Consider the following 53363-nt stretch of genomic DNA (forward strand, 5'->3'; position numbering starts at 1 on the left):
ATCTATCATGAACATCTAACACAAGGAAAATGCCTCCAAGTCAAAGAGGAAACAGGATTCTTACTAATAGTTCAGATTTATCTACTGCCTGTGTAGTCACAGCTCCAGGCTGGTGTCTTCCATGCACCCTCCCTCCGCTATTTTGTGCTGCTCTTTCAGGAACATCTGCAGGACAACAGTAACTCCTCTGCCTCACCCTATTCATCTTCTCCTTCAGGTTGCCAAAAATTTATTTAGAAATAAAATAATAATAAAAAACCCACAACACCCCAGCATTTTAGCTTCTGTGTTAGCAAGTAACTGAAAATTAGCAATAACAGGGCTTCTAAGTGAGAGTGAGAAACAGTAGGTGCTAACAAAACCTGGATTAAAGTTATTCCTTTTCCTCTCTCCTACCCAGACAAGGCTGGCTACATAACTTGCTGGCCTTGTGAACTTTGTGTCCCGTCTGCTAAGGTAGCAATTAGCTAAAGAGCAAGTGAATGGAAGAGTGATAAATAAATTGTTGGTAAATAATTTGGCCAACATACCTACAGTCTCCTGGAAAAGCCTTTCTTTTGTCCTGGTGCAATAAAAATCACAGGCAGAGATAAAACATGTTCATGCTTCTTCATAAAAATCAGTCTCCAAAACTGCCTAACCTGTCTTGACTTCTACAGCCCTCACCTCGCTCTTCCTCCTCTCCCAAAAGACTGGCAAGTATGACTCCCTCACCTGCCCAGGAGCAGCCAGCAGCCCTCTAAAAGGAGGGAAATGGAACAACAGTCCAGGTGTAGTGTTTAGCGGTGTCTGGGAAGTGCTGGCTGGGAGACGTGGAGGCTGCTGCCTGGGCAGCATCCACCTCTGCAGCTGCCACAGCCTCAGAGGTGTCAGGAGTTGCAGCATTTCTGCTGTGGGCTGGATGTGAAAGGCGGGATCAGGGCAGTCAGAGCACAGGGATAGGAGCCTGTTTAGTTTTCTGCATCTTTAAATCATCATTTTCCACTCCCTTTCTTTATTATTTCTTCCCTGAACTTTGGTGACAGGATAGGGGCAGGTGAGTGGTCTGTTCCCTTTGCTCTGCCCAAGAACTGGGCATTTATTTGGTCCAGTGTTGCAGTAACTGCTCACAGGTGCCTACAAAGGCCACTGCAGGATGGGGTAGCCTCACCTTTGCCTCAAACTGTCCTCTTTGGCAAAAATATAAAACCACCAAAGAGCGTTCTCCTCCAGAAGCCATGTGCAGAAGATATCCCAGTATCCACAGCAGCCTGAAGTAGTGATCATTCGTTTTCATAATCTGACCTAACAAGATTGCACTGCATCAAACTACACACCCACAAGTGCTGTGATTGAGTTTACAGTAGTGGTGACTGAACTGTCTGCTGGGTAAACCCAGACTGTTGTACATAGCTTACCAAGCACATGAGAAAGTAGTGCAGAAACAGCATACATTTACTATCACACAATTTCTGAGAAGGCTATACAAAATACTTAAAAAATAAAACTGTACATTTCAATAGTCCATTCACAACATTTTTCCTTTCATAATGAAAATACCAGCAGATCAGGAACAATCAGTTAGGGCCTTGTTCATCTAGGCCTGATGACAGACCATGGAAGTCAAAGGGCATTTGACCCTGAAGTCCTTCATACAAAAGCCTGCTTCTTTGCCTGACAGTCTTATTCTGAGCACTTGTTTGCTGCTGAACCAGAAGATGCAGCCACATGACTAAACCACATGATGTCACTTAACTTCCTTTGCTACTGCTAAAGTGGATTGAGGTATTTGTGTCATATTCTTCCACCAGATTAAAAAAATCACTGCACTGAGGCTGTGGACCGTAGGCTTAAAAACCATCATTCCTTTATTTGGCCATTAGGACTTGACTGAGGCTCAGTGTTACTCTTGTATGGTATTAGTGGGATTACTTAATAGTGCTATAAGCCTAAGGCATAACATTAAAATAGATTCGAAACGTCCAAGCCCTTTTTTAAAATGAAAACGTGATTGTTTATTGAGAACATTAGGTCGTTTTATAATCACTGGTCCTATTGTTTACCCTATGTAGTTAATCAGTAGAACTTTATGCTAGTTTTCCTCTTATTAGTAAGATAGCTGTTTGAATGCAAAACAAGTAAATTATTTATGATAAAGTCCTCTGTTTCAATAGTGTTAAAGGAATATGAGGTTGCCTTTCTCAGATTTGCACACAAAAAGCTGCAAACTAGAAATATACTTTTAAAATAATGAATGGCAGCCATTTGAATTTAAAACATTAGACCTCTATGATCAAATAAATCAGGTCTAGGAGAAACAATTATCGTAACTGAGCATAAAATATTTCCCCTCTCCCCAAAAGTTTGCATCACTTCATCCTCCTGATAGTGACCACAAAGTTAGCAGGAAGAAAAAAAACTTGCAAAAAAATGAATATAATGTTTCTTTTTTTCCCCCATGCATACTACACCTGAAATATCGTTAGTGCTCTGAAGACTGATTTGAAGTATTCTCCCTTTAAGTATCACTAGATGGCACCACTTTGCAGACTTCTTCACACTGAGTGAAAATGTGACCCTAAACGGTGATTTAAAGAGACTATATTTATTATAACACAATTTTGTTCAGCTGTGTTAATCTATGATGGCTGCGTTTATACCTGTGTTTATAAAATGTGTGTAACTTTAAAAACTCAGTGAGACAGTAAGAACCTCTTGAGATTGAAATAAAGGAGGGGACAAGCTGGGTGACTAAGAGAGCAGGTCTATGCCTTTGTTTTGACTTGAGGAAGCCATGCTCTGTTATTCAGGTAGAATAGTGGACTCTAAATATATACTAATAATATTAGAGCTGAAAACCATTTGGCTGGAAATCTTAAGAAAACCAAACCAGTTGTAACATCTCCAAGCAAACTTAAAAGTGTGCAAGCAGGGGAAGCAAATGAAAGCGGACTTCAGTGATATTTTTCATCATAGTCATGTCCAGTATAACAAGGATCAATAATTTTATTATTCATTGCAAAGGAAAAACCAAAATTTTATTCAACCTAAAGAAAAATGAAAATGTTTTAGCGTTCCTGGTAGAAATGCAAAATTCTGTTCAGAAGTTTTATGTTTCTGATTACTGACCCAAAACACACTCTGTGTGCCAGAAGATATCTGGTCTGTGATAAAGACAGAATGGTATGAATCCTTCTTGCAGGATTCCAGCTGAAGCCTCCTTAAGTAGAAGAAGAATTCAAAGCTGGCTTTTCCAAAGCTGAGGCACTCATCAAACCTATGACTGAGTGACGGTTCAGAGATGGGATACTATCTGTTTTATTACTGCTCTGGTTTGCACACTATCAATAAGGATTAGCAATAAGCCCAGAACTGTACAATGCCAGCTACTAGCCATCAGGCCTTGGGCTTTCCTCTGGGAGAATGCAAGTTATGTATCTGGACACCATCAATGCAGAAGAGATCCAAATTAGAGGCTTCCCTCATCCTGTTTGCATGCACTTGACTCCAGCTTAAAAATGTGTGTGTGCGTGTTTGGTTTTAGGAGAAGATTCTCGCTAATGAGTCAAACAGAGATTCCCCAACTATTGATCAGACTGTAAACTATGCTTATGATCAGAAAAGTTATAAAGATAAACACAGTTTATCCCATCTCTCTCCATATTTTATTTACAAAGTTTGAACAAAGCTCAACCCCTCACCCCAAGACCAGAAATACATCAACCCTCAGACCTTACCAGAGAACTGAGCCAATTCTACCAATCTCTTCTCCTTTCTGTGCATCACCAACTCCCTGTCTCCTTGGGGCAGGACTATGTTCTTCAGTATTTTGAGTTCCTGCACGAATATCAGCAGAAGAAAGAATAGGCAATATAAAATTTCCCTTCCTTAGGTCTTGTTAATCAATACTTTAATGACAAAGTGGAAAATCCTTGTAGAGAAGAATGCTCCCAAGTGATTTGATAAGCACCAGAAAGCTTTCCTGGATACCCTTACTCATTTGAAGATGCTTATTATTTTCTTAACATTTGTGATACCACTTCTCTAGCTGCCTAGTTCACTCCTAGCGGGACATATTTTAGTACCCTTGGGATACTCTGAGGAGTGTGCCTCTGGGAGGTAGACAGTGTCCCAGTGCCCAGCTTTATAGGTTCACTGTGCTGCTGTGTGAAGCATGTCTTGCTAGCCAGTTTACTGTGAAACCATTCTTAACTCAAGCCAAGTTAATATAAAAATGCAAATAAAATTATTCACAGCATCCAGAATATTAGACATAGTTATAGAGACGTAAGTGAAAAATCAAAGGAAAAAGCACTTTTAATGCCCTTGCAGTTGAATTAAATCAGAAGTAGTCACTCTCTCCTGCCAGTAGACTAACTTGTAATTATTCCTAACACATAGTTTGTCGGGGAATCTCTGTTTGACTCCTTAGGAGGAATCTTCTCCTTATGGAGCATTTTGGCTTTTACAGCCAGTCTTGCCTTTTCAAGACATTTAGGGACAAAGGCGAGTTGAGACAGACTAAATCCTTCTTCCCAAAGCTTGGTCATTTCTTCCCATTTGTGAAATTAATAGATTATTCCTCTCAACTGAAACGGTTTCACTTTATTCACAAAGTTAATATCTCTGTAATCCAAGTGTCCTTTTCTGCATTTGTTTTGTTAATTAACAACACTTTCATCTCAGCAAGTGAAAATCCCTCCTTTTGGTAACTCAGTGTATGTGTTGCCTTATGAAATGTCTTCTCTGCTAAGCCCTTTACAAACCACTCTATGATAACAACAGATTTGGAGTGAACCTCACCACCACCTTCCATTTAAACCTGCTGTATGCAACAGTTACTCCAAGGCTCTTCTCTCTCTTGAGATCCACACTTTATTTTCTTTTATGGAGGGCTCATTCCTTCAGAAAAGGTTGTAAAATACCAGTAATGAGGGACTCTAATGGTAACTTTCCAAAGGGTTCAAATTCAGACAATCAAACGTTAGGCAGTATTAAAAAATGAAATTCTCTCTGGCACCTTTCATTCGTACCTCTTGTTGCTCGTGCACAACCATATGGGCTTTAATTAATTGGTTGTATGTTGTTTTTTTCCCCATGAAAGATCTGAATTTCAAGTGCAATAGAAGATACTGTCTTGCTTTGGAAATATGACAACTGTAGCTGTAAGAGGAGCAGTGCATTTAGCTTGAAAAATGTCATCTTGAATGCCCTATGGCTCACAGCTAATTCCTGTTCCTTTTCCCATATGCCCCACACCCCAATTTTGAACAGGAATAGACTTCGCAGTGCACTGAGTAATTACGATGAAGCAGAGGGTTACTCAAGAGGTAATATGAAATACTTCAGCATGCCCTTTATAAAACTGTGTGGTGTGCCTGCGATCTTTATGTTCTCACAGCTGCTGTTCAGCACATTGTGACCTACAAGGTGCTGTGAAGAATTTTGGTATAGGTAATTTGAAAATGGAAATTAGAGATTATGATGAAGAACAGATATTTCCAGTCCATAAATTCTGGAGGATTTTTTATCTATTTATGTACCATTTTCCCCAGACATAATGATAGGACTGTGTTCAATACAGATGCAGGAAACAGATATTACATCAAAGCTGAATAGAATGAGAAGCAGAAGTCCAGGAATATTATTAGGCACCAGAAGCTGAAGGGGAAGAAAAAACAAATTCCCCATAACAAGAATTAAATGTGAAGCATAAGGGCATTAAAAAATGAATGTGCTGTATCTGCCGCTACCAACCAATCTAGTCAATTCAGTACTGATGTGCAGGCTGCTACAGTGAAAGCCCACAATCAAGGAAGGAATATTCTGCACTAAAGGTAAACTTAAAAATAATAATAATTATCTAGAGTTTCTGCTGAGGAGGTTCAAAGGAGTAGTGAGCAGACCTATGTATTATATGTTCAGCCATGAACAATAAAAAGATATAAAAAGATATTCGCATTTTCACTACAGCAGGACATTTTGGGAGGAAAGAGATATCATGAAGAACCTGATTTCCTTTTCTTTGTTACAAAAGGTTCACAAGAAATATCTGCACAACTACAGGTTAGGCCTAGTTTAATGTACCTGGACATCTAACACTTCATGATTGTCCCACTCAGAAAAACAATAGTAAGAAAAAAATGGAGCAGAACAATCAAATTTTACCAAACTAAAGCCTTATTCCTCACCACTTCCCTGCCTTTCTCTCTCTGTTCCCTGATAACAGCAAATATCTTCATATTCTCACAGCTGCTGTTCAGGACAACATGACCTGCAATGTCCTATTCGAATTTTTGGTATAGATCATTTAAAAATAAATGAAGAAGATATTCCCAGTCCATAAATTCTAGAGGATTTTTTATATTCCCCTTTTAAAAATCTGCTTATGTGCCGTTTCCCCCAGACATAACGATGGAGCTGTGTTCCATATAGATGCAGACCCTACCTCAGGGAAAAGCTCACTCTCTCTTGGGCTGGGGAGAGCAGGGCAGGCAGTGGGAAGGTCTGAATAGAAGCTTTGTTTCTCTAGCACGATCCTTATGATGCAAAGTCACAAACACTACAACTCTGCTCTGTAGTTTTCCCAGGGAAGAACTGTTTTTTTTTCTGCTGGCCTCTTCAGTTTTCCTTTTTATCACATGAGACAGATGATACATATGAATGGCTTGTTTTCACTGACGGCTATGTCACTCTGAAGAAAGGGCAAAGCAGAGCCCTCTGCAAAGAAAACATGTCATCTTCCCTTCCTCTCTTTGGTAGCAACAGCCTGTTGAGGGCAAGCCCCACACTTCAAAATGTGGCACTCACATGAGAGAGAAAGCCACTGCTCCGCAGCTCTGGAAAACTGCACTGTCAAAAGGAACCAGGAACTTATTAGCCAGGACAGACTGATGAAGGAAAAAGAGAAAAAGTGTTCTATAAAAAGGTTTTGTTGCCATTAGACCTTTCTAGAATTCCTGGGTTTTACTAACTTCCAAGCATTTCTAGACTGCTTGTATCAGTGAATGGGATAACATTAATTCTCTTCCAAATCTTACATTTACAACTTCAGTTTTAAGAGGTTTATTCATTGAGTTCTGAGCATCAAGTATTCTGAACAGGGTCTACTAAAAGTGTGATTTAAAATAAAAGTATACAATATACTTTAAGTATGTATTTTGCTCTGTTAAAATGATAGTTGTTGTTTCAATGCATTGTGGCAAGACTTTTTTCCATGTTCTGCTATTTCTATTTGTCTTTCATGGACATAGCTGATTAAATTTTAAATGATTTATGGATAGCGCTTGGATTCTCTTTCTTGAGCCCTTATGTTGGATATATTTCACATGTGAATTTACTCCTAGCCTGGAGAGAAAAGGAACGCGTGCGCTTCAGAGTTACTGCCTAGTGTTTTCCATACTCTAAAAATTTGTATTATCACTTTTATTTATTAACTATTTTTAAAACAGGAATTGGATGCTTCTCCATTGTTTATTTTCTCAGTTGCAAGAATCACAAGCATCTTTGGTTTATTGCTCTTTGGAACAGCATCTTTCTACTTTATGAGCTTTGTGCTAAACCATTTCTTTAGTACAGAAAAAAAGGACAGATTATATTAATACTGAGCTGACAATGTGCAGATACTTCTCCGCTCTTTTCTTAATCCAACAATCAGCATCTGAGTGCCACTAACAGCCACATGGAAACTAGCTAAGTCAGCACTTCTTAAAGGTCAAAATGTTCCAAATAGCTCAAATCAAAGCTGAGGTTTTCAGTACTGTACACAGGCGTTTCATTTTCAAACACAGGCATTCAGACAGATAAATATCTCTGGATAAACTAGCAGGGATTGACTCCTAGCACCCTGATCTGCATGGGCACCCCTCCTGCCTGTCGGGACAGCTGGAGAAGTGGTGGGGTGCATCCGCTCCTCAGGGAAGAGCCTCTTTTGCCTGTAAAGTCACTGGGGTGTTCAAATGGCACAACTGCATTTTCAGCTGCTCTGTGCACGGCAGCTGCTATTTCAGTTCCTGAGAGCCACCCCAGGGTGGGGTGTGTGGCACAGATTCCTCTCTTCACAGTAGTTGCTGAGTCTGTACCAGGACATCTGAACTGGACAGACAGTTTTGGAAAATGCTGAGGGCCTTTCTGGTCACACTCATATCACAAGGCACTCCTCTACGATTCCCAATGGGGGAAAAGCTGAGGAATTGAGGAAGCTGAGCTGTAGGAACTGAAGATTTTGAGAGTTCAGCATACCAAGGGCAATCTTATGACTGCCACCTCTTTTTCATGTTTTAGTTCACATTGCCTAAGAACAAAAACCCTCTTTAAACAAAGACATTTACAAATTGCCCTATGAGCTTCAATAGTTCCCCCAATAATATCTTCTTATATATTACTTGAAGTGTAGCATTTACACCACTGGCATCAGCTATTAATTACTTGCTTGCCCTGTGCAGCTGCATCAACGAATCGGAGCCACCATTGACTCATCATGTTTGGCTTCATTCAAACCTGACTGCAATTACAGTGCCTGCCCCAACGGCTATACAGGCCAAATCATGAGCCTTTTCCCACTGATTTCAGTGATCTTTGCAGCAGATCCTCGGGGTTCTTTTCTGATAAAATAGGATTTTATCAGCACAAGGCAAGGTCCTGATTAACCAAAATGACTAGAAAGAGTAACAGGAAAAAGGGTTCAATTTATCTGAACATTAGATCCCCACCATGCATTTCAAAGGGCTATTCTGCACACTTCTCCGGGCAGTTACTGTTGACTGCTGCAGCAGCAGCAAACTGCCCCTGTCAAAACCAGGGCTAGTACCACAAGGTACTAAACACTCTGCAGATACAAAGAGCACCACATTACAGACTTGCAGTCTGTACAAGGTAGAGTCACACAGTTTGAGAAAGCTTTCCAATGAGGCAGCCAAAATGCTCAAGTTTTTAATACTGATCCTGGACTCAGACCATGATATTATCCATTATTAGACCATGATATCAGCAAATTAGCTAGGAGAGGCTGACTTGCAATGATTCATCCTCACTGATCAACCTACAGGGAACAGATCAAACTACTGTAGGTTGTTTTGGGGGAAAAAAAAAAAGTCAAGATCCATTTGATTGTTTCCAAGCACTAAGAGTCTGTTAAAAAAACATTCATGTGGAGGTAGCACAGATTCCACCTGGGCTAAGGGATGGGCATTTAGTTCACTCAGTGGGGAAAAAGAATCGGAGGGTGATCAGGAACCCTCAGTCAAATAAAGGTAGAAAGTCCTTGCAATAGAGAAAAGCTGGAGGAGTTAAGTCAGAGATCACATACGCTGACGTCAAGAAGTTGCTGAAGTCAAGAAATAAAGCTTGCAATAGATTAGAAAGGAAGCTAATCAATGCAAAGAGAAGAGACACAATTAGAAAAACCCAGTTCAAATGTGACAGTTTTTCAAACAGAGTTTCAATAAAACCTTAAAGAAATTAAAGCCCCAAACCCAGCACTTTGCTGAAAAGAACGAGTTTTATAGAAATATTTTAAGCTAACAGAAAACAGTGGGAGGGATAACCCAGGTCAGGGAAAGCTTGAGAACAGTTATCAAATTAAGAGCAAGAATCAAAAGGCAAAAAATTGAGGAAAGGATTGGAAACCAACACCAAGAGCTATTTGCTCTGGAATGACCTTCTGGAGCTGCTGTAAGAAAGCCTTGATCTGTGCGCCCCACAGGTCATATTACCAGATACATGGCTAAACTCTGACTACCCTTATCAAAACCAGTACAAAGAGTCAGCAGCGTCACGGCGGGAGCTTCTTTTCTGGGCACTTGATGTGAGCTAAAAAATCTTTTCTTTGCTCACAGTAAGCTAGTCCTAACCACAGATGTAACCTGGCCTGTCAGTAATTCACATTCAGCGTACAAGGGACTGCACAAGGCCATTACTTAAGCAGCAGTGTGATCTTCTTTGGGGAGAAAATCATGCTGAGGAACAAAACTCAACCAAAAACGTGCACCCAGCAACATGCAAAGGGGAAACAAAATAACAGAATTTGAGGCATGGAGCATGGTAGGTAAGGCAGCAATGTCACTTCAGACCATTAGTCTACAAGGATGGAGGTCAGGCACTGAAAACGTTTTCTCTTTCCAAAGGTGAAAATGCCTGACAAGTTGAATAACTGATAAAGACCTAAGAGAGAGAAAAGCCAGGAAATAAAAAATGCCAAGGGTTCTTGCTGGCAGTTGTTGATTCCGGCAGCCTGATGGAGGCAACACTGCCATGGTTTCATGCCTCAGGTCCAACCAGTAACAAGGCTAAACGTGCATCCCCAGCAGGTGCACACGTAGAAACACATCTGTATAATACATAGATAGATGCACGTATGGCCAGATGCAGAGTTCAACACAGAGAGAAAACAGAGAAAACAGGCAGACTGAGGAATGAGGGCAGGCTCTCAGAGGGATTGTGTAGGAGCATCCCATCATATATGGGGAAAAAAAAGCACAGCTTCAGTAAAGGTGCTTTGGATGGTAATTTAGGAGTCAAAACCAAAGTTAGTTACATTGGCTCTCATACACTTGCAAATCATGATCAAAGCTACAAGTAACTAATTTCTGAGTAAAACCAATGTTTCCTATGTATTTTCCCTCACAAATTAAAAGCCTTAATCTTTATGGGACCTTGAGGTACAGGTTGTAACTATTCTATGGAAGATCACTGTTTGATGATGGCACTTCTGGCCAAGCTAAAGTGGTACTTGCCTATTTATAGCATGCACACACACACAGGCACAAAGAAATCCTATCAATCTGTACAGCACAACTCTCATCTCATTCTTCAACGCTGAATGTTTTTGGTTACAGAACAGAAACAGTTTGCAAACTAATTCACTCATTGACTTGTTTCTCCCATTCAAAATATTGCAATCTTTTGGAAATCGTAGAGCACACAAAGCTTCATCCCTTATTTCAGAACTCAGTGCACTGCATGTATTCTTTCGTTGTGTTGGGTGGCTTTTTCTTTTTTTAAAAAATTGCAGTCCCAGAAAATTTGTGCTCATTTAGTGCAATATTTACTCTCTATTAAACAAAACATGAGCTGATACTGTACTGATTGCCATAAGCTCTTCATTAAACACAGTTTTGGTTGTATTTAATATAGGAGAAAATTGTTTGTTGGGGGACCAGATCAGTCAGCATCTGTTTGCTCAAATTTTGCAGTCCCCACAAGTTGAGCTGTGCAACCAATTTTCAGTTCACTGGTCAGACATAAAAATGAAGCACAAAATTTTGAGGGCTATAACAAAGTTTCTTATAAACAAATTCTGGAAAAGTTTTAATTGAAGGAAGGGAAATTCAGTTTCAAAATGCAATCCTGAAATACCAATTTAAAATGTACTTGTGAATGTTTCATTCATTGAAATGGGTTAATAATATGTACAAAAAAAAATGGCAACACTACTTTTGTTAAATTCAATAAACTAATATTTTTCATTTTGCCCTAAGACAGTCATCCAGCTACAGTCACACAACTGTAAAAAGGATGCCTCTAGAGTCATTCTTCCTCCTCCAGGCCATAGAGTTAACTACCCAAGTGCTCTGACTCTTTGAGTAACCCAGGAAAGCTCTTCAAATGTCCTTCACTGGATTTTGAAAGAATCCTTCTGCTGCAGGCTACAGCCCTCTAACTCTGTGGGGAATTGGTGGATATTCATAGGTTTGTCAACACTGTAGCCAAAGCAGAGGCCTACAAGTTATAAATGTGCTAATCAGGATAAAATTAATATTCATCAAATCATAGAATCATAGAATCGTTTAGGTTGGAAAAGACCTCTAAGATCATCAGGTCCAACCGTTAACCTAGCACTGCCAAGTCCAGTCACTAAGCCATGTCCCTAAGCACCACATCTACCCGTCTTTTAAATACCTCCAGGGATGGAGACTCAACCACTTCCCTCGTCAGCCTGTTCCAGTGCCTGACTAGGCTTTCAGTGAAGAACTTTTTCCTAATATACAACCTAAACCTGCCCTCGTGCAACTTGAGGCCGTTTCCTCTTGTTCTATCACTTGTTACTTGGGAGAAGAGACCGACCCCCACCTCACTACAACCTCCTTTCAGGTAGTTGTAGAGAGCACTAAGGTCTCCCCTCAGCCTCCTTTTCTCCACACTAAACAACCCCAGCTCCCTCAGCTGTTCCTTGTAAGACTTGTGCTCTAGACCCTTCACCAACTTCGTTGCCCTTCTTTGGACAAGCTCCAGCACCTCAATGTCCTTCTTGCAGTGAGGGGCCCAAATCTGTACACCGTATTCGAGGTGCGGCCTCACCAGTGCCCAGTACAGGGGAACAATCACCTCCCTAGTCCTGCTGGCCACACTATTTCTGATACAAGCCAGGATGCTATTGGCCTTCTTGGCAACCTGGGCACACTGGCGGCTCATATTCAGGCAGCTGTTGACCAACACCCCCAGGTCCTTTTCTGCCAGGCAGCTCTCCAGCCACCCTTCCCTACACCTGTAGCGTTGCATGGGGTTGTTGTGACCCAAGTGCAGGACCCGGCACTTAGCCTTGTTGAACCTCATACAGTTGGCCTCAGCCCATCGATCCAGCCTGTCCAGGTCCCTGTGTAGAGCCCTCCTACCCTCCAGCAGATCAACATTGCCACCCAACTTGGTGTCGTCTGCAAACTCACTGAGGGTGCACTTGATCCCCTCATCCAGATTGTTTATAAATATATTAAACAGAACTGGCCCCAATACTGAACCCTGGGTAACACTACTTGTGACCGGCTGCCAACTGGATTTAACTCCATTTACCACAATTCTTTGGGCTTGGCCATCCAGCCAGTTTTTTACCCAGCAAAGAGTACACTCATTTAAGCCATGAGCAGCCAGTTTCTCCAGGAGAATGCTGTGGGCAGTGGTGTCACAGGCTTTACTAAAGTCCAGGTAGACAACATCCACAGCCTTTCCCTCATCCTCATCCCTCATATTAGCTTGCCTTGAACCTGAATATAGGTGTACTAAAATGACATAGCAATAGCATGTAAGTTTTTTGTAGTACTGTCAGCCAAGCACAATTTTAAAGAAGAATATCAGCAGTGTGATGATCCAAAAGGCAAAAGTGGGTGAAGTTGCACATGGGAGGCATGCAAGTAACAAAAGTGCTGAAAGAAAGGGCAAGATAAGCATGAGGGCATGCAAAGAGGCAGGGCATCCTCCCAAATACACAAGAAGGATGAGTGTCAAGACAAGAGAAATCAAAAGAAGCAACACAGCAAGCAGAAAGGGTACCCTCACCCCCCACCCTGCCGTTTTTGGAAAGAGACGGCAATAGTGTAAAAACTGGCATGAGCAAGGAGAGACTGAGAAGACAAAAAATACATACAGTTTCATTCTGATTTTTCTCACTAAGGATCTCTCCAGCCCCCTCACCATGACCTCAGGACAAGGAACCACCCGGGACTCTGGCCATACAGACTCACTATATGCCATCAGTTCCATGGTACTGTGTACTCACAGCTAATTTGGAGTATGATTGTGTAAGACTAATATATGTAGAATATGGTTGTGTCAGACTTTTGTATAAGTACAGGTATTAAGTAGTGTTGTGTAAGAATTGCCCAAGTGTTGTGTAAGATTGTCAAATTAATGAAATAATTCAATGCAGTTTAAAATTGGCCAGATTTGCCAGTCTTCTAAACACAGCCATCAGATCAATTGCTAATTCCCTGAGATATATAAATGCATACATTTTGTATAGATATAGGTATACGTAGAGGCGTAGGCATAGGTGTAGGCATAGATAGACACACATATAGTCTGTTGCAACAGTATGCATAGGCACAAGTGTTTTAGAGCAAGTGTAGGATCTCCCAGAAAAGGAACAAAGTCTCTACTGACTTATAGAAAAATCAGGAAATTCTGAATTTAAGCCATACAGGATGAAGAGGGGAAACCCCTTACTATTTTTAGGACAGTATTAGTAATTTATTTTGTAGGGAAAACCACCACTTAATTAAAAAATCTACTTCAAATTCATGATGCTTTTCTGAAATGTCAATTGATTTGATTTTTTCATACCAGAGCTTTCAAGCTACTTTACAGAAAGAAAAACAGCTAGTGATTCAAAGAGCAAGAAAAAAAATCAAAACATCTGCTCTACCATATAGGGACAGTCTTGGAAATAACAATAGGCTCATGATCTTCCCATATGTTTTTACTCCTGCTGCTGAGATAAAACTGACATTGATGTTTTGCTTACTAAAAAATTAAAGCACAAAGAGCTGTATGAAAAGGAGATAACCGAGGTCTGAAGAAAAGAGAAATGCAAAAATGAGGAGGGAGTTTCTTGAAAGTCTGGGAAATAAGGGCAATGACAAGTGGAATATGAAACAGAGTTTGTGGCAGTGCCCTTAGCTGAGGTGTTTAAAGAAACATTGCATAGGAAAAGCACAGCTGGCAAAGGGGAGTAGCAAACCTCCACCAACGGCCATACCCAGAAAAGGACACTTCCCCTCCAAGCACAGCAGTTCCCACTGTAGCCAGGAGATCCAGCACCATGGCAAACCATGGAGTGTAAGCACAGGGGAATTTTCTTGAAATGTGTCCACAAGATATGCAAGAAAAAAGGTGAAACTGTGGCATAAGCCCTAAGACATTGAAAGTCTCCTCTGAGTCCATCATCCAACACAGTTTCTCCACTGTTTCCACAGTTTGTGTTATTTAAAATAGCTGATTATGGGTTTTCTTTTGTTTGCTAAGTCCTCACAAATTCAATTTGAATCATTAACTTTACTCTCGATTTACTGAGGTGTAACTGGAGTAGAATTTGTCCATATGGACCTTAGACTTCCTGCAGATTTAAAACAAAACAAACAAAAAATCCACATGATAATGAAAGTTTAAGCAGCAGCCAGTAATCAAGAGAACATGGTTAATTTACCTAAAATATTTGGGCTGCAGCTAAAGTCAACCTGCGATAATGCAACTGCAGCATCCCTGCCTGTGGCTGGAAGAAAAATCAATTTCAAAGTTTGTTTAAATTAAAAGCTAACATAACTCCAGCCACATTGTCTGTACCCCTCCATCTTCACGCTACTCTTAGTTTCTAGCCTCCCATCCTCCATTCTTTTGCTTTCTGGGATTTGATAGCCTCTAGCATCCTACACAAAAAGCTACTTCTGCCTTGGGAACCCTCTTCCACCAGCCAGCTGCCTGAGGAAACCCTAATTTTCTTCCCAGTCTCAGTCTCCTCCAGCTTTTATCAAGCAATCCAGTCCCCAAGGCTCCCTTTTACCCCAGCAAGTACCTCTGCCCTTTCTAAAGTTGCACAGGGAACAAACCTCCCTTCTGGGAGGCACTGTCTCCTAACTGCAGGCTGCAGGCTTCAGTCCTGAATCCAAAGATTTTCAGTATGGTTTTCTTCATAGACACTTACAAGACAGACATAGAAATCATGTAGTTCAACAGCCATTTTTGTAATATTGTCCTTTCAGAATTAAGACAGTTTGAGATGAAATTAACTGGAGCTTGACTTGTCATTCAAACCAGCTATTGAGGAATTGTCTTCTTTCACTGAGACGCATCTCTGCCATGGATCAGTACAAAGGTACATACGCTGCCAAGTGTGAAGCTTGTGAGTCTCTTAGACCAATTCACTCTCATGAGAAGAGTTTTGGCACAAGCTATATACCTCAGAGTTTCATTTTCAAAGTCTCATCTACAAAGGTGAATGTATGGGGTTTGGGGCTTGCTTCCTAAGTGACATAAGTTTCACTTCTTTGTGGTTATGTAATTAAGCATTTTTTTAAGTCAAGACACAATATAATGGATCAGCTTCTTCAGCTGATACTGAAATGTTCACAAGATCAGAAGTGAGTAGACCCTGGCCCTCCCATCTACATAAGAAAACTTCTGATACTTGCCTGGCTGACAAAAGCACAAGGGAAATAGTCACTTGAAGTGGCAAAAATATAAATTGCCAATAACATACATATTTTAACAGAGAAGTACATTAACAACTAGAACAACTAACTAGATGGAGTGAGCATGGAGAATATTCCATCCCCAAATAGTTTAAAAAACAAGAGCAGATGTTTTTTTCTTTTTTGGTAACATATGCTCCAGTTCCAGTGTGTGTTATTGGACTTGACACAGGATTCGCTTGGTGAATTTCTGAGGTCTTTTTTACTTGGGAAGCCAGACATGCTGATCATAATGTCTTCTTCTGGCCCTAAAATCTGTGAATCTACTATGTCGAGGGAACAATGCTGGTTTATGTCCAGCTCCTAATGTGCATTTGAAGGTGACAATCCTCTAGTTGTGCTGCTCCTCGTTAGCCACAAGAATCATTGTAGCATATCCACCCTACAGTAGGTAACAAACACAAACTCAGCTGCTCAGGTCACTGCAGAGGGAGGTTAGTCAAATAATACCTTTAAAAAGGGCTGGGTCAGAAAATAGCACATGCTATTCTAAAATGCAGAAGCGGAAACATTAAAAAGAGGATGGAGCCTGAGAGAAGGGCCAAGAATTGTTTAAGCAGAAGATACACTTGGCAAAGAAAACAGGATGTTATTGTTCTCCTCAAATTTGGTGTCAGAAGTGTCAGAAGAGCACGTGACATGAAGATGGGGCAAACCTTGCAAGAGTCCTCCAGCACATCACAGTACGGTGTGTGGAGGAGGTGGGGCAGCACACTTCAGGGGGGTTTCTCCTCCACTCCAATGCTACACTTGAGCATTAACAGATCAAGAACATCTCAGTCCTGAAGACAGGTGAATTTTCACATGCTTCCTTTCTCATGTTAAGAGAGGGAATTTTAAGGAATTTGGGGCCAGATCCTGTCATGATAGGAAACATTTCCAAAGGGAGGCTAAATCCTGATCTACAGAGCTTTTTTTCTTTTGCATTCCCCTATAGTCTTACTGTAAGCTGATGTCCTTGTAGCAGACCTCTCCTTACCACAGGGCTGAGTTCGACAGGTGTTTCATTTTTCTCAATCTAATTTCCTTTAGGCTAGTCACACAACAAAACTGAGAGCTTATGTCAGCCTTCTGCTTTCTTGCCAGCTGCAGGAGACAAGCATCAGAAGAACGCACCACAGCTTTGCAACATGCAGCAGTGGCATTTTTGAGAGGTTACTACAGGCTCCAAGGCCAGACTTGCGATATTTTCACACTTTTCTTTTGCTCTCAATAGTTCCATTATCAGACGGTTTCACCATGGGTGTGTTACTAGGACTAGTAAAGGATCAAAGCACCACTCAGGAGAATAAAGCAGGGAAGAAGCTGAAGGAACATAATTTGCAAGCACTGGGACGAAGTTACCAGTGTTTCACCTAAGTAAAGAGTTGGTTGATTTCAAAGGGCGTTCTGCCTGATCAACAGCCGTGGGCCCACGTCCAGTGCATTCCACCCCAGATGATTTATTTCAGGGAGGAAAAATAAAAGCACTCTGAGTTTTGATTATAAATAGCAAGATGTCTGTCAGTTGTGACAAACCCCAGGACTACATATTAACAGAGATCGATGCCTTCTCCTCTGCAGCAGTGTAATACAGCTTTCTGCATTTGGCAACAGTCCCCATGTGCACGCATAATTCCTGCACTCAGTTTGAGCTACACATGACAACAAATTTAGCATGGCAAGGAAGACCCCCTGTTTGACACATTTAGCACAGCAAGGAATACCCCCCTATATCCTTTGACAGTGACGTTCCCCAAAGCGCAGGCTGCTGTTTTGAACAAAGCACAGTGTGGACATGTGGTATTTGAATAAACCTTTTCTCCAGATCCTACAGTGTGATAATGTAACACAAATTCAGGAGCCCCTGCAGTAAAATACCATGCAACTGCAGTGTGGTTTTTAACCTGGTTTTGCTGATTACAAAGCACTACAAACAGAAATAGCATTCAGAGATGTATTGCTACAGAAGGTACTTGATTCCTGTGACATATCTTTAACATTACTCAAGTCCAGGCACTGTGTGTGAAAGGAACCTGCTATAAAGGAGATTTACGGTTGCCTGAATTCGACTAGTTTTAAATGACAAATTGGAGTATAGTTAAATGCAAATAACTCTCAGAAACAAGTACTCTCAAGATGTAAAGTAAAAACTTCAAGCCTCTGGATGGCACAAAGTAAGTCTGTAACAACCTTTTTTTTCTTAAACTCATTGAGACACCTGAGGTTCTCAAAACCACCTTGTGTGTCCTTTGCTCCTAGCAGGAAAAGACCTTCTTCACTTGGGGACAGCTCAAGTGAACCAGAGCTGTTCTTTGTAAGTGCTCTGACACCATCACAGGCAATATTAGAACATTATTTCGATCCTCCTTGTTTCCGGCTGTGTGACAGCTCTGCCCATAAAACCCCGTCCTGTGCACACTGCCTATAAACAAGAGAGAGGAAACACACGCGTTGCTTCTCATGCAAGCTGTCGGAAGCGCTTAGTCTTGTAACCGTGCACATCTTTGAAGGACTCGGAGCAAGCATCTTCCCAAAGTGATTTTACATGTAATGATTAAATCAATCAACTGAATCAGGATAATTTCACTTCTCTATTGCCAAGGTGATAAATGGGGATTTCAGTGCTGTGAAGTATAATATTTGGGCTTAGGGTCAGCAAAAGGTGCCCTCAATTTGTGAAGTATTTGTAAAGTATCTACCATCACCTACTGGAAACGCTTTCATTTATAGGTTGATATAAAATCCAGCTGCCTAATGAGCTTGCAGTGACAACTCTTCTGTCACAGGTACTATTGCTGTTTGCCCCTCTCTGCAGATCTCAGCTGTAGGGTTTCCAGTCTGTTAGCTCATCTCTTCTCCTGGTGGGAACTTAGGGCTCAATTCTGACCCTAGTTTGATACACCCTCTCCTGAATCTGAGCTGTGTCACTAACTAGGAAACAGCTAGTACCAATGAAATATACCAAAAAGGGACTATCTCCTGCTGCAAGGCATTCAAACATCGTCACGTCCCGAACCACTGGAGATGTCTGCCATGGCCAGAGTGACGTGACGGGGCCCTGGGAAGCCACGGCCAAGGCCTTGGTGACTGACATGAAACACCGCTGCTGAGCACCAAGACAAGAGCTGGGGGATGGAGTGGGCAGTGGTGTTGTGGTAAGCCCAGATGCGTGTTCTGGGGCCACAGCGCTGCTGGGGCAAGAGCCATGGTGAGGACGGCCCATCATGACATCCCCCGTTCTGTTATCACCAAGTCCCCAAGTGATGAGTTCTGTTGTCACCGAGGGATGGACTGTGATGTCACCTAGCGATGGATTGCAACCAGGTGCTGCTCGCTGCTGGTATCCGGGTGCCGAGTCCCACCCAGCTGGTTTGTGCCCGCACTCCGGCTGAGCAGGTCGCAAGGCTGGAGTGTTGAGCGAAGCCTTGGTGCTGGTGTCCTGGTTGCGGAGTCGTTGCTTGCAGCTCTCCGTAACCAACCCCAGAGCCGTCAAAGGATTATCCCCGGCCCTGCCAGCTTCAGGCAGCTGGGGCACCCAGGAGGTGCGCTTGCGGCAGCAGAGGTGAGCTGGGTGGAGAAACCTTACTCTCGGGAGCTGGGAGGGTTTCCTTCTTAGAGGGACTTGGGCATCTCTTCCGCCCCTCCCTGGACCAACCAATGACCGTGGCCTCTCTCCCTTTTCTAGCGTGACACCAGCTGCTGCAGCGCCAAAGAGAGGGAGCAGTTTGTCATCCCCAGCTCCCCGCAGCCCACCGCAGGGAGTGGAGAGCATGGCCACAGAGCTGCACACCCGCTGTCCAGTATGCCTGGACAGCTGGGATGATGCTGCCTATGTGATGCCATGCCTCCACCAGTTCTGTTATGCATGCATCCTGCGGTGGGCCAACAGCAAGCCCGAGTGCCCCCTCTGCAAGAGGAGAGTGCAGTCCATCGTGCACTCGGTGCGGGCTGATGATGACTTTGAGGAGGTCGTCCTCAGACCATCTGGGCTGGCATCAGCGTCGGCCGGCACCCGTCAGGCTGGAGGAGGGCGCGGGCATCCAGCCCCCCACAGCCCCCCTCACCCTGTAACACCCCCGCCACTGGCGGTGGAGGCGGTGCCCCGGGCTCCAGTGGGCGGCCTCCAGCCCGACACCTGGGCGTCCCTTTTTGACGACCACCCAGCCCTCCTCCAACGCTTTCTGCCCTGGCTGCAACAGCAGCTGGGGCTGATATTTGCGGAGGAGCCTTCAATGGCCATCGTGATGGAGGACCTCATCCTGTCCGTCCTGGGCCTCTTTGGGCTGGATGAAGAGGTCCTGGTCCGGCTGCTGCGGGTCAGCCTCCAGAATCGCGCGGCGACATTCGTCCAACAGCTTATCGATGTCGCCGTGCAACGCTGCAGCGGGGAGGCCCACCGGCTGCTGGGCCTCCAGGACGGCCATGCTGCTGAGGAGCGGCAGGGCAGCCCCACGGCAGCCACTCATCCTGCTGCCTCCCGAAGTGGGTCTCCTGCCCCTGGCCCAGCCCCCTCCGGCAGCCCTGTGGGAGCCGACGAAGAGGAGCGCCCCAGCACCTCAAGCGCTGCTCTTCGTGGGGGCCCCAGCAGCCCCCATCATGCCCCCGTTCCCACCCCCGGGGGGCAGGAAGAGAGGCACGAGGATCCGGGGGAGGCTGTGGCGGGTCCCTCCAGTGCCAGCCGGGGCAGGGACTGCTCCCTTGGGGGGCCACGGAGACCCCCAAAGAGGAGGGCTGGCACCTCCCAGGACTCTTGCCAGCCCCCCAAGAGGCCACCCCGCCGGCAAAACTAGAGCTGGGCCCCAGGAGCTGCCAAAACCAGGGCGGGGCCAGGAGCTGCGGCATGTGTCAACACAGAAGTCAACCAGGAGGCTCTCAGTAGTCTAGATCCATCAAGGAAAACAAACTGCCCAAAGGCAAGGGCTGCCCAGCTCCAGACCTGCATCTCTGCAGCCAGTCCCGGGGCAGATGTTTCCAGCTGCGGAGGTCTCCAGCACCAGCCCCTGCCCCACCACTCATCATCCCAGGGCTGGCCTCCTCCTCACCACACCCTCTGCCCCCACGTCCCGGGGCTCTGCTCTCCTACCAGCCTGCAGTGCCCGGTGCAGCCTTGCTATGGCAGCGCCCAAATCCCTCCTCCTGTGCGGAGTCACGACTTGGTGCTGCTCTCTGCATCAACGTAGAGTCGTACCCTGCCAAGGCAGGAGCCCCAAGAAGTTCAGCCCAGGGAAACACAAAGTCCTGCACTTGGGGAATGACAGCCCCAGGCACCAGCACATGCGGTGGGCTGCCCGGCTGGAAAGCAGCTTTGCAGAAAAAGCCCTGGAGGTCCTGGTGGGCACCAAGCTGATGATGAGCCAACAACGTGCCCTTGCCACAAGGAACACTATCGCTGTCCTGGGCTGCTTTAGGAGGAGTTTTGCCAGCAGGGCGAGCAAGGCGATCCTTCCTCTCCACTTGGCACTGGTGATGCCACACCTGGAGCACTGCGTCCCGTTCTGGGCTTCCCCAGTACAAGAGAGAGCTGCACGTACTGGAAAGAGTCCAGCAATGGGCCATGAAGATGATTAAGGCACTGGAGCGCCTCTCCTCTGAGGACAAGCTGGGACTGTTTAGCCTGGTGAAGAGAAGGCTGAGGGGGGATCTGATAAATGTACAAAAAGGCCTGAAGGGAGGCTGCGAAGAAGATGGAGGCAGGCTCTTTCCGGCGGTGCCCAGTGACAGGAAAAGGCATATTGAAGAGCAGTCTGGACATGAGGGCAGGTAAGCGGCTCTAGCTGTCTCTGCTGGAGCAGGTGGCCTTGACAAGATTACATCCAGAGGTCCCTTCCAACCTCACCCTTTCTGTGATTCTGTGAAAGTATTTCAGTCGTGTAAAGAATCTATTCTAACAACTTCATTTTGGTTATCTAAAGTAAAGAAAGAAAGGGAAGTAGCACAATTCTGCCCTGCTTATACTTAGGAGCCATCCTCAGGACACATACCACGATGCAGGACACAGGTGCAGTTTCTGCTGCTAAGTAAATGGTCTGAAATCTAGGACTGCTAGGAAAGACCCATAACCATTATGCTATAGGATACATACACTTTCTCTGTCTCCTGCTGATCTGGTAAATTTTATGTCAGCTGAAACTGTTCAGTCTTCTGGACCTCACTTTGTGAGTGCTTCCCAGTGTTGTCCTTGCCTTTGAGGATTAAAAAAAAAAAAAAAAAGTTAAAAAAAAGTTAAAATAAATCATTCAAGAGGGAACGACAACAACAACAAAATCACACATCTCTACTTCCATTATTAGAAATAAACTAAACCGTTCCTCTGCCTGACCCTCACTCCTAACCCTTTGCTTCATGTTCTTCTTGCCCTCTAACAGATCATTCATGTTTCAAACAACTTACTCCATAGTCATGTTCTCTCCTTTACGGTACATTTAATCTTTTCCTCCAGTCAGCATGACAGTCCAATCCTTCCAGAAAGTGCTGGTGTACCATAGGATCAGCCCAGAATTATGTCTTCCAAATAGAGCAAATAAAATTAAAAAATTAGTATGTGAATGGAACAAAGTCTGCAAGCTTAAGTAATATATTCTAATCTAATTAAATAATGTAATCTATTAATTATTCAATAACATACATTGTAGGAAAAAAGTAACGGCCTACAGATTTTCTAAAAACTGAATACCTTAATTATGCCTCAGAAAACATTCACACAAATACAGAAGACATTTCTTATGAAATACTAAAAAGTACACACACAGGAATGCAGTCAGCCCATGTGTATTTAGCAACCTTTTTCAAAAACTATTCAGCTTGTAATTTTGACTTTCAGAAAGTAAAGGCTTGGTCCATATGAGTTAAATTGTTAGCCAACAGTGTATATGCCTTCCTGTGTTCATGTAATCTTATCTGCTTCTTCAACCAATTAGGCAGCCAGTGACATACATTATAGTGTCCTTTTTCAGCATTTACGTTCTCTAACAAGACTGTCCTCTGAGCTCCGTATGACTGAGCTTAAAAAATGTGTTAATCAGAAAATATTACTCAACCTAATAAGGCTTTTGTACCTATTGCAGAGAATATATGACAATGTGAGAGAAATGCTATAGAAATGTTTGCTGTATACTGACTGTATTGTATTTAGGAGTATACAGAAACAACACTAAGCTGCTTCTATTACAGTGAATTGTGATTTCAACAGATGAGTCCTTTCCTTTGGTATAACTCTATGTCTTGCTGCTTCTGGTCCTTTTAAGCATATAACTAGCAGAGCATAATTGACTTCTTTCTCTTTTAACAATTCTCTCTCAATACAGTCAGCAACACACTGTGTTCCAAGATACGATGTCCGATTCCCTTTCACTCACATGCCTGAACATAGCTGCAAAGCAGAGGAACTACAGAACAGGAGACCTGGGACATCCAGGAGACAGAAAGGAGTCCCCAAGCGATGGGTTCTGATGTCACCGAGTCCTGAGTGATGCATTCCGTTGTCACCGAGGGATGGACTGCGATGTCACCTAGCGATGGACTGCAACCAGGTGCCGCTCACTGCTTACATCTGGGCGGTGAGTCCCACCCAGCTGGCTCATGCCCGCACTCCGCCTGAGCAGTTTGCAAGGCTGGAGTGTTGAGCGGAGCCTTGGTGCTGGTGTCCTGGTTGCGGAGTCGTTGCTTGCAGCTCTGCGTGCCCGACCCCAGAGCTGTCAAAGGATTATCCCCGGCCCTGCCAGGTACAGGCGGCTGGGGCAGCCAGGAGGTGCGCTTGCGGCAGCAGAGGTGAGCTGTGTGGGGAAACCTCACCCTGGGGTGGGGAGCTGGGAGGGTTTCCTCCTTGAGGGACCTGGGCATCTCTTCCACCCCTCCCTGGACCAGCCAATGACTGTGGCCTCTCTTCTTTTTGTAACGCGACACCCACTGCTGCAGCGTCCGTGAGAAGGAGCAGCTCGACATCGCCAGCTCCTCCCAGCCCACCACAGCACGTGGAGAGCATGGCCAGGGAGCTGGAGGAGCGCTGTCCCATCTGCCTGGGCAGCTGTGACAATGCTGCCTACGTGATTCCATGCCTCCACCAGTTCTGTTATGCATGCCTCCTGCGATGGGCTGACAGCAAGCCTGAGTGCCTCCTCTGCAAGAAAGGAGACAGAAGGGAGTCTTTAGCTGTACGTGTAGGCAAGCAGTCAGCAGTGAAACACCACAGGTGTGGATCTGCAAGAGAACACCTGCTCGGACAAAACTACCATATTCAGACTACCCATGCAACCTTCCTATGAGTGATACACAGAGGCAGAAAGGATCTAACTGAATACAGGACACTAATCAAAATATAATACAAAAAAGTTCGTACGAAAATATTTGTTTACTTATCATTCAGATGCTGGAAAAAAGCACTGGTTATAAACTCAGCTGAATTAAAATGTTTGCATTTCTTTTATAGGCAATTTCTTATTTACATAAAACAACGTCCACTGTATGTATCTGAAGTCAGATTAGTCTCATTCCTTTATTTGCTTGCGTTACACTTTTCTGAAGTTGTCTTCTCTGTCTCTCTGCCTCAATCTTAATCTATTCCTATTAAACAGTATGCTGAGCTTCAAAACTGTACTTTTGCTGCCCACAGATTAGATTGCTTTTAGCAAATGTAGCATGTTGTTTTACTGAAAAAGCTGGCAGATTACTTGGAAAACAGAATAGTCACTTGAATTCTTAGTGAATGTTTGGGCTCACTGTATTTGGAAACCTTTCCTGTTTGTCATTATTCATGTGGTTGCCTAAATACTGAAAAATAGTTAATTGTGCATTTTGATACCATTGACTACTTTCTTAGCCTTTTGTGTTTTACTTCAAGATCAAGCTCTAAATACACAGAGATATTTAAGAATCTCAGTTTTCATTAAAAGGAAATGTTTTAAATCCTTGTGATTGCAGAGGAAAAGCTGAAAAGAAACAAACACGAACAAAGCAGAGAGAGCAAGTAAACAAAACGCTACGTTTCCCCACTTTCTGACTCTATTGCACAAAAAAACCCCAACAAACCAAAACCAGTGAGTTTGGTGACCAATTTTCTTGAATTCAATTGCAATTTTGTATTTCCAATGTTCAAAGCAGAGGCTATGTAGCAACTATTCAAAACACTAGGGCTGTTAAAAGGTATTAAAAGGCTATCTTGAAAATACATTTTTTCCACCGTAGAAATTTGGGCAACTAGATGGATCACTATTTAAAGTTTGTATAACAGATACTTAGTCTTGCACGCACCTCCAGGGTCATTGTAATATTAACTACAAGGACAATTACATCAAGGCTGTGTATCTCAGGTATCCCAGAGACATCTCAGGTACCTCAGAGAACTAGGACATTCAGGCCAACACACAGGGCTGCTTACATTTCCCTGGGACTGCAGAACATTTCTGGCTAGTCTTACCTGCTCTTTAACTGACTGAATGCTTCCTGTGTTCTTTCTCTCTCCGGCACATCCCCTGCCTCCCAGAGCTGCTCTGCATGTGCCTGCAAAGCTGTGGACATGTAGTAACTCTGTATCTGAGGTGGCAGCTCCATTGTTTTGTTTTCTCTTTTTCTAAGAGAATAACTGCAGACCAGAGTTCAGACTGAGAAGAGCTAGCAGTCAGTTTTCATTAGAGTAATACTTTTTGGCATAGAATGACTCTCGTCAGATAAACAAATGAAGACTAAGGACTGGAAATACCAGATTGCCCATTAATTAAAACAAGGCTGAAGGAATTACTCAGTTATTTCAAGCTAATTGCTCAAATGCCCTTTCCAAGACTTCAGACAAAATATCCCAGAGCATACTGACTCATTGGAATAAGTAAGTTTATTTCTGACCATGCAGAGATACAAATCTGGATACACATGCAGCAAAATTCCACTGCATGAAACTTGCTGAAAAGAATGCAAAGGAGAGATAATGCGGTCAGATTAAAGAGCTTATCTCTTATGTTGACAGAGGGCCTTCCCCCAAAAAAACCCAAACCAAACCATGCCAAAATTCGGCAGTAGATGATATTGTAAGAATACAAAGTTTTTGCTTTGACTGCAAATTAAGCATGCATTTGGCAAGAGCAGGAACAACTGAGTTGTTTGCATTTACAGCTAAATCTAAGTTATTCATCACAGTGCATGAATAATTATTTTTTCCAAAGTGTCTAGAGTTTATCTAGATCCACACTCCTTCATTTGGAGTGTGGATTAAATTCCTGTGCATGTACCTTTTGTGAATGTTTTGGACAATCATGAAGTTCAGTAATCAAAAGCAAGCTAGGTGGTACCTAGGTGGTACAGCCAAAAGCAGGTATCAGGCTTGTCATTCCAGGCATAGGGCAGGTCATGGCAGTAAGGCTTCTGGACTGCAGCTGAGTATGACTGTAGTCTCACTCAGAGAGGTGTATAATCTTTCTTAATAGTCACTCTTTCCTAATATTCACTCCTTTTCTTCTCCATCTATATATTCTACATTTTTCCTTTCATTTCCTTTGTTTAACTTATACGTAATTTTTCTGCCCCATAAAGAGTATTTTGCTTGAACAATTCTAAAATAAGGGATTGGTGTGCCTTTCCATGCACATTCAAGCATGAAAAAAACTTAAATTGTCCTGAAACAACTCTGAAGACCAAAATCGTTTCATGTAGTCTACTTTAGTCTTTCGTCTGTTTTATTCTACTATGAGTTCTCACTTATATACCATGGCTCTATTTGGCAATAGAAGTAATATAAGAATGCTATAGCCAGCCTATTATTTATTGAGTTTACTTCTGATCTTGCCTAAAAGAAAACTAGGGCTGAGCCTAGTCTTATGTCATCATCCCTTTTATTTATTTTCTCTTAAGATTATGTCTATGTCTTTATTGGTTCGGTTTATAAACTCTGCCATTTAGACTTTCCCCAGAGCTAAGTTTACTGTCTGGAGCTAAAGTGAATCTTGCATGCTTGTACATGGGGCAAAGAAAAATTAGTAAATGTTTCCAAGTCATAGTCAAGGAGAACTTAAGAGCCATGAAAGTCATGAGGTCTTCTGTTAGTGCTCTTGGCCAGTGTCCTGGTTTCAGCTGGGATAGAGTTAGTTTTCTTCTTAGTAGCTGGTAGAGCGCTGTGTTTTGGATTTAGGATGAGAATAATGTTGATAACGCACTGATGTTTTGGTTCTTGCTGAGCAGAGTTTACACTAGTCAAGGACTTTTCAGCTTCTTGTGCTCTGCCAGGTGCACAAGAAGCTGGGAGGGAGCATAGCTAGGACAGCTGACCCAGACCGGCCAAAGGGCTATTCCATACCATATGACGTCATGCTCAGTATATAAGCTGGGGGAAGAAGAAGGAAGGGGGGGACGTTCGACGTGATGGCGTTTGTCTTCCCAAGTAACCGTTACGCGTGATGGAGCCCTGCTTTCCTGAGGATGGCTGAACACCTGCCTGCCGATGGGAAGTAGTGAATGAATTCCTTGCTTTGCTTTGCTTGCGCGCGCGGCTTTTGCTTTACCCATTAAACTGTCTTTATCTCAACCCATGAGTTTTCTCACTTTTACTCTTCCGATTCTCTCCCCCATCCCACCAGGGGGGAGTGAGTGAGCGGCTGTGTGGTTCATAGTTGCTGGCTGGGGTTAAACCACGACAGCCAGTCAATAACAACATTCTGAGAAAGCCAGAAAGTCAACAAGGGAGCCATATGGAAGTGAAACACAAGGTGTTTTAATGGCACATCTATTGTAAGAGTAAACTTGTAGCTACTTTCATTCTTTTAATATATAAAATAAAAAAAAAATGGCCTGACATGTGACACGACGTAATAAAGAAGAATACTTGGCAGACTTTGGGATAACTAAGAATGTTACTTTACAAATTAGAGAGTTCAGAAAGTGATGGGTTTAAAAATTTTGTTTAGAACTTTAAAGTGTCATGCATTACATACTTTACCTTGGTTTATATGTTTGCATGCAATTAACGCCACGATGCTTTCATTTTTAAGCTGCTCCTTTACCCATACAACATAACATATACTTTATGGTACATACAAGACCTTGCTTGCTGCAAAAAAACCACAAGTTAGTATATTTACTGAATATTGTTAAAAACGTAAACAAGCTCGGTGAACATACCAAAAGTACAGCTTGTCAGTAAAATATTTCTAAACTACAGAGTGGAGGCAATATCATTTAGGAAAGCCTCCCAGACTGCTGAAGTGTTTCTGAATCCTAGATTGTCACATAAAGTGTTTCAAATATTTGTAGTAATCATGGCTGAAACTTTAAAAAGGACACTGGTCAATGTTACAGATATAAAGTTTTAGGGATCTTGCATGATCTTCACAAGTTGTCCTCTATGACCATTTGAAAATACAGCAATTAATGGTGGCCTGAAATACATTAATGAAGTTAATAACTGTTATGCTAGAAAGGTTTTTTTCCAAATCTTAGTATGTGCTTGTGCATAATTTTGTTTGAGACTTCAGGGTACTATTGTAAATAATGAAAAGAATATAAATAATGCAAAGTTATTGATCACCGTTTATTGCAAATGCCAGAAAATCCTAAGGTAAAAACTGGCTATTACAGAAGATGCAGAAGGTTCACAGTGTATTGCCTGAAATTTGTGTATGTTCATCAGACTGTTCAAACCTGTAGAGGATTAGGTGATAGTCTCAAATTCTACCAAACCAAAAAAACAACCCAGGCAGCAAAGAAGAACATATTTGGTGCATCTTACAGATGCATGATACTTAACATACTTCCATAATATACATATGATACTATATGATTTAACTGTTTGTTTCCATCTTTTTTAGGATTTGCTATGGTACAATAAACCAGACAAAAAAAAAAGTCAAATTGTTTCCTGAGTTTATATCTTCTTTTATTTGTTCTTCCGATACCTTTTAAATTTATTAATTTCCATCTTGTATTTAATTGTCAATGTCTTTTTTCATTCTGCTGGCACCCTAGCCACATTCTTTACTCTGAAAGAACTCTGTCCTTATAAACTGCACAATTTTTTTACTCTTTAATCCCTTTTTCTTTTTTTATATTGTTCTGGGCCTTTGTATTCTCGCAAACTCCAATACGATATTTTAAAAAGTTCTCAAATTAATTGCTGGAATTGTAATTAGCTTATTAACTTCCAATCTCTCTCTTAAAACTCATTATTAATTATATTAATGTATTGTATTTTACATCTCTGAAATAGCTAATCTATTATTCCTCCCCCCCCTCCTCCCCCCCCCAAGCATGCTACGCTTTTGACAGTTGCTGGAGGAATAGTGGTGCTGTGTGTCTCTCTGAAGATCTTTTTCCCATATTTCTGGGAAGATCTGACCTACTTCTTGAGGCGGAAGAGGTTAAAAGCAATGGTAAAGAAATGGGTAGGCAATGGAATTCTCTCCATAATTGACCTTTTCATGCAGAGAGTGAGAAAGATACCCTGCAAGCCATTCCTTACCTACAAAGGCAAAGTGTACACCTATCAGGATGTGGACAGGAGGAGTAACAGGGTAGCGCAGGTCTTCCGACACTATGGGCATCTGAAAAAAGGTGACACTGTGGCCCTGCTGATGCGTAATGGACCTGACTTTACCCATGTCTGGTTTGGTCTGGCCAAGCTGGGTTGTGTGGTAGCTTTTCTCAACTTCATTGTCCACTCTAGATCTCTCCTGCCCTGTATTAATACATTTGCAGCAAAAGCACTGGTGATAGGAGAAGGTAAGTAAGTTCTGTATTGTGTTTTGCTTACTTCTGACTTTCTAGTGCTCTATGCTTTTTATCAAAAATAGAAAATCAGAGCCATTCAAAGCTGCAAGCACTTCATATATACATACACGTACGCTGGCTAAAAAAGAGGCGGAAGAGGTCATCTTGTTTAACTTTCAAGTGCATAAGCACCAAAAATAGGCGGAATTAATCAGTATAATAAAAGGCTTACATCTGAAACTCTCCAAGTATTGGACAATGTACCAGCAGAAACAATCATGCATCAGCAACTGAGCAGCCTGGAGAGATACTTTAGCATCATCTCATTTCCATTTCTATTTGTTGGTTTATGTAGATACAACTCCACTGAATACAGGAAGACTCAGATTCTCTTTGTTAGTGGTGATTTCCCTCAGCTCAAAATTTCCACATACAAATTTATGGTTACTTTAGAACTACTTTAAAGTAGTGGTCCCAAGGTAGGATTGCTTGGAGCAAAGAGTACAGCATGTTGAGCTGTAATTTTGGCCCTCTTACTGGTATATTATGTAATACTGGGCAATTTATTTAACCTTTCTATTCCTCTTTTCCCATCTTTGATACAGGTTGGCAATACTTCCATAATTCCATATGAACCCATGAGGGCTCACTAGCTGGTACGTGCCCCAAGCTTTAAAACAAACATTATAACATACCAATTAAATTAAATCCTATACATTAGCATCACCAAGTAAGATCAGGGAGTTTTACCTATTACCATTAAAGCCATGTAAGAAGTATAGGGAAATTAAACATCATGATTTTGTTTCACTGTCTGATAGGTGGGTTAGTCCTGCTGTGGGCTGCAGTAGGTTCGCTGTATGCAGTGTTAGGGTATATAATTCCAATGCAGGTAATCAGATCTGCAGTTGTAATTATTTTAATAATGAACATAGAATTTTTTTAACTTGGCAGATTATTTGGGATCAATAGAGAAGAAATTATTTTTCATCTCTTGGAAAATAATGTTGCTATCTGGCTGATGAGCACCCATTCTCCTTTCCAGCATGTTCACACTATACCAGACAAACTAGACAAGGTGCTGGATCACCGTGTTGCATCTCACCTTAAAGCTGTCACTAAAACCAGAAACACAGCTATGTATATCTTCACATTGGGAAGTACAGGTGAGGATGCGTACTAACAAAGTACAACTGCAGCTCTCTGAAAATTAAGGTGGTATAAATTTAGCAATAAGCCAGGCACACAGAAAGACAAAACTTGAATTTTTAAGTCAAATTAGGGAGGAATTCATTTCATTAAAAGCATAGTACACATTAAACCATTTTTGCCTTGGCATAACAAGGGTGTAATAGTTCCAGTTAGTGAACTTGCGCATAGATATTCCATGGCTGAACTTTGTTTCTTAAATATAAGGCCAATAAACCAGTCTCTAACAGCTGCTCAGATTCCATAGTGACAGAATTTCACAGGCCTATACTAAAAAGAAATGTGGCCAGCACAAGTGCTTGCATCTTGGGAGAAAACTTTTCCTCTGAGACTGGCCTGAATAATGAAATTTCATTTTACTTCACTGGAAAGGAAAGAGGAATCCTTCCTCTAGTGCAGCCAAAAAACTTTGTAAAAGTTATTCCTATTACAAATAGCAGCTGAGTGGCACAGTGGCTCTTCAGAAGATTTCCCATTCTTGCCTTGTGGTGAGGGAACACTGTGTGCACACTCAGTCTGCCCTTGCCTGTGAAGGGTATGGACTTTCTTCCCCAGACAAACCAGACGAGAGGATTACATAGCCTTACAGGCAAAAAGACTGAAGAAGCGGAGAGACTAAGGAGATATACTCATGAGGTAAAGACTAAAGGACAGGACAGACAAAGACTCAGAAAAAAAGACAATACTCCATGTACATTCCAAACGTAATTCTGTTTGCAGCAATATTATTAATGCACGCAGGACAGTTATAATTATTTGCTCTTCTCCCTTTGACAGGTTTCTCAAAAGCTGCTGTCATCACTCATCTAAGAGCTCTATGTGCCTGCTTAGCATTTACTTACACAGTGTGGTGAGGTTTCTCAGGATATTATGTATCTCACTCTTCCCTTGTACCACATCAGTGCTTCTCTTCTTGTCATCAGTGGATGCACTGAATTAGGTAATATTTACCTTCTAGTGACGTTTCATTAGTTTGAGAATGCTATAACATTTCATAATTTATTCAGTAACTCCATTTGGTGAGTAACTCAAATATTATGTCTACCAATAGACTTTTGACATTTTCTCATTTTTATCACCTTCTCCAGTCTGCAAACAATATCTAAGACATATGCATAGTTTTTGAAGCTTAGAACAGACACCAGTTGTTGCATAAATCCAACATAACATGACATGAGGTCAGTGTATTGATAGTACCATTGCGTATCTTCTGTAGGTTTAACCTGAAATCATATTTGGATCCTACACCAAAAGTCTAAAAGGGCATTCACATAGGCATCTGAGAAGTCAGGCTTTATTTTTAGTGTCAGAAGGTACAAATGCATTGTGGAAGCTTTAACTAAACTTTATAATAAGGTCAACTAAATGTGTTTTGGGGCTTTTTGAGTCACATATTTGAGTAACACCTACAGATTCATGATATTAAAGTGAAAGAAAGGAAGGACGATGGAGCCTCCCCTTTTCATTCTGATAATGGGAGTTATTTGTAGAGGGCTATCAATCAGATATTTTTCAGATATGTCCTCCTTTCCTGTCCTTAGAGTCTTGCCCAGATGCTGGGTTTTGGTATGGTAAGTATATAACTAGACTGTTTTAAAAGCCATTTCAGTGCTTTGTTTCTTCAGGAATAGCATGGGCAGGCATGCTGGGCTACAGCAACTGATAACAAGACTGCTGCTGCCTAACAGAAACACAAAAGGGATGCGAAAAGTAGTGTATAAAAAAGGTTTGAAGCTATGATCTATCTTGGAACAGAAAAAGTAGGGTAACAGCTTTCTTAGGTGGGCCATTCAGACGGGGACTCTGGGGGGCCTGGGATTCGAATGACAAGGCTTTGAGGTGAGCAAGGCTGAAGAGCTCTGAGAGGGCTTCAGGTCTTGCATGAGATGGTACCTGGATCAGGGAGGAACTGGCAAGATAGGAGCAAGTGGGATTCAGAACTTGGAAGGCACTGGGAAGCTTCATGTGGGACAAACAGGACTCAGGGAAAAAGGAATTATGAAAAGGATAGAAATAGGGAAATTTGTAAATTCTTGACTGACAACACTTAGAAAAAATTGTGAAAAAGGGACAGGGTGGCAGACATGAGAGGTCTAGGATGAGGTGGCTTTTGGAATGGAAAGCTCTGAAGGAACTTCAGGGCCACAGAAACAAAAAATTGAGGATGACGAGTTGGCCAGAAACAGGGAAAGGGAAGTGAGACAGAAACAATAGAGACTCTGAGCCCGTTTCCTTTCCACCACTTCTCACACAAACAGAGAAGCTGCAAGCTACCTTCTCCCCTATCTGAAGCTCTCTTTTTTCAGAGTTACACCAGTTACCATCTTGACAGAAAAAAAATGGTTAGGCTTTGATGTATTCCTAACAACTGGAGACGACCAAAAGGTTCACTTCCACTGCTTCTGATACTGTAAGTTTTTAGTTACTGCTCGGAAGAAGAAACAAGGCTCCGTTGTGCTAGTCACATTTAACAGAAAGATCTTGCTAGAAATAGCTTACAATTTATTTAAATAGCTAAATTTATCATTAGTTGAATTAAGAGAATAACAACTTTTTTTAACAATAGTGGTAGAAGATAAGACAGATTTTAAAGGTTATTTTGAATTTTCTTGTCTGTTTTCATCACCTAGGAGTAACTTGTGTTTTGAAGAAGAAATTTTCTGTAAGCCAGTCTTAGAATGACTGTAGAAAATACAATGTTGCAATGTTTTTGTACATAGGAGAACTCTGTTGCTACCTCTGTAACCAGCCCAGTGTAAGTTCTTGTTTGCAAATGCAGGTTTAAAATATAGCAAACCTATATTTTCATAAGTCATATAGATTTACCCATTTTTTCAATGGTATAGTATTTTGAATGTTTGATAGTTTTTTTCCAGTGTATACAAAATCTGGGTCTTGTGTTCCTTGTAGTTCTATGATAGCGATAAATTTTATATCAGCAAACGTAGTGGTTACACAGAAACAAGCCTGGCAGGATGGGACAGTTATGCCCAGGCACTAACATAAATTGCTCTGTAAAGCCAAGCTTGTTTGTTAGCTTTTCATCTGAGTGACTGGCAAGTGGCAGGTCAGTAAGGAAAAGGTATAAGCATTAAAAGTTTTATCAGACTCAATGATCAAACAAGAGCATGAACCAGATTAAATGATTAAATACCTGCACTGCGCTGTTCCCAAGTAGTTACTTAGGAGAAGGCTAATCTATTAAGTATTTAATGGCTGATAATTAATTTTTGTATGTCTTTGAAAGTGCTGACTGAGTTTTTGGTTGTTTAATTTTTTTTTCTGAAGAGGTGTTCCAAAGGCATATTTTATTCCACAGGTCTGTATATGATGATAAACTTATCTGTATAAAGCCATAGCACTAACAGTGTGGTGCAAAATCTTGGTTGCCCCTAGGATAACAGTCCTGAAGAACATGGGAGCTAAATCATGATCAGATTTTGGACAAAAATAAGATGTCACCAAACAGAGCAGCAGCACAAAAGCAGGTCTGAAAACATTTATTACATTGCAACAATTTTTTCTCAATGATGGTGGAAAAGATTGGTTAATCTTCTTAATTTTATACTTGGGAGTTAGGAAGTTACTGAAGGGAGGTGACAAGAAGTATTCCTACCTACCACAGAAAACATCATGTACAAGCACAAGGTTCAAATGGTCTCCAGCTGCATTGGTCAGAGATTGGCGCACGAACTAGCAACAAGGGAACATCTGAGAGAATCCACTAGCTGGCTTGAACAGAGACTTGTTATTGTGTGGTCCGGATGTAGGAGAGGGGTCAAAGACAAAAAGGTATTAGAGGCAACAAGCCAGGAAAACTGTTGGCCAGAACTCAAGTCTGTGCAAACATTATGTCAGTAGCCCATGTATCAAAGAAACACGGGAATAATTAGCTCGGCCAAACTCATTGTGTAAAGGTCTCTCCTGCAGGAGAAGGCAGGAAGAACTTTCTTTAATTGGGTCAATAACAAGAATTTAACAGAGAAGATACTGATATTTAACTGGCAACTGGTAAGAAGAGGAAAAAACAGAAGGATGGCCTAGCTGAGCAGAAGAAACTGAGGATGCCAACAAAAGTGGATCAGGGTAAACGCAGAGCCTTGTCAAGATCAGGTGTCTTACCAAAGTATAATACATACACCCTCTCATGTACCACACAGGTTCTTCCACAGTGAAAGAAACCTGTGCAGGCTAATAAGCCAGGCAGCTACATTTCACCTAGACTCTTTGTGCTGTGGCATGTCAGAGCACAGCAGTCTTGCTGTTGCCCAGGACTAGGGCTACCTAGATGAGGGACTTCTTGCAGTATGCTCTAGGTCATATCCAGGATGTCTGTCCTTACCTCCTTTCACAGAGCATGCCTAGGTCTCACACTGAAATTGAGAAAGAACATGAATTTGGGAACTAGGAGGCACTCCTGGATTTCTTGATGTAGAAAGAGACTCTAGACACTACTCTCTGACTAAGTATGTCTATAGGAAGCTTACCCAGCATCCATGTCCCTATTGGAATTAAATTTTAAACACGGTACCCCATAGAAGGTAACAAACAAAACAGAATATATGTCGAGGTATGTTTTTAAAAAGAACCATACAACTTTTAAAATAAATGTATTTTCAAAGCCAAGGTAAGGGGTAAGGTTAGGGGTTGACCTGCTGGAAAGCAGCTCTGCGGAGAAGGACCTGGGAGTCCTGGTGGACAAGTTAACCATGAGCCAGCAATGTGCTCTTGCAGCGAAGAAGGCCAATGGTATCTTGAGGTGCATTAGGAAGAGTGGGGCCAGCAGGTCAAGGGAGGTTATCCTCCCCCTCTAGTCTGCCCTGGGAATATACTCTTCTCTGGAGATATTCAAAACCCGCCTGGACACGATCCTGTGCAACTTGCTCTAGGTGAACCTGCTTTAGCAGGAGGGTTGGACTAGATGGATCTCCAGAGGTCTTGTCCAACCCCAAACATTCTGTGATTCTGTAATGCAGGGAAGTCCTGCAGATTGTTATACAAGGGATGAAACAAGGTAAGCATAACAGTTTCTCCTATGCTTATATGAAGCTCCTGAGATTTACTCTAAGTACTAGAGTCTCATCAGCTATTTTGAAAAAAAATACTAAAATCCTTTAGTTCATCCTGAAGACCAAGTGCTGAAGAAGGGACAATATTAGGCATGAAGTAACTCTCCCAATCAGCCTGCCAACTGGTTTGTAACTGTATGTGATCAAACCATGCTATTCTTTCAGGTTTACCGTTAAAACTGCAAAAGAAAACAAAGCTCATTAAGCAGAAGCAGGGAAGCCTCCACTCCTGTTTTTAACAAGCACAGTTTAGTCTGCATTACAACTGATCCTATTGTGGTAAATAATTTATCTGCCATAAAATGCAGTTCTGGATCAAATGAAATTTTCTATTAATCTAGAGTTCACAAAACAATTTTATGTGAGTATTTTTAAAGGTGAAGAAGTTTAACCACTGATTCTGCTAAAATATTTCAGTGTAATTCTTAGGCAATGTTCCATTTTGAAATCACCTGAGTATTATTCAGAAATCAAATATATTTTTACAATTTTTAAAATTTAAAATAACACTGAAATGGAAACAAAATGCATTTATTTGGTTTGAAGAAACTGTTCCCGTGGGCCTGAAATAATTTTATTTTCTGCTGTCATTCAGCCATGGCAGTAACTTAACCATTCAATCCCAACTACATCTCCAAAAAAAGTAAGGGCTTTTCCACAGGCAGAGTCTTGACTATAGTCCTATGTATAGGGTGCTGAGCAGTCTGGCCCAATGCAGAAAACATTTATGTAAGCATTTGAGTAGTTTGCCACAATAATGACATAATTGACATGTAACAATGACATGTTAACAACTACATTTTGACTGCAGATTTGATTACTGTCTTTTCTGAATTTCAATGTAAGATTAAAAATTGCACCTAATCATATGAGATATGGTAAGGAGCTTTAAGTCATTCTGCCTCTTTTTCAGGTTCCTTAGGCAACATGGCAGATGTGTAACATTTAGTACCAAATATCATTGCATGTAGAACTGACCATAGCGTGTCACAAGTGTTGTCTAACACACAATTTTATTTATGCAGAAAATTTCTTTCTTTGGTTCAGAAAGGAATTTCCATTCTATGGCAAATGGCACTTACTTAAAGCCTATTTATTTACATTTTCAAGATAAAATAATTCTTTTAAACTTTGTAATATACATCTCAGTTATAGAATTTATAAGTGAAAATACAAAGAAGAACTACAGAAATAGTTTTCACCTTACGAAAATCCTTCAACCTCAGACAACAACAATTCTGATGATTTTCTGTTTGATTTTTACAAAACAAATACCCTTCTGTGAAGTATTTTAGTCAAAGTGGCAGTTTCTAAAGGAAAATTGTTCTACTAGAAAATGTAGGTCAACTCTAGGTATTTAGACCCACTTTTCTCAGCTGCAGAATGTTTCTTTTTGGCTGTTCACAGAAACAAGAGGACAGAGTTCACAAAGTGCGCATTGGTCTAGAAAATGGTATCAGACCTGCTGTCTGGAAAGAATTTCTGATGAGGTTTGGCCCAATTAAAATATTTGAATTCTATGGATCCACAGAAGGAAATCTTAGTTTCTTGAACTATACTAATAAAATAGGAGCTATGGGCCATGCTGGTATCTTATCAAAGGTAAATGTAATCAAATCAACCAACCAACCAATTAACGAGCCAACCAAAAAAAAGCAGATGAAAGGCAGAAGTTCTAAAGAGCAGGAAAGTATACAAAGAAGAACCTGCTTACTAGAGTCCAGATGTAACAAAATTTGGTTCATGGAAACAGAAACCTTACTCTTAGCCCCTTACTTGACTCTGTTCTCTGTACGTATATTGTATTGATTTGATATTGCTTGATTTGCATTCCAGTAATGTTAAACCTCTACTTAGAAATGGATGGTAGTTTTAAGGCAAAATTGACAATTCGATCAAAAGCACTGTTTCTCTTTACTTTATATAAATTATTTGAATCTGACGATACTCTAAGACAATAGATTTCTTTTTATCAACAAAGGAGATGAACACTTCATCTGTATATGTATATCTAGTGTTGCTTACCAGGATATGAACACTTTCTGACAATTGCTTCTCAGAATACTGTCAGTATATTTCAGGCTGTTCCAAATCTTCCAAAGTCAATGGGGTACTATCCATTAATTCAAAGCAGTTTTTATCAGAACAACTGGAAAGTGAGTAAGACAATGAGGCTTTTAAGTATGCATATGCACTTTTTTTATTTAGTTCCTACATTCTTTTGAGTTGTTGAAATATAATGTCTGGAAACAAGAAGTTATGAAGGATGAAAATGGAAGGTGTAAGAAAGCACCCATAGGTAAGGAAAAATATTATCTATTAACTAACAGATACCTCAATTTAGATGGTCATATTTTGGGGCAGGAATTAACTCTTCATTCTGTGAGCAACAGGTCATTGGCATACACTTAGAACTTGAAAATGACATAGTAAAAATATATTACCAGTAGATCCAAATAGGGATCTATTGCTAATATACCCAATAACATATCCAGATATTTATAATACACCCAAATATTCAAAAATACAATAATACAAGAACATAATCAATATTCTGGGCTCAGAATGTTTTTATCCTCACCTGCATAAACTTGTTCATATTCCTGAACAAATCGGATTTCTTAGTGCTGTTTTTTTTCCAAATAAAATGGACCCAGTAATTCCTAGATATGCTGTGTTCTGAGACCAGATGTTTATAGATGCTTTCTAATTTCCAAATTTAAAGTTCTGAGGAAGAACAGTATAATTTCAAAATCTGGATAATATTTTTCGTATTTTTACAGTTAGTGACCAAAACAGATTTAACTGTTTAGTAACTAGAGTTGCATAGAATCTCCAAACTCCTACTTAGAATGGAATACTCCTACTCAAAGAGCTGAAGCTCCCAGGCTGAAAATAGGATGGCCTCACAGCTGAGAATATCTTTGAGAAAAATCCTAAAAACTGACTCTCACAAAAGACAGCACTGCCTTCAAAGTCACATTAAATATCTGTGTGCCTGTGTACACATGGATGAATCCATGTGTGTTGAAGTTAACAGTTCTGGGAAAAAAGGTCTTTAAAATCACTAGTTTTAGTACGTAGATTTAACTATCATTAAGATAAAATTCTGGAAGGCAAAAAAGAGGCTTGTAATGCTGACCTAAATGACAGTATTTGTCATGCTAATGTCAGAACTCAATGACACATAGTAGTACTGGTCATCAAAGCATATCCAAGCAGCAATTATTATTAGTTATTTCTGGTAAGATATGATATTCTGGTAGTAGCACTGGAAACCAAAGTATCAATTATTAATTATTTCTGATAATACATTATTTGCCGATAATATCTAAATCAAGCAAAAGAATGATTTTTTTTTTTCCTGAAAAGAGCTTGCTTCCTCACTACAGTTACATTATAAACTGGACAAAAATTCTTGGTTTCTCAGTGAAATTGATAAAATGCCCAGTTTCATGACATAACTAGAAAAATCTTGCATGTTGTTACACATATTTTTTAGATAATTCTGAAGCCATCACTCAATGTAATGTAAGACAGTAATGACAGTAAATTCCCAAACTGGAATAGAGAATCATCCTGTAAAAATGATTGGGGCTTACGACAACTCTTTTTTAAATTCAACATCTTTGGTTTGTTTTTTCTTTTGTTATAAAGCATGCTTCCTATTTGCAGCAATGCCAGCTCATCTTCTGCACGATAATACGAGCTTTCATTCTACTTTACACATTTAGAGTTCAAAACAATAAGAAGGATTTAATATGAGGCTGATATACAGCTATGAAGAAAACTATTTGTGTGAAAACATCTCCACACATCTGTTGAACAGAAAAAAAAATCTTTAGAAGATGGAAATGTTTTTTAACCTCAGGAACATACTGAGAAATAAGCCAGTACCTATCACAGACAGAGAATAATAAAAAAGCATTTTAAAAGGGTATTTTCAGCCAATTCCAGTGAAGTCAATGGAAGTTTTGCCCTTGATATAAATGGGACTTACTTATACAGTCAGCAACAAGGGGTGATGCCCAGTAGGGATATGCTGCAGACTGCAGGGACTCCTTGATGTTCAGAGACCCAGGTGCATTATGGCTTACAACGTGCATTTCCACACCAGCACAGTGCTGAGAGCAGTAGCAGCCCTGTCCTCCAGAAAAACATAAAGCACAAGAGGTTAGGTGCTATGTTTTGCCCCCATGTGTATTGCTTGACTACCAGCACCCTTTTCAATTGACAGAAAAGTCATCCTTTCATTGGGCAAATGCTGTTTCAGGGTAAGTGATGTACACTGTACTCCAAAAAGCTCTTCCCTAAAGTCTAGCTTTTCAGAAGAGAAGGAAGCAAATTTATGTTCCCTCTTCCACTCACCTATTTCTGCTGTTCAGGAAATACTTAAGGAAATGTAGCAACAAGATGAGTAGAACAGATGTGGCTTTCCAAAAGATTTTTAATATGATACTTCGTGTTCTAAATAGCTCACTGTAAATATGGGGTTTTGCATCCCCTTTTCATGGCCTGCAGGTAAATCAGGTCTCCTAGTCATCCAAGTTACTCAGGATGCCCCATTTTCTGGATACGCTGGAAATCACAAAGCCTCAGAGAAGAAACCCCTGCATAATGTGTTTGTGAAAGGAGATGTGTATTTTAACACAGGAGTCCTCCTGTGATGGATGAGGATGACTTCCTCTACTTCACTGACTGGGTAGGGGAGACACTTTCAGGTATAGTACAGAGTTAACGCTAAATTCAGTGAGGTTGGAAGAAATCATACATATACAGGACTGGATGACACAGGTCAGACTTGAACCTGACCAATACCAATTTTGTTTTAACAGAGACATTAAGGATCACAATCAGAGTCCACCAAAGTTCACACCAAAACAGCAGAATTTTTCAAATTTGAGTCAAATGGCACTTCTATCTCTTTTAAGGTTGGGGTCTCAAATGAGATGGCACTAAATCAGAAAAGGATTTATCTGTCTACACTCTTCAGTTAAGAATAACAGTAGTCCACATTAAAAGTAGTGCTCCATCACATATAGCTATGGATTAAATTAAAATTTTTTAGCTAATACCTATGTTATTTTAAAAAGTATTTTCAACAGGTGGAAAGGAGAAAATGTTGCCACTCTAAAAGTCACAGAGGTCTTTGGTATGATGGATTTTGTCCAAGAAGATAATGTTTATGGTGTAAGCATAAAAAGTAAGACATTCCCTATAGTTTGAGAATATAAAATGAAAATAGTAATTTCCTACTCTATCCTTTCTGTTCCTGCAACAGAATGCATACTTATATGTAAGGAAATAAATGGTGTCAACTCAGCATTTCGGGCTTTCCTACAGTGCTTTGAAATTTCAGTTTCAAACACGCTGAAATTTTGTAATGAATGGCAGAAACATCAGAATGAATTAAAACTCGTAACACAGATATGAGAAGTACAAAGTTATAAACTACAAATTTCTCTTAGGCTACAGGCTTTCACATGAAAAATGGTGAAACAGGGGACATATGAAAAGATGACGTCTGAAAACACCTGTCACTATCTTGTAAGTACAGTCCTACAAGATACATATTTTTTTTATAATTTGAATGTTCCCAACCACATATAGTGCTTCATAAAAATATACAATACCATGCTGAACAACTGTAGGCAACTAAATTACAAGATGAGGTGGAAAAATGCTCAGAAGATGCATCCATTGAATCAACAGGTTGAGGAAGGCAAACTTTCTCGTGGTGCTGAATAGCAGTTTTATGTTTCCTTTAGATGAAGGCAAACAAAGTCCAGTATTAAAAGAAACTAGTCACATGAAGAAGAAGCTATCAAGAGACAAGCTACTACTTAGCCCTGAGAGATGGGGGACACAATGGATTCAAAGAAAGAGGATACAAAGGCCATAATCTGAATGGCTGATCAGCAGGTGGCTGTCAAATGCCAATATGTTCATTTGTGAGAGATGGCATCCTCAAGTGCATGAAAATAAAACTGTAACCTAACTTGGAAAGCATATCTCATTTTCATCTACAGTTGGAGCTGACAAGAACTCCTCAAAGGGCTATTGCTATCTCAGGCAGTGAATAGCACATCAAAACAAAACCTCAAGAGCTTAAGAATCACATTCATTCTTGGTTGTAGTGTTAACAAAATCTAGATAGCATAGTCTTTCCTTTTTCTGAATCAACCTGAGTCTCAAATATTGCCAAAACAAACTTTAAGCCATATTACAAATTAAACAACTGCAAGTTAATTTTCACGAAAAGGGAACACCCATATTTTATCTTTCCAGTGCCTCGGCCACACCTCAAAGCTGCTCTTTCATTCTGGACGGATTTAACTGTGGCAGCTCATTTCTTCTAATTTAGATCTTTTCTCTGCTTGGAATTTTTACTTGTGTTTGACTAAAGAGAAAGCAGAAGTTTGTTACATCTTTTTAAAAAGGGTTTTGTTTCTGTTTTCACATCAAACATAACTTGCTGCTTGTAATTTACTGAGGCACTTCCCCTGTTTGTCACTAATCTGTCTGTGGAATAAAGCAGAAAACACTCAGTACTGCTTATACAATGTATGATAGCCACTAAACTTTATATAGACCAAGTAAAGTCTCATACATGTCTATGTCCATCTTTTGCCCTAGTCTTTGTGGAAGTGAGTTCAGCTTTTTATTGAACTAATGATCACTCTAATTTCATTAGGCCACTATGTTACCAAAGTTAAGATTGAGCAAGATAGGAAGAAAACGCAACAGCCAGCTGCCAGCCATATAGAACTCATAATAGAAAGAGGTTGGTGACATCTTTTTAATTTAATAAAAACACTGAAAGTAACTTTAAGTCTTCCAATATAAAGTATTGTGTATCTTATACTCAACGATATCTGAGAGGATAGGGCAGATATTTCACAATATCAAAATATTTGCTCTGACCAATACTAAATCCCGCCAAATGTCATACAAGACTCACATACACTCTCACTTGTCATAATATTTTTCAATGTTTTTTAGACTATGAAGGAGGAACAGGGATTGCAGCTGTTGTGCTTAAACCTGACCAACCCTTTAATGGAGAAAGACTTTATAAGCATGTTGTGGACTTCCTTCCAAGTTGTGCCCAACCATGCTTTATGAGAATCATGGTAAGACAATCAGTTGCCTCCTACTTGTACGTATCTCTGTCTGACCTGAAAATTGGTCTCTACAATCATAGAATGCAGGAATTAATTTACAAAGTTTCAAGAATTGAAACACCAAAGGTAATACTGGTCTGAATTATTGTTGCTTTTTTACCACAACTCTTTGAGCCCGGCCATCCAGCCAGTTTTTTACCCAGCGAAGACTATGCCCATCCAAGCTGTGAGCAGCCAGTTTCTCCAGGAGAATGCTGTGGGCAGTGGTGTCACAGGCTTTACTAAAGTCCAGGTAGACAACATCCACAGCCTTTCCCTCATCCACTAAGCGGGTCACCTTGTCATAGAAGGAGACCAGGTTAGTCAAGCAGGACCTGCCTTTCATAAACCCATGCTGACTGGGCCCAATCCCCTGGTTGTCCTGTACGGTGTCACATGATGGCACTCAGGATGATCTGCTCCATAACCTTCCCCAGCACTGAGGTCAGGCTTACAGGACTGTAGTTCGCCACATCCTCCTTCCAGCCTTCTTGTAGATGGCCATCACATTTCCTAACCTCCAGTCGACTGGGACCTCCCTGGTTAGCCAGGACTGATGATAGATGATGGAAAGTGGCTTGGTGAGCACTTCCGCCAGCTCCCTCAGTACCCTTGGGTGGATTCCATGCAGCCCCATAGACTTGTGCATATCTTAAGTGCTGTAGCAGGTCGCTAACCATTTCCCCTTGGATTATGGGGCCTTCATTCTGCTCCCCATCCCTGACTTCCAGCTCAGGGGGCTGGGTACCCCTGAAAACAACTGGTCTGACTATTGAAGACTGAGGCAAAGAAGGCATTAAGTACATTAACCTTTTCCTTGTCCTCTGTCACTATGTTTCCCCCTGCATCCAATAAAGGATGGAGATCTCCTTAGCCCTCCTTTTGTTGCTAATGTATTTATAGAAACATTTTTTATTGTCTTTCACGGCAGTAGCCAGATTAAGTTTTAGATGGGCTTTGGCCCTTCTAATCCTCTCCCTGCATAACCTCACGATGTCCTTGTAGTCCTCCTGAGTCGCCTGCCCCTTCTTCCAAAGGTCATTAACTCTTCTTTTTTTCCTGAGTTCCAGCCAAAGCTCTCAGTTCAGCCAGGCTGGCCTTCTCCCCTGCTGGCTTGTCTTTCAGCACATGGGGACAGCCTGCTCCTGTGCCTTTAAGATTTCCTTCTTGAAGAATGTCCAGCCTTCCTGGACTCCTTTTCCCTTCAGGACTGCCTCCCAAGGGACTCTGTCCCTTCTTATGAAGTTAAGCCAAAATTTGATGAATTAAACTTATATTTTGCTTTAAGGATACATTCATACCTAAAAATCCAAGATGTGATTAATAACTTGGCAAAGTTGGATTTTATTTCAAAGCTCTTCATCTTTAACTAGTGTGTTCTTCTAGCCAATGGAAGACTACCAGATGCAGATGAGTAATATTACACATAACAGTGTTCCATTATAAAAGGATGACATGATCCATTTAAAACCTTTCTGTAATATGATTGTTCTTGAAGTGGTTATTATTCATTGTTACTGACAAAGCATCAAAGAAATATCTAGTTCTTTGCAATAGATAGTAAGGTAAATACTGGGCAGAACTGGGATACCATTCTTTTTAAACGTGCACCTTGAAAGTGCAAGGATTGTACCCCTTGTGTACTCCCCACAGGATGACCTTCCGCCACAGGACAGGAGAGCATGAAGTGCAAAGATCAGGAAAGGGCCCCACATTACATCTTCTGAAAGCTTGTAGCAGACAGTTTTCTGCTGTTAGGGGATGCTGAGAGGCATTCAGCCGTTTTGCCTCTCCCTAAATATTCACAAATTGTCTGAAAGGCACCAGTTTGAGAACAAGATGGGAATGTAACAGAGTGAGTGAGACTGGAGAGGAAGAGGAGAAAAAGAATGTGTACATTTAGAGAGAAGTGTAATTTTTAAGAGAGTTTAAGGAATTGAGGAAAGCTATTTTTTCACTAATAGGTTACTCTACTACATAAATGTATCTTCAATTGCAGTTAGTGTAGGTTATACTATCTACAGTGCCTCAAGACAGCAGTGCCCTCTTCTGGGAAAAACCTTCGAAACAGACTTGTCTTTGTGGTTCCATTACATGGAGAAAATCTTTACAGAGCTCTAGGGTCTATATATGTGGAACTGATGAAACCAGTTTGCGTTTATGTGTTCTCTGACTAAAGCTTTTTTTAGCTAATTGAAGGGAGCTTACTACCAAAGATATTACCAGTACTAATTAATGAATATTTACACGTGTAAATTCTTATTAAAGGAGATAAAACCAATTTTATAAAAAAAGTCAAAATTATAAACCCCATGTTGTTACTTTAAAAAACATCTTAGGGGAGGGTAATAGGATGAATGCTGAATTCTCAATTTTCTGAGTGGACAGAAAATGAAGTCCCTTCTGAAAAAAAAAAGATGTGTCTTGAGAAAGAGCTCAACCTAATCAAGAGTGACAAGCAAAAATCAAAAATTCTCATGCAAAATTGCATTTAAGAGAAAATCAATCTTCAAAATTTTTCAGCAGTCCATATGTAGGCTCTTTTTAATATGACTTGCAACCATTGTTGACTGATTTTGTGAAAACCAGACAGACAGAAAACCAGCGAGTTGCTCTTCTCAACCTCTCTGACTTGACTCTAGAAGAAGAGCAGAGGCCCAGGGACAATGATGCAAAGAACCAGGGTACTCCAAGGCTCTGAGACAGCAGTTTTTTCACTTGACTTTTGCTAATTTCATTTCTTGTTTGCAGAAAAACATTAGGAAAAGGTTTCTAAGAGCATCCAGGGGGTTATTTCAGTTTTGCATTATTTGTCCTCTGTTTTGTTTTGGGCTTTTTGGTTTTGTTTGTATTTGTTTTTTGTTTGCTTTTTTTTTTAGAACTTGTGTTTCCATGTAGAAAAATCCGACTTTATTAAAATAACATCAGGGGAACATTTAAACAGAAAATCTCAGCAATCTGTACTCATAACACACTTTTAATATATTTAATACCTGTCTTTATTAAATCTTTAACCTTATCATTGCAACTGACTAAATAATTACCAAGACAAATTCATGCTAGCTATTCAAGTTGAAGCAATCCCACTTGGTAATGATTGAACATTATTACCATCTGGCAGCTATTCAGCGTCTGTGTGAAATGACTTGGTGGTCTAAGTGTGCTTCCTATCATAAGTGCTGCCAAAAGAGAGAATGAACTGGCAAACTTTATTAGCAGTCTCAGCTCAGAAGCCAAAGACTAAATGATCTGGGAGTTGTGGAAATAGAGTATCAGTGTGAAGAAGAAATCAGGCATGTTACAGATCAAGAGAGAAAAACAAGCAAGAACTGAAAAGTGGCTTGTTTCAGCATGAGAACTAAAAGAAAATGTTGGCTACGTTGAAAACACCATACAAGTAATAACAATGCTTGAGAATGGCGTGTTTTAAACTTTTCTCTTAACGTAAGCCACATTTTAAATGAGATTATTTTATATACCACTTCTGCTCTCATACAATGACTATTGTGTGCAGACCAACTTGTTCATGAATTGGCATTTGAGTAACTGTACAGCAACTGGTTACAAGAATAATAATACAGGAAGGCATTTAACATATTTGTATTTAATGCCTGAAATGAACTTTTGCAGTTGGAAATCAGAGGAGAGCTGGTACGATAAAATCAGCCAGCTCTCTGCAGAGCATCACCAAGTGTCCCAAAAACTACAGATTTTGTGGTCAGCTGCACTAATGAAAGTTAAAGAAAATGCTTATTTCGAAACAGAAACTTGCAAGCTTGTATGAGGCTTTGAGAGAGAAATTAATAAGAAATAAAAGCTGCATTTAGATTTAGATTTCACTGCACCTGTGAATCAGATCATTCTGTCTATCTAGACATTCTATAGTAAAATTGTATAATCCATTTTATTCAGTAATTGCATCATATTTTCACTGATATAGGCTGAAATGGAATATTGCATTTTACTTGAATTATTTCTTTTTTAGGATATTATGCAAATTACTGCAACTTTCAAGCATCCGAAAATGCATCTGGTGAATGAAGGGTTTAATCCAGAAATTATATCTGAACCTCTGTATTTCACGCATGAACCTGCACATTCCTATATTCCTTTGACAAGAGAGATATACAACAACATGGTTTCCAGTGACATACGTTTATAAAGCACACAAATAAAATTACAATACAGAAAGTACATTTCAAATATACTCCTGCAATTATTTCACAAAAGCCAGTATGCAATATTTGTTCTAAAAACATAAGACAATCAAATTAGTCTTACTGTGATAGAATTTGTCTCTTCATAAGACAGAGCCACAATAGTTATGTGCATTGTGTAAGCTGCACTGCATATGCTCATATTACTTCCAGGCTCACACATGCAAATTTTTATTTTACTTTTCTCACTGATTCAAATTATTTTTGTCTATGCCACCAGTATCTTAATTTAGTTCAATATTTTACTCCTTTAGACCATAATACTGCTTCTGCTTTTAGAATGCATAAATGTTAGATGAATAATGTCATACGCATTAATAAAATATAAAATGGGCAGTCAGAAACATAAGCAAAATACTGCACAAGTGCTGCATGTAGACTTCAGTTCAATGTTTGTTAATTATATTAAGTAATATTTAATAGCAATATTTTATGTGATGCTCAATTTTAGATCTTTACGGAAAATAAACATTCAATGTCAAAATATAGTTGTAGTATTTAGCGGTCATTATTTTTCACAACTTACACCAGAACTAAGAGAGATTAAACTATTCGCAAAAATTCATCCCTGCTGACACATGGCCTCTTCTTTTACTTACCAATTGTCATAGTCCTGAAATAGAGTTCTCATGAAAACAGGACAGAAATTACTATAACTTCCAGCTTTTGCTGAAAATGAACACCTAGCACCTGTTGAAAGGTGCTATAAAGTTTCAAAGGCAGAAGCAGATCAGAGAATATATATAATATTAGCACACCTGTTGGATGTACTTTCCTTGACTGTGCATATCTGATTACATTTGAAAATCAAACACGTACACACTTACGTGAGGGAAATCCTCTCTACTGTGTATTTCCCTGAATTCACATGATCTTTTGTCTGGATGAATAAAAAGGCTATTGTATTAAGCTAATTCTTGCCCCATTTGGGGCCCATTTTACAGACTTACGTGGTTAGCTTTTTCCCAAACATGAGACTTATTTTTTCTTGGTTTTCAGTATGTGCTGTTACCACCACTGCTCTGCTAATACTGCTACTACTGCCATAATGCATTGAAACCTGATAACGGACCAAAACACTATTGGTCTATTATAGAAGCACAGTACAAAAGCCAGCTGCACCCCACAAAAACTCATTATCTAACATAAGGAACAATTTGACTAACAAACGAACTCGGTTATGATCATAAAGGCCTGTAACCCTTCATGATGCAGTGTATGTCTCAAGATCCATCATGGTGCCTCTGCCATTCCAAGTTACTTGAAGTGTGTGTGACAAGACCTAACACAGCCACTGGAAATGGGCTGCTTGAGATCTAGAAGCTGGTAAATAAAACAAGTGTATAGAACTGGACAGGATACTATATGCAGTATACTACATACACCTATGGCACATTGACATCTCCCATGAGACACAGAGTTTCTGAGCTTGGAGTGAGATAAGCAGAGCTCCATGAAAAATACAGTCTGCCAGGTTCTTACTCTTAAGAATTGGTCGTTCGTGAACTAGGAAGAATACCGAGCACAGTATGGGTTTGAGGGCCCAAGGAATTCCAATGGTCTGAATTCAACATGTCACTGTAGATCTCCTTTGACTGAGGCAAGGAAGTTCTTATGGCTTGCTAAGAGCTCTTAATTTCTGGGCATCTTAGTGTCAAGAAAGGAAGGGATCAGTAACTCATGACTCTTGAATATAGTAGTTCCTCCAAGTACTGCTACTATGGTCTTCTAACACACAAAACAATAGGGCTCACCTAGAGCTCTTCTTATAAGCTGACACCTTATTTCCAAAACGTCAACAATTTTCAGATCATGACATGGTATTGAGGCAGCTCTGAAGTGGCTACTCTAAACAAAATATTTTGATTTTTCCTACTGTCTAAAGTTTTATATAAATAGATACCCCCTAAACATATATACCATTAAGCTTTATGAGGACTATCCCTATATAATGCTGATACCAATACACTCCATTAAGTTTGCAACATTTTGAGAGCTCAGGCAAAAGTCTGGTCACCTACCCGGTTTTATTTTTATTATGGAGAGGTACTACAGAACACTGTCTGTCTGTCTGTCTGTTATTTCCTCCTTTCTCCCTCACCCTTTTACTCTCTACATTGAATTCCTTCCCAACATTCATTCTTCAGAAAAAGTTAAAATAAACAAGAGCACAAGACAACAATTCTATCCCTGGCTGCACAAGTAAAAGTCAGTAGCTTATTCACTTGTACATATGCCAACCAGAAAAAAATTACATAATAGAACTGACAGTAAGCATAAAATATAACTGGAAGTATTCATATGATATATCGAAGAAATGTTTCAGAGAGACACTTGAAGCCCTGTAACTTATTTGTAGCCTGATTTTAAAAGAACAATAATATTTGTTACATTATTCCTATAAACTTGCTATCATTATTCATATAAGCTTGCTATCATTATTTACTAATCTCAAGAAAAATACTTCAAGGTCTACAGGTGAAAGTCGTTTTTAGAAAGTAGGCATCATTTTGTTTATAGAATCATGGAATCATAGAATCGTTAAGGTTGGAAAGGACCTCTGAGATCATCAAGTCCAACCTGTTAACCTAACTGCCTGGTCCACCTCTAAACCATGTCCCTAAGCACCACATGCACATGTTTTTTGAATACTCCCAGGGATTGTGATTGTACCACTTCCCTGGGCAGTCTGTTCCAATGCCTAACCACTCTCTTGGTGAAGAAATTTTTCCTAATATCTAATCTAAATCTCCCCTGGCGCAACTTGAGGCCATTTCCTCTTGACCTATCCCTTGTTACTTGGGAGAAGAGACCAACACCCATCTCACTACAACCTCCTTTCAGGCAGTTGTAGAGAGTGATAAGGTCTCCCCTCAGCCTCCTCTTCTCCAAATTAAACAACCCCAGCTCCCTCAGCTGCTCCTCATAAGACTTGTTCTCCAGAAGAAGACTTGCTATGAAGCTATAGAAAAAGCTTCTAATATAAAAGTTTTGTAGATATAATAATGCACTTACATGAGAAACACACCTAATATGCACCTAATATAGCATACTATTTTCAATAAACTATGCTGCACATTAAATCAAGTGAAACGAATTGCCAGAGCAATAATTTTATATTAATTATAAATCATTTATCTGTAATATTAGAAGCTTTTGGCTTAATTTTCTATACATTGTAATCAAGAACCCCAAACTATATACACTTTTTGTAAAATATATTTTTAATGTATCTTTTCTAATGAAATAAAGAAAGTCTCTCCATTAACTGATAATGTAAACAGATATACTTAGTGGCAGGGGGTGTGATACTTAGAAAGGTTAGATATCATATGACACCAAGGCATGCTAGTGGAAGTATAAAATCATTGGGGACAAATTCTTTGCCAAGCATTATAAAAGACATAAGCCACTATCAAGTCCCTACATTCATATCACCATATAACCTTAAAAGGAGCACATCAGTTGTAAGCTCCCCACAGCAAAGAATCTTTTTCTTCTCCTTTGAGAGTCTGAGGGTCATAGAACCCTTCAAAACAGCCTTTTGTTTCATAAACAAATCTTTTATATGCCACTAAGCCATAGATCGTTTATAATCTTTTATAACAATTTTTTGCAAACTAATTAAAAAGTATTTCATTTCAAAACCAAAACAACCTAATCTACTGAAAGAAATTTCTACAACAGTACTAAGGAATCACAAAACTAATTTGAAAGCTTGTTTTAGCAGGCATGTAGACATGAAATGTAATTATAAACTATGTGGGTAAAGAGTTGACTGTAAGAGTGGTATCAGTCTAGTCAGTCATTTCAGGCACCACAAGATGGTAGCATTTCTGAACATTACTGGTACTTGCTTTGTTCTCTAGTGTTTCAACGTACAGAATTTTACAAAACAGCATTAGTCTGATTTTTAATCACAGAATCATAGAATCGTTAAGGTTGGTCGAGTCCAACTGTTAACCTAACACTGCCAAGTCCACCACTAAACCATGTCCTCGAGCACCACGTCTACCCGTCTTTTAAATACCTCCAGGGATGGAGACTCAAACACTTCCCTCAGCAGCCTGTTCCAATGCCTGACTACTCTTTTGGTGAAGAAGTTCTTCCTAATATCCAACCTAAACTTCCCCTGGCGCAGCTTGAGGCCGTTTCCTCTCATCCTATCCCTTGTCACTTGGGAGAAGAGACAGACCCCCACCTCACTACAACCTCCTTTCAGGTAGTTGTAGAGAGCAATAAGGTCCCCCCTCAGCCTCCTCTTCTCCAAACTAAACGACCCCAGTCCCCTCAGCCACTCCTCATAAGACTTATGCTCCAGACCCTTCACCAGCCTCATTGCCCTTCTTTGGACAAGCTCCAGCACCTCAATGTCCTTCTTGCAGTGAGGGGCCCAAAACTGAACAGAGTAGTTGAGGTGTGGCCTCACCAGTGCTGAGTACAGGGGCACTATCACCTCCCTGGTCCTGCTGGCCACACTATTTCTGATACAAGCCAGGATGCCATTGGCCTTCTTGGCCACCTGAGGACACTGCTGGCTCATATTCAGGCAGCTGTCAACCAACACCCCAGGTCCTTTTCTGCCAGGCAGCTCTCCAGCCACTGTTCCCCAAGCCTGTAGCGTTGCATGGGGTTGTTGTGACCCAAGTGCAGGACCTGGCGCTTAGCCTTGTTGAATCTCATACAGTTGGCCTCGGCCCATTGATCCAGCCTGTCCAGGTCTCTCTGTAGAGCCTTCCTGCCCTCCAGAAGATCGACACTTCCACCCAACTTGGTGTCATCTGAAAACTCACTGAGGGTGCACTCAATCCCCTCATCCAGATCATCAATGAAGATATTGAACAGGACCGGCCCCAACACTGAGCCCTGGGGAACACCACTTGTGACTGGCCACCAACTGGATTTGACTCTCTTCACCACCACTCTCTGGGCTCAGCCATTTAGCCAGTTTTTAACCCAGCGCAGAGTGCACTTATCCAAGCCATGCGCAGCCAGCTTCTCCAGGAGAATGCTGTGGGAGACAGTGTCAAAGGCCTTACTAAAGTCCAAGTAGGCAACATCCACAGCCTTCCCCTCATCCACTAAGCGGGTCACTTTGTCACAGAAGACCAGGTTAGTGAAGCAGGACCTCCCTTTCATAAACCCATGGAGGCTGAGCCTAATCCCCCGATTGTCCCACATGTGCCGCGTAATGGCACTCAAGATGATCTGCTCCATGGCCTTCCCTGGCACCAAGGTCAGGCTGGAAGGCCTGTAGTTCCCCAGATCCTCCTTCCGACCCTTCTTCTAGGTGGGTGTCACATTTGCTAACTTCCAGTCATTTGGGACCTCCCTGGTTGACCAGGACTGCTGATAAATGATGGAAAGTGGCTTGGCAAGCTCCTCTGCCAGCTCCCTTAGTATCCTCAGATGGATCCCGTCTGGCCCCATAGACTTGTGAGCATTCAGGTGGAGGAGCCGGTCGGTGACTGCCACCTCTTCGACAACTGGGGCTTCATTCTGCATCCTATCTCCATTTCCCAGCTCAGGGGCCTGAAAACCCCGAGAATGACCAGTCTGACTATTAAAGACTGAGGCAAAGAATGCATTAAGTACCTCAGCCTTCTCCTCGTCCTTCGTGGCAATGTTTCCCTCCGCATCCAACAAAGGATGAGATTCTCCCTGGCCCTCTTTTTGTCGCTGAAATATTTGTAAAAACATTTTTTGTTATCTTTAACTGCAGTGGCCAGTTTAAGTTCTAGCTCGGCCTTTGCCTTTTTTCCCTGCATAACCTCACACCATCCTTGTAGTCCTCCTGAGTTGCCTGCCCCTTCTTCCAAAGGTGGTAAGCTCTCCTTTTTTTCCTGAGTTCCAGGCAAAGCTCTCTGTTCAGCCAGGCCAGTCTTCTCCCCCGCCTGCTCATCTTTTGGCACATGGGGACGGCCTGCTCCTGTGCCTTTAAGACTTCCTTCTTGAATAACATCCAACCTTCCTGGACTACTTTGCCCTTCAGGACTGCCTCCCAAGGGACTCTGAATGACTGAGGAATGATTGAGGTTGGAAGGGACCTCTGGAGGTCTTCTGGTCCAACCCCTGTACTCCAGCAGAGATACCTAGAGCCAGCCA

The 53363-nt window shown here is 40.9% G+C and overlaps 2 protein-coding genes across 2 annotated transcripts; both read left to right on the plus strand.

Moving 5' to 3' along the window:
• The first annotated feature begins 19609 nt into the window (after positions 1 to 19609).
• On the plus strand, positions 19610 to 20707 carry LOC148050523 (E3 ubiquitin-protein ligase Topors-like). The gene has a single exon (XM_087742678.1). The coding sequence runs from the start codon at positions 19688 to 19690 to the stop codon at positions 20705 to 20707; it is 1020 nt and encodes a 339-aa protein (XP_087598804.1). The 5' UTR covers positions 19610 to 19687.
• An 8553-nt stretch (positions 20708 to 29260) lies between these two features.
• On the plus strand, positions 29261 to 47203 carry SLC27A6 (solute carrier family 27 member 6). Its single transcript, XM_087742299.1, is given in 13 exon segments — positions 29261 to 29612; positions 30054 to 30071; positions 30575 to 30766; positions 31587 to 31645; positions 31647 to 31749; positions 33440 to 33564; positions 37286 to 37480; positions 38087 to 38177; positions 40400 to 40540; positions 40543 to 40594; positions 40981 to 41081; positions 42881 to 43011; positions 47027 to 47203. Coding segments are annotated over 13 exon segments (1737 nt in total).
• The last annotated feature ends 6160 nt before the right edge of the window (positions 47204 to 53363 follow it).

The sequence above is a fragment of the Nipponia nippon genome, unplaced genomic scaffold (assembly GCF_047370975.1).
Source record: "Nipponia nippon isolate SJK-2023a ecotype South Korea unplaced genomic scaffold, ASM4737097v1 scaffold_8, whole genome shotgun sequence".
Lineage (NCBI taxonomy): Eukaryota > Metazoa > Chordata > Aves > Pelecaniformes > Threskiornithidae > Nipponia > Nipponia nippon.

Excerpts from the sequence above, each read along its gene's own strand:
- LOC148050523 (XM_087742678.1), top strand. The coding sequence starts at position 19,688 with ATGGCCACAGAGCTGCACACCCGCTGTCCAGTATGCCTGGACAGCTGG.